The 72,089-nt window shown below is 32.4% G+C and overlaps 1 protein-coding gene across 3 annotated transcripts; it reads right to left on the bottom strand.

The window, feature by feature from the left end:
- Positions 1 to 45,631: 45,631 nt before the first annotated feature.
- LOC128239941 (calcitonin gene-related peptide type 1 receptor-like) lies at positions 45,632 to 69,981 on the bottom strand. 3 transcript variants are annotated; one of them, XM_052956416.1, is made up of 13 exons: positions 69,498 to 69,981; positions 63,477 to 63,590; positions 57,142 to 57,245; positions 54,496 to 54,593; positions 52,461 to 52,587; positions 50,476 to 50,629; positions 50,131 to 50,197; positions 49,196 to 49,259; positions 48,747 to 48,826; positions 47,639 to 47,774; positions 47,189 to 47,230; positions 46,749 to 46,933; positions 45,632 to 46,351 (listed from the first exon to the last, which is right to left on the bottom strand). In XM_052956416.1, the coding sequence occupies exons 1-13, from the start codon at positions 69,649 to 69,651 to the stop codon at positions 46,348 to 46,350; spliced, it is 1,329 nt and encodes a 442-aa protein (XP_052812376.1). In that variant the 5' UTR covers positions 69,652 to 69,981; the 3' UTR covers positions 45,632 to 46,347. The 3 variants fall into 3 exon arrangements, with proteins under 3 accessions (XP_052812376.1, XP_052812369.1, XP_052812362.1); XM_052956409.1 differs by having other exon boundaries at positions 46,753 to 46,933; XM_052956402.1 differs by having other exon boundaries at positions 46,766 to 46,933.
- Between the last annotated feature and the right edge of the window lie 2,108 nt (positions 69,982 to 72,089).

The following is a 72,089-nucleotide window of genomic DNA, read 5'->3' as shown; positions in this document are numbered from 1 at the left end:
AATGTTACTGCTACTTCTGCTACTGCTTCTGCTGCTACTCTTATACTACTTCAACTTCTGCTGCTGCTACTACTGCTACTGCTACTGCTACTGCTGAAACACTTACATTTGTCGGCACGCGATAGCAGTGCGAATTAGAACTGGATGAGTTTAGGACGGCATATGAAAACAAAATATTCTTTTTTTATTCATGATACATGTTTGTTCATAGTTATAGATAAATCAGTTTGATTTCAACGCATTTCCGTCAAAGAAACGATTCATTAGCAAAGTTCCACTACTGACAGAACGTAAGTTTAATAACATATAAAAGTGGAGGCAAATAGAGTGTTTACTCTTCGAGAAAATACTGCCAGGCGTTTCGTTCTTAATGGCATGGTAAATATGTATCTCTCTTAGACATCTGAATACATTTGGCAGAGTTAACATATGCTGTTTTCCCTAAACAAATGTATCTAAAGGATAAAAGCTAAATTATTCCCCATTGACTGCTGAACAATGATTAGTTCAAAAGGCTGTCGAACGTTATCGTAAGGTTAACTGGCATACTAAGTACTTTCATAAAATATCTGTAAATATATGTTATTTGCTGTTCATTTAAATAAAGGCGTTTTTTTTTTTGTTTTTTTTTTTTGGAACTGCTTAAGTATAACAGTCCGTTTATTAGATCATAAAAGCAACAATGTCACAGGTAATAAAGTAATACATAGACAAAGATTTATATATATATATATATACACTCAAAGTATCTATTGAATGTACTTAAGGTTTTTTATAAAGTCATTTAGGAATCGGTATTTGACATTTTTTATTCGTAGGTATGTTTCTAAAGCAATCAGATCGTAATATAAATAAGACAATATGTTTATGGGCTTCATTCTCCGGTCGCATATGAAGTATGTTTTATAAATACAGTAACATATTTGACTTAAAACAATATTAACACAGTTGTATTCTTTTTGGTGTATCTTATATCCTATTACAATCTATTTGATATCATTAAACATTTTCTTTATACCACATTTTTTAAATAAGGCATTTATCGCCGACCAAACATTGGATAATGAAGAACAATGGATAAAAAAATGTTGATAATCTTCAACTTCCTTGCAACACATACACAGGGGACTGTCTCTCAATTTCCATGTAAATAAATTTAAGTTAGTCGCCACTAAATTATTTAATAATTTAATTTTGAATTGTTTAACTTTGTTGTCAACGATAGATTCATGAACTATATAATACCATGATTTCCACTCGATACTTTCTTGTACACGTTTATTCCAGTATCTATGGATATACGGTTTTTCGAAAATTTGCCGGACAAAGAGCTGATATATTTCCTTGTTTGTCATTTCGTTAATTAGTTTGTTCCCAAACCTTATTAAAAGTTTTGAATTGACATTAGTATTTATTGATTCATTTGATTTCACAGATATTTTACATTGGATCGGAATGGCTTTTTTAACTATATTTATTTCCGCTATCCAATTAGTTTTGTTTTTAAGTTTATCTAGAATCAGATTGGTGTCTATAGTGCCAGTATTTGAAAGTATGTCGTTTACGAAAATTAAATCCGATTCAATCCAATTCTTAAACAGTATGCTTTTATTATTATGTTTTATAAATTTATTGCCCCAGATAATTTCTTTTCTAATATCATAAAAGGTATTGGATATATTAGTTTGGTTGGCATTCAGTTGTTTAAAATGAATCCACGTTGAAAGTAGTTGATTATAAAATTTGGTTAGTTTATATGTGATAGGTTGTAAAGATTTGATAGATTCTATGTTCATGTAAAAGAAGAGGAAATTCTTTCCGAACTGGTCAAGCAGTACAGATGGTATAATTTTCCAGTTAGCATTAGTTTTGCTTAAAAGATGTGTTGCCCATTTTAATTTCATAGTTTTAGAGAAAAGTCTAAAGTCTGGCATATCTAAACCACCCTCAAGTTTATTTCCAATAATTGTTGTGCGCTTTATTTTGTCTCTTTTTCCGTTCCATAAAAATTCGAAGATCATCGAGTTAATTGTCTTAATAATGAAATCGGGTGTAACTATATTTTGGGCTAAGTATACTAGTTTTGGAAAAAGTAATGACTTTATAACAGTTATCTTCCCAAAAAAGGTGAGTTTTCGTTTACTCCATGAATTAATAAGTTGTTTACATTTTTCGATTTTTTTTAGTCCAACTTAAATTTACACATTTATCTTTATCATTGCCAAAGAAAACCCCCAGAGATTTTATGTACTCAGTTGTAAAATTAATACCATGAATCAATTTGATACTTTTGGTTTTTGATCTACCTATCCAAAGACCATGCGTTTTTGTCCGATTAAGTTTAAGACCTGAATGTTTTCCAAAGGTATATATTATTTCAAGAACAATAGGTATTTCATTTTGGTTTTTAAGAAATAATGTTGTGTCATCAGCAAGCTGTGTAACTTTTATATGTTTTTCCTGTATCTTTATACCTTCGTACATTTCACAACTTTTTAATTTCATTGCTAGAACTTCAACAACTATTATAAAAAGCAAAGCAGATAGAGGGCATCCTTGACGGACTCCACGATGTAGATAAAATGAGTCAGATATCCATCCATTATTTGAAATTTTTGATGTTATATTGCAATAAAGGGTTTTAACCCATTTGATAAAAGATTCTTTAAAGCCAAATTTAGTCAAAATATTAAGCATGAACGGCCATTCAACTGTGTCAAAGGCTTTTTTAAAATCTAAAAATAGTATTTCTCCTTCTTGATTGAGAATATCAGTATAGTCTATTACGTCTTCTATTAATCTAATATTAAAACATATATTTCTATGTTTTATGTACCCTTGCTGATCAAGGCTTATAATACTCGGAAGAACCAATTGAAGGCGATTTGCTAGAATTTTTGCTGCGAGTTTATAATCTATGTTTAAAAGAGATATCGGACGCCAATTCTCAAGATTTTCTGGATCGTCTTTTTTATACAGCAATGAAAACAAACCTTGTTTCTGAGTATAAGACAGTTCACCCTTATTGCAACTTTCATTTAGTGCCAAAACTACTAAATTACCAATAATATCCCAAAAGGCTCTATAAAATTCGACAGTTAGACCATCTAGGCCAGGGCTTTTGTTTAGCTTCATGTCATTAAGAGCTGCTGTTGCTTCTTGGAGTATTATTTTACCTTCGCATTTGTCGGCTAAATCAGATTTTAAAGTAGACTGAATGTTGATACTATTTAATTAATGCTCATATTCTACATTATCATTTAAAACACTTGTATATAAATCATTGTAAAATTTTACTTCTGCGTTTAATATTTCCTCAGTTTGAATGATTCTGTCTCCGTTTATTTTTAAGGAATTTATAACTTTTCTGCTTTGGCGAGATTTTTCTAGATTCAGAAATAATTTAGAATTAGTTTCACCCTTTTCAATGAAGTCAACTTTAGAACGTAGTTGTGCACCTGCGGCTTTGTGTTTATATATATCATTTATTTCTGATTCAACTGAGTTAATTTGGCGTTTAGTGTCTTCATTTTGATTTTGAGTATCATACAGAAGTTTGAGTTCTTTTTCTAAAATGTTCAAATGGTTATGCTGTCTTCTTGAAAATTGTTTAGAGAATTCTATTGTTTTTCCTTAATTTCAATTTTACAAAATTCCCATTTAACTTGCGGATTAATATTCATTTGGACTAATTGGGTAAGGAGAGTTTTAATTTTGCTTTGGTATTCTTTATTGTCGAGAAGGGAATTGTTGAATTACCAATAACCCGGACCACGCGTATTGGGTATTTTTATTTTAAGTGAAATTGCCATATGGTCTGTTGTTTGTATAATTGCAGGTCGGATGTCAGCTGAGAATATTTGTGGCGTAAAGTTATCGTCGATGAGCCAAAAATCTATTCTACTTCTTTCTATATCATGTTTTCGTCTCCATGTAAACTGGCTTTTATTTGCGTTAAATCTTTTCCAAATATCACACAAATTGTACGTTTTTATCATATTTTAACTTATAACTTTTAACTGTATCAACTTTGAAAGTTTGTAATTTTCTTATTCTATCATTTATGTTTAATGTATCGTTATGATCCCCGCCGATTATTTTTATACCGGAACTTTTCTCTGAAATTATATTTAATAAGTTGGAATAGAAAGTATTTCCTTTTTTTCTAATATTAGGCGAATATAAATTTAGTAATATGTACGTTATTCCTTGTATTTCGGTATTAAGTAAAATATATCGGCCGTTTTCGTCACATAATTGGTCTAATATGTTGTATCGAAAATCTTTTTTTAATAATATAGAGCAGCCTTTACTATTTGATTCACCGTGACTGTGTACTAGTACCCAATCATGAAACTCATCTTTAATAACATGTTCAATATCCAGTAGGCTAAACTTCTATTGAAGTAAATAACGTGTGTATATAAATTGAACATCAGTATAATATTACAAACATATGATGCATTCGACAAAATATTAACGTAATAAATATATTGTACATCGATAGTTAGCAATAACAACCAACATCGTGGAAGTACCACAATAACTGCAGAGTAAATGATCAAAGTAATGCTTGGCTGTGTAAACGGTACAATTATTGGAAATTAAGGCAAAACAAAATAAGCATGTGTTTCCCAAAACCATCGGTGTTTCATATTACAAACTAATAAGTTATTTATGTTGATAGAAAGCATTCGCCAGTGGTATAGCAATGCCATTTATTTAAGTTACAGTCATTTACACCAGTTTCATATTGAACTGTGTTTTTATATAAAATAGCGCGACCAGGGTTGTGCAATATATGCCGCGAAGCTTAATGTTAGACATCTCCGCTAATGATACAAGAGGGCGCAAGTTCGGGAAGTTTTACGAAACTCTCGACCAGAAGCAACCTGACACTGTTCCGAATTTTATTTTATTTTAAAACAATACGGATTGCATCATGCTTGCTATATTAGGCTATGCAGTATTCAGCTTGATTCTTGCTAACATTTGCCATTCATTTTGAATATTGAAAAAATATAGAATGGAATAAAGGTTAGCCAGGAAGTAATATATGAAGCTAGCCAGAGTAAAACGAAAGCTAAAATAAGAGCATAGTTTTGTTATGTTTTATGTTATATGTCTTTGGCGTCTTTGACGTTTACCCAGTGCCATTTAAACCGGGTTTATGTTTAAACTTTTTGCTACTGAGCTTGTTTCTGTAGCCTTTCGCATAAATATTCAACACGATTATATGTGTGAGGCTAATGATTAAATTGACAAGTGACCGCCAATTAATTCTGAAAATAATGCGAATGCACGTTTATGCATAAGGATACTTTGCACCAGCCAATATACACGAAGAAACCTTTACGAAGCTAGCAATAAATACAGATGCTAAATGGACGAATTAAGGAGGCAATTAAGCAAAATGTGAGATGTACAAGTTACAGTTCAAGATGTACAATTCAGAAAGGAAGATTTATTTTTTGCTTCGATACCTTTCCATAAGTGTGAGTTACTTTGCGCAATGTTAGCATTCTCAGTTCTTTGACTAACTATTACTTGAACATTTATATATTCCTGATCTATTTGACTATATCTACTTCTGATAATAGTAAAAATGATTCTGAAAATGTTTCAGGTTCATTTTTATGATATCTAATCAACCTTATTTTTGGGACTCCAAAACATCCTTAAAAAGTAGAGTGCATATGTTAACATATTCAAGAACACTGCAAAGAATTTAAATCTTTTTCTGGTTACAAGAGAAAACGAAAAATAAAACTTGTTATTGATTGACATTCTCTTTAAAAACAAAAACAAACTTTCAGACCAAAGACAATGCGTTTTATATTCTTCAACACCCCCTCCCTCTTATATAAACGTAAATAAATGATCAAAATAATATCAGAACTAACATCAACAAAAACAAAAACAGCAACAACAACTACAACAACATAAATACCAAAATTCAATGTTTGGACTCAACGGTAATTTTCAATATTCCATAAACATTCTATTTCTACGGGATGCCATGACCTTAAGGAGGCATACAGCACTATAGTGTAAACGTCATACTTAACATACGACGATATAACGCCTTACAATATTGATATTGAAATAAGAAAGAAAAATTAGACTGCCAAAAGACGTTTTATTCTTATTAGCATTATTGGCATGGTACATTTTACGTATATATGTGGACAAAGGGTTTTACGTGCATTTGGCATATAATCTTGAGAGGGCGAAACACTTTGAATTTTCCAGAATAACATTTCGTTGTGTTAACATCTGATTCTCCACAGAATAGCTCTATCTAAAGGATAAAAAAACATTGTTTACCAATGAGTTTGCATTTAAGATCAGTAAAGGCAAAAGGCCAAAAGCTTTTCCCTGGTCTTGTAATGCTTAAATGTTCACAAAGAATACCAAATTGTTTTTTTTTATAATTTTAAATAAATATTCATTAAGCATTACAGTGAGCGAAAATATTGAAAGAATGGCACATCGAACGCCATCTAACGATTGTCAAACAATTGATTTTGTGGCATCTGCTCAACCTTTTTTATACGATAGATGAATTTATCAAGAAACAAATAGAGACCAAATTATGATGGAGCTTGTCAAACACTCAGCATTAAATACAGTGCAAGGACCGTGTCCCATTCAGTTACACAAACGATAAAAGCGTTTCAATGTTTTACATGTTTTTCGTATCGAAACAACATTTCATGGATATGCATATTCATTATTCGTCAAGGTCATACTTTTGTTTCACAACCACCACCAAAACATACAGGCGAGGAAGCTGTAACGATAATTTTACGCAAACATATTTGAAATGGGATCCATTGAAAATTGAACAATTAGAATATTCGATATGGTAGTGAACAATTTTCAATGCTAACAGAATAAAAACGATCTGGCAATGACGTTGATAATATTACAAATTCGTTCATAGAGATAATCCAGGATTCAGTTTGTCTGTTGAAAGAATTACAGCAAACATGGTTAAATTTAACACCCTAGGAAAATGCCATGTTTAATCCAGAATGCTGTTATACAAGATCCTTTTTTCAAGAAGGTTAAAAAAGTTATATTCGTATTAAAACTTGCGCAAATTCACGCATACCAAGGCAAATCAAAAGAGTTCCTGGAAAAAATAACGAACCCGTATACAAAACGTCCCTAAACTGCTGCAAAATTAAAGGTTGCAGAATTATATGAAAATTCTAAAACCTTATATAAAACCTCTAATAACAATGCGTATCCTAACCTCATGAAAAATAGTATTATTCAATGTCATTACATGTTAAAGATTCGTAACTAGCAGATGCTCTATATAACAGCCAAAGCCAAGGAGGTCATAACGAAAGTCGAAAGTTCAGACCCATAAGCCTAAGCCACCACAGTGCAATATCCGGACACCGTTAACAGAGTTATTTGCCAAACGAATTTACCATGTTCTAGTGGCGAAGACTTTTGTCTTTGTTTTCAGTTGAATTCGTTACTTGTGAATTAAGCTTGATTTAAAATGTTTTGTTAAAGAATGTTAAAGAATGTTTTATAATAAATAAACATTATTTGAAGAAAAGTAACATGAACAAGTATAAACACGGACCTCTAAAGGTACAAATTAGGTATGAGGAAGCAATATTTAATTTCGAAGACTACCAATGGCGGTGAAAGGCCTGGACGAACGGATTGCGAGACCCTTGTGGCCATGCTTTATGGCATTAGTTATTCCATGACATAAAAAGCGTATGATAAGCTAGCAGGTACGCATATTATTTTTGAGGTTTTATTCTTGAAAAGTGCTCACCCATGATGTTGACTGATGGTATTTATGCCAGTAGGTTGTTTAATAAAACACAATATATATACTTCTTTTTAACCTATTGTCATGTTAAAATGTACATAATTTCATTTAATTCTTCATGTTTGTTCATAGTCATACCTAAATCAATTCAATTTTAAAGCTTTTTCTTCCAAAAAAACAATTCATGAGCATTGTTCCATTCCTGTTAGAACGTAAGTTTAATGAAATTTAAAAGTGGATGCAAAATTAGAGTGTTTTCTATTCGAGAACATACTGCGAGGCGTTCCATTCTTAATGGCCTATTTAATATGTATCTGTCTTAGACATCTTAAAGCATTTGGCAGAGTTAACATATGATGTTTTTCCTTAACAAAAATATCTAATGGATAAAAACTGCATTGTTCCCCACTGAATGTTGATCAATGATTCGTTCAAAAGGCTGTCGAACGTTATCTTATGATTGTAATGTTAACTGGCATACTAAGTGATTTTATAAGATATCTTGAAATATATGTTATTTGCTGTTCATTAAGATAAAGGCATTTTCAACCGATTATTTTCTTCATTTGTAAATTCCTTTAAGGGCTTTTGTAACGTGATGCTAAATTGGAGGCCACTCCGGTACAAGTTCAAAGCGACTGGCAAGCTGACATTTCGTTTAAGCGTCAACATTTAAACATACATTTCTAACCCTACTGTCGACCATTGTTTACCTGTAGGCAGCACATAAAATAGTTTTTATATTTTTGCCATTGTGAGTATTCATGCAAATATTCATCACAATGTTCTACGTTTTGTTTGAATCGTACCTGACACACCGGCATATTTCGCATTTAAAAAGAAATGCCAGATAGCGTGATTTTATTTCTAAATCTTCTATTTTGTATTTAAATATCTTCTGTCATTTTGTATGGAAGAAAATTGATGCAAAAACTAAATTTTGCATTCTGACTTGTACATTTTGCTTTCTGACATTTACATATAGCCTTATTATATCCAATATTTGTCATCTGGGCAAAAGTGGGGTTAAAATTATACTGGTCATGTTACTTGATACCTTTGCTTCATTCTGTGTATTTCCAAAGTTAATACCGAAGTTTTGATAACTTGTTACAACTCATTAAGAAACTCTACATTCTCTATATTACCGAGGAGCACATGTAATAAAGTAATCAGTAACATGCCGCGTAGAGGGTGCAAGTTCGGAAAGATTTACGGAACCGGAAACTCTCGACCAAAAGCAATCTGACATCTGTCCGAATCTAAGATTTTTTTAAACAATACGGATTGCATAATGCTTGCTTTATTCGGCTATGCACTATTCATCCTGATTCTTGCTGACTTTTGCCATTCATGTTGACTATTGAAATGAAAATTATTATCACATAGAAAGGAATAAAGGTTAGCCAGGAAGTAATATATGAAGCTAGCCAGAGTAAAACAAAAGCTTAAATAAGAGTTTTCAACACGTTTATGTCTGAGGTTAATAAACAAACTGAAAAAAATCTGTAAAAATGCGTATGTATATGTATGCATAAACATACGCTGAATGCTACTTTGGACCAAGTAATATACACGAAGGAATTTTCACGAAGCTATCAGTACAGATGCTACAGACGCTAAAATAACGAATTAGGGATTCAATTAAGCGGAATATGCAAGTTAAAAGGTAAGATGTGCAAGTCAGAATGCAAGATGTCCAAGTACGAAAGGAATTTCAATTTGTTTTTTCATTACGCAATGTTAAAATTCAGTCCTTTGACTTAGTACTATTTGAACATTTATCTATTAATGAACTATTTGACTATAACTACTTCTGCTGATAGTAATAATGCTACTAAGAATGTTTCAAATATCATGTTTATAAAAATATAATTCTACATTTATTTTGAGACTCCATGATACCTTAAGAAGTAGAGTGCATATCTTATAAAAATATTGGATCATTCGGTGTATTCAAGAACACGGCAAATTATGGGAATTATTTCGTCTTTATCAGGATACAAGAAAAAACGCGAAATAAAATTTGTTATTGCTTGCCATTCACCTTAATCAAATCAAAGCTTTTAGACCAAGAACAATGTGTTTCATCTCCCTCATCAACCCATCCCTCTAAGATGAAAGTGAAAAAAATGATATCAAAAACATCAAACCTAACAACAACAGCAACAACAACAACTACAACAACAAACAAACCAAAGTTCAAAATTTGGATAAAACGGTTATTTAGAATATTTTAAAACCGTTCTATTGCGACGGAATGCCATGACTTTAAGAAAGCATACAACACTAGGTGTTAACGTCATACGGTAATCTTTTGGTAACGTCTTTTAGTATTGATATTGGTATAAGATAGAAAATTTACAGCACATGAAATAGCTGCGAGAAAACGTTTTTTTCCTAATAGCATTATTGATGTTACATTTTTACGCTGACAAGTGGACAAAGGATTTTAAGTGCATTTGGCAAGGACTTCTTGAGAGGGTGAAAGACTTTTGATTTCCCAGAATAACATTTGGTAGAGTAAACATCTGATTCTTCCCAGAACAGCTCTATCTTAAGGATGAAAACACATCGTTTACCATTGCGTTTTTAATTGATATCAGTAAAGGCAACAGGCCAAAAGCTATTCTCTTGGGGCTTGTAGTTGTTACTGTGGCCAACAGACATGCATAAGGCTGCATTGAATGCTTAATTACCAACGAAGAATACTAAATTGGTTTTTAATAATTTGTTATAAATATTCATTCAGCATTACAGTGAGCCGAAATAATGAAAGAAGGGCACATCGAACGTCCTCTAACGATTGTCAAATAAATGGTTTCATGGCATCCGCTAAATAATTTTTCATCTCATAGATGCTTTTATCATGAAACAAATAGAGACCAAACTATGATGGCGCTTGTCAATCATTCAGCTTTAAAGACAATGTAGGTACCAGTGTACCATTCATTAACTTAAAGAATAAAGGCGTTTCAAAACAATGGTTAAAATATTTTTCATGTCGCAAGAATATATCAAGGATATGCCTATTCGTTATGCTTCCAGGACATACTGTTTTTTTATTCATCAAAATCACCACCACTAACAACAACACTATCAACAATACATCTGCTATAACTACTTCTATTAGGTCAAGTTTAAGCCTTCTATTAAAAAATATCCGTGTATAGTACACGAATTTTGTGCATTGGTAATAACCTGTATTGCTCAGTTCGTTCTATCAGAAACATCACAGCACATCTTATATACGTTTTTCGTACCAATGTTTAAAGGAAGATCTTTCTTTATCGGTATACGACGTTGTCCCCGGAAAGAAGTAAACAGTTGCAGAATTCGTTTCGGATACTCCCTTTGTTTGGTGACACTTTGGTTACCGGAGGGGACACTGAACGTATCATTTAATCCTTGCGGCATTAGGGGAGATTTCCCAGCGTTTCAATTAACTACATCACATTTTCTTGAAAGATTAAGAGCCCCCCTCAGGGTCAGCACTTTTGTATCTTCACTTGTTTTTTTGAGTGTCTGTGTAATTTTGGCATATAGCTTTATGCTGTTGTATTGTGCATGTTACATGACGATTCGTCCATGAAATATTTTGTCACTTTACCCGATGCATATCTGGCCATGAACAAGTATACATTATAGGTACTAGTAGATTTAATGATATTATGGACGGTTTAACATTCCTCCTCACTAGACTGGAAACAAAACCAATAACACATAGTTTAATAACATGATTATGCAAATGTTACTTTATATAGTAAAATTCAACTATAGACAGTCGTTCCCACATACATGATTATAGTTTCTACCCGTGTGATTATAACGGCACGTAAGGGCGATTACAGCAGAATTACCCGACCAAGAAGAAATATTACACCATGACATACTTTTCAAGATAGAAATATGGCCAACAAGCGTTTAAAGGGACTTAAACGGATCTATTGGTGCAAGAAAAGTAAAATTAATTTTACCGTTTATGACACTTTCCATATTTCAGTAACGAGTACTACCGGAAACCGTACCGGATGTTTTCATTCGGTGAAGGTCAAAAAGCAGTGAGACAAGGAAATGTGTTGTCCAAACTTTTTGTTATACCTTTTCTGGTAGGAGGTGTTAATTATTCCAGCGAAAGGTCTAAGGTCTTTCAAGCCAAGAGTCTTATAAAACTGCTTTTATGCTTACTCGACCTTAGCTGTGTTCATGTTTTGAGGAAACTGTCAAAATCATCCGAGTTAAAACAATAATTTTTTACAGAAATGGAAAAATTGCCGTCTTATTCCGGAAAAAAACGTGAAAAAAGGGTTGCCATTTTAGTTTCCAATTACTCGTTATTTTAAGTATCTAATATCCCAAAGCAATTTTTTTGTGACATTTTTTATCCTTTCAGTCTTCCTGCTTATCAAATCCTCTGTTTTTCCATAGTTTGTTTTTCAAAACCAGTTCAAATTATTATCTTCCCACAGGGGCAATTGTCAATAAAAAGCGATTGCAAACCATGTACTTTTCTATAAATGAATCTACGTTTTAGGCTTATCAAGATGCACTTTAATAAAAAAAGTCCCTCAGATCTCAAACAATCTGATTTTTATACCAAAATTTACACATTATTTTTCTGCTCATGAAATATTTTCAAATAATACCAAACCTATATTCAATTACCAGGAATTCATTATTTACATACTTTCTTATCGCTTACATCTAACCGTTATCAATGAGATTACGATTTCAGTTTTCCTTAAGGAAACGTCGATAAATCATTTTGAATCTCATTAAAAATTAATAACCACCACCATTATTTAGAAAAATGATTTATTGGTGTAGCGTTTAGGAATAATTACAAATTAGTGACTAGCACTCGAACGTTATCTAAAATTAATTGCAACGTCAAAGGAGTTCAAAGAGTTAGGATCTCTAATCATAGAAGTACTTGAGGTTTACCTATAGGTTTATTATTATTTGTTTTATTGTAAAGTTTTCTCAAGTTAATGCTTACTTTGATAAGATTTACCTTGTGCGTTTTATCTTTATTTAGGATTGTTGGGATAAGAGTGAGGTTTGTGCACATGAACTGGTTTAAACACTCAGTAAAATTACATTTTACTGAGCGTTCCAAGGCGGTACCTAACAATCCTTGATAAATACCCTTAGATTTTTTTTAAAAAGTATATATTTACCGAGTTGTTTGTGAAGTTTTTTAAATGCACATCACAGAGTGTTCAATGAAAGAGGGAAATGCAAACAAACGGTGCACTTTAACAATTGCATTTTAAAACTGAAAGTTAAGTGTCAAATACTATATACAATGATGGATATGTTATTGAAAATGATATATAATCAGACAGACCTGACAGACCACATGAATATGACAGCTCCAAACAATTGATCCCAATTTATCAAACGTTGTGAATCTTAACTGACTTAAACAGCTTATTTCATTTAGCCAAGTAACAACGTAATGTTTATCGCGCTTATTATATTCTCTCCTTTCTATTAAAGTCCTAACCTGTTAAAAAGGTACATACTACGCTTAATTTTACCAAAACTAAAGTTTAGTTGAAATCTGGTGAAACAAAAGTAAGCTGTTAGGAGAACCGGTTGTTCAATACTTTACCATTGTTTAGTATCATTAGAAACTTCAGCGTAGGCTTGAAATTATGTGCTATTAATGAACGTCTTATACAGACCGACAATGCAGACCAACGATAGTCAATCCTTATAACAAACATCGAGTTCACTTCTTCCTGGAAGATAGAGCTAAGTGACAAATAACAGGAAATATTGGTAAAACATTGAACATATTCTGGCTTTACTTTAGCAAATAACATTAAAGATTTATTGTGTTCCGAAAAAGGGTACTGTACTTGATAAACACGCCATTAAAAAGTAATCAATGCTATTTTAAGCTTTCAATTTTCCTTAAGTAAATAGTGATGGAACATTGTGAACATTTCTGTCGCCAAGAAAATGATGAAAACTTATAGCGCAGAAGTTATCTAAAATTATTATCCAGAAATTTGTTCAAAAGTTTATACACAGCAGACATAAGTCCTATAAAGAAATACAAACAAAGGTTAACCTGGTGGTTAATAATTGAATCAAAAATATAAAAAAAAAATATGTAAAGAAATCATAAACTTTGTTTTTTATATAATCGTTAATTGATTCAACGTTGTCAATTTCAGTTTCAGTTTCAGTTTATTGGCAACAGCTGCAAAAAACATGCCTTTGACCACACAGAAACATTATAATATATACACAGATGATCACACTAAAGAACAATTAACCATAATTATATCTGACGAGTATATACAAAATACATCAATATCAAATAAATAAAGCAATATATTGGATCAAATCAAGAAGCAACGATAGCGAGAGCATCAGTACGTTTTGTCATAGCATTGAATAGAAATTTTGAAAGATTTCAAATATTCCGACTGTTATTACTAGGCATGATGGATACAAATTGATAAATAGTGTTAAAAGATCGATTCAGTCTATATTTAGTTCTCAGGTATACAGAGGACAAATGCACAAAAACTTGTAGTCCGATACAACCGTTGTATATACTTTACAGTTTATATTCTCTCTAACAATGTTGCTGTATCTTCCAGTTTCTATTTCTAATGAGTGTGCACTCAATTGAAATCTTGACAAAGCAATTCGATGATACTCCTTATCATAGGTTTCAATATATGTTGTTGTTTTTTTTTCAAATATAAACTCCTTTTGAAACTTAACGTAGTATTCTAATATACTCTGTGAATATTAAACTATTATTGAACATACTGATCACGTAATTCTTGTTTGGGCATAGGAACAGTTTGGTTCATTGTTATGATTTAACCAAATATTACTAAACCCTAATCGATCAAGTAGACCTTTAACCGCTTTTGCACAGTTCTGTTTATCATTTACAAATGAGTTGTCTCTAACAGTATTATTTTAAACAGGTACAATAAAAGAGTTCGGGAAATTCATACTTTTACACTAAAACTTTAGAGCTCTCTTTTTACAAAGAAGGGATACTGGGAAGCGACCAAGTTCCACCAGTGCAGCAGCATTCCATGTCTGCTGACGGACACCTATAATATGTTTACAAAATTTGTGATGTAACTTCATTAAGATTATAAATTCCCCATTCTTCAGATCCGTAAGTTATAATAGGCACAACTAAAGATTCATATAAAAGCAGTTTATTCTTAACATCCAGTTTAACTCTGCTAAATATAGAAACGAGCTTGTTAAAAGCTTTTAACGCTTGACCAGTAAGTGTTTTCACAGCATCATTGAGAGTTACATAGTAGTTTTTTTTTATTTAAGTACGTAAATCGGTCAACTATTTCTATGGTATCATCATTCAATGACCATACAAAATCCACTTTTGGATTCCTCTTATGGAAAATACAATTTTTTGTTTTATGAACATTGATTTTCAAGCCACACTTACGTTAATAATTGTAAATACAATTGAGCTGACACTTTAAGCTTTGGGGGTCTGTAGTAAATAGGGCTATGTCATCAGCAAAATAGCTCTAATATCGCTGATAAAAAAAATATAAAAGAATGGGGAAAGTTGTCTTCCATATTTCACCCCTAGTGAAGTATCAAGGAAAGTCGTCTATATCTTTCACACACGATTTAACATTTCAGTATATGGATTTTAACATGATAAACATTTTACTACTACTTTCCGATTGACTTTATTTAGTCAATCGGGCGTTGGAATGACCGTGTCAAACGCATTTTTGTAATCAATAAAAGCACAATAAAGCTTCATTTCGTTTCCTTACACATTTTGTATACCAGAATGTAGGATAAAAACACAATCAACTGTACTACAATTGTCTTTATAAGTGTCCTCATACTAAGCATCGTTAAATTAGTTTTCGCTTTCCCTCCAATTATTTATTCGATTTCGTAATGCTAACGAAAATACTTTGACCATAATGTTCACAAGTTGTTATGCTTCTCCGTGTTCATGATATTATATACTGTAATTCCGAAATACATTTCGTGATAAAGAAAGAAAATTTTGTGAACATTAAATATAATTTCGTTATTAAGAAAAAACATATCGTGTTTTCGAAATTATATTTCGTAAATAGATATTGTCTAGTAATTAAATCGAATTTACTACGTAAAAAAGCTTTATATTCACTATCAATACCTGTCATATTATTTTAATTGAGACAAGCATCTTCCAAGTTTATTGTTTCATTTCGGTTATGCAGACAATGATAAATTATACTTTGTTCAAAAGTGTATACATATAAAAGACTATGGTGCCAAAACCTGGTCTCGAAAAACAAACTATAAGACCAATTAATGCGCGTCACTGTTCATAATTATAGGTTTTGATAAACCTAGCAAGGGGAACAATCTATCCTTAAAATACTTATTAGTGTACGTTTTGTTAAGGCTTTGAAAGTGGTATTTTTATAGTTGCACTAGATAAAAAATATGTGTTACGTAAATGCAAGGAAAATATTCTGAGACGTTTTGTTCGCTCCTTCTTAGTGGGAATTGACACAGGAAACACAAATCCTATGGAGTTCCCATCTTTGCACGGAAGTTTCCAAGGAAATAGATGTCCCCTTAATTTTGTTGCCAGTCTTTTAACATGAATGTTTTCAGACAAATTATTTCACACCCTTCAATGTTTGACCTAGAAGAATTAAATATATATGTCGGTCGAAGATACGAGTGTAGCAAGGCCCAATTTCCTCAAATAAATCGCTTATAACAAGATCAAGAACTCTAGTGTTTGTTGTTGGCTTAGTTTCTTTCCTTTTATGTGTCATGAGACTTTTAAATCAAATTGTAAATCAAAGAATATCATAATAAAATATTTAAACGAACAACAAGAAAAAGGAGACATATACTAAATGAAACAAGTTTCTTAAACGTCTTGTGCGACAAATTTTACCAGGCCGTTAATCTATTGTACCTAAAATTGAGTATACCAATAGTCTGGGGTTACCTTAACCTGAGGAGAAAACATTACATCACGGAATAAAAAAATAGTCAATGTTGAAACCCCTGGCAGGGATATTGAGAAGATAAAGTCTTAAAATTCATCGTCGCTTACTTTGAAACAATGGCAATGCCATCTAGCTTTTATTTAAACCATGAGTGTTCATGTATGTGGTGCACATTTTCATGAATTTGTTTCTAATATGGTTATTGTTTTATGGAGATTTGTCGTTATCATGAATTTATGTTAGCATGTGCATTTCTGTGCAAGTAAATTCTACAGAATCGATCATTGAAATGGCTGCAATTAATGACGGTTAAATGTTTTCGTAAAGTCACTTGGTTCTTATTGACGATTTTCCTTGTAACTTTTAGTTTCTGGAATAGCCTTCACCATTGTTGCCTTATGACAATGACTTCCGTACCATGACAAAGCTTCGTTACTGGGAACGGAATCACGATAGCAATCACTTCCTTTGAAACGTCCTTTGTAGTCTTTGAAACCCCAAGACCGTTGTTGTTCGCGCTAACATTCTATACTCTAATTGGTTCAAGCACACTTTATTTACATATATATATATATAGATATCATGGTTTTAATCACCAATGTCTCGGTGGGACTTCGTTGGACTCTTATTGAACTGTATGCAACGTTCTTAAATACAATACTCTAATCAGAGTTAGAATATCATTCCAAGGGTGGCTGATACCTTTATAATTTAAAGAATTGTCTAGGGACGTTAAATAATAAGCGTCGTAATTTTATTTTCATATATTCCAATACAATATCGGAAAATAATGCTGGTTTGTCCTTAAAATATGGTGTAATATAAATGACGGATGTTACCTTTGGTCCTTTGTGTACCAGCGTCTATAAAAAACAGCATACCGCCCAAGCAGGTTATGGTCGGAGTTGATACTCTTGCACTTGCTATTTATGACAAATCTTGACGATACGGCGTGTTTCATAATTAGTGTGTTATTTGTTAAGATATGGATGTACTTCGTTGCTGAAGAATATTTTTAGAAATGCAATCGACGAGATTTGTCAGCTTATTGTACATTTATATCACCCATAAGACCATCATGCAATTAAGTTGTCTGGAGCAAAGCGTGTTTTTAAATTAAGCCTACGTTTTAAGAAGATTTGTATTCATTACCAAGCAAGCGGCCTTGCTTTCACGCTTTTTTATTGTATATAGTGTAGTGTCCTTTGTCGTTGTATGTGGTAAAATAAGAGGATGAATTGAAGCAGAACAAAAAAGTGTCTGATTCTTTCGAAATGATACCAATGAAGAAACGGAAGGTGATGCTTTCGATCAAGCGCCATGATGATGGCCTTATGGAATCATTCTGGAAGAAAAGGGAATTGGGGAAACATCTATAGAACAAAGACGAACGGATTTCGGTTTGACTGAAAAAGTCAAAAGGCAATGGTAAATAGGGGAAATTATGATAGCACGCTTTTCTGGTAACCTGTATCACGTCAAGTTCGGTGTGAAAGACGCGGTCTTAACGGATACATGTTTACTCACCGAACGAGACGTGATGCAGGTCGCCAGAAAAACGTTTTATCGTAATATTCCATTTTTATATACCTGCATATTTAATCATTCCTTTTTATTTTTCGGTTTAATTTGATTTTAATTTACCGCCATCTGTCAAATGCGCGTATGAATTCGAATATGTAACGTAGTTTTGTGTAATGAAGTCAAGGGAGGCTAGTACAGGGAGACGAAGTCAGATGTTATAGAATTCACTTTATTTTTTAGCATAATTTAACAAATTGCTAATACGAAAACAATTATTAAATGTCACAGCATAAAACAACAACAACAGAAACCGGTACTTATTTTACGAAATTGCCATTTCCTGTAGACGTGACGCGGCCATATTTAACAAAGTAAATAGTCGTGGGATATTTTGACGATCATAATATGTAGAATTTAGGGAAGTTCGTGTGTCAATCGCTTTTTTTTATCGATGACGCGAATTCGCCTTCTTCTTTGTATTGGCGAGCTGCTTATATTTATGATCATAAACATGGATAATGCAACGATTTATGAACTTCGAAATGGCAAACAACTAGTTCACTGAAGTAGCTGTCTAGATAGATTGAAATTGTCTGCCTCTTGGTTATCCTCATGGTTCTTTAAAGAACATGAGAACCATGTTCCTGAATATTGACATGCTTCTGGAGCGTGAGTAAAGTAAGATAATTTAATGTAAAAGTTGACAGGTATTACCAGTTTGTTTTTGGTCACGCAATTTTAGCAACGCGAAAGTAGTTCCAAGATTACACACGGTACACGCATGATACGGAATCAGAAAACTACAGTATCATGATACGGATTTTTCAATATGGCGTGCTGTATTCACTGTTGGATATGGAAAAGGAAATTGATAGGCATATAATAAGAGTAAATATGCAAAAGCTCATTAAACCCGGTTATGAATCCATTGGTCGTTTATAATTAACAAGAATAAACAGTTGGTTACAACTACACTTTCAATTATTAGTTGATGTCTGTACTTGTTCACGGAATGTCAACAAACATAAATACAACTGAATGTGAGTAGACTGTATGCTCCGATGGTCGAAAGATTTGAGCCAGAAACAGGAACTTTACATTGGCTTAAATGCTATACATAATGAAAACAAACACATTGGCAACAGATAGATAAAGATATATACATGTACTATTCCCCCTAAGTTTTGAGAAAAACACAGTGTATCAAATTATGCAAATGAACATTTAAACAATATACATAAAACATAACAAAGTGTACACGATATATAGAGATAGACGATTATAAGCAACATCCAAAATCAGATATTAAGTTTCCATGTTTATACAGTTAGACGTAAGTGATATGGACATTATCTACAAATGCTTGAGGGATTTTATCCTTAAACGAAAACGACAACGAATTCAGGAAATGTAATGGCTATGTAGCAAATGTAACCAAATACAATGCTATCCCATTTATTTCATCTAAAATCATTTGAAGACGAATGTGGGGAATAGCTCATACCACAAAGGTAGTGTCTTCAAATACATATGTATATCTCAGCGGCACCATTGTACAATAATAAGCATATTTGGCAGTAATAGAACCAATCAATTAATACACATTTGATAAGCTATGTTTGTCAAGTTCAAGTATTCAAGTATTTACAATAATTTATTGCAAAATGTTTCAATGGATGCCATAATAATATATTTGCGCTCTATATACAGAGCTTAGCGATGTAAGAAATCCCACAAAGCTTCGTGACAATCAACGTTCGCCAAGAATTTCAGATTTAAAGTAAAATGATGGTGTGTGGTGTTTTGAGTGATTTTTCTAACTTCATGAAACCAGATAGAGTGAATATTATATAAATATTGCATGGCTTCCAGTGTGACAGTACATATTGTCAACACGAGGGAAATGCAGTTTCCCGATGCGAAGCCGAGGGTAACAGTATTTACCCGAATGTTGACAATATGTACTGTCACACTGGAAGCCATGCAATATTTATTTTATTATACCGAACACAGTTACATGTATATACATATATAAGATTTTTACCATTACGCAACTTTCAAATTTTTAATCAATTTATTCTGTAATTAGTGTTTGTTTACATTATAAGCTGTAATTTTGTTGCAAATGACGTTTAGAAATAATGCAAACACCGGTTGTAACCAGATTAAAAACACATTTTAATAAGCGCTTACCACCTCAGCCTTGGGAAACCAAAGAATGCCTATTTTGAGACCTTTTTGTACTTTTGGAATCTTTATAGACTCAACTAATGTATTTCCATCGGCCTCCGTATGAGAGGCAAACGGTTAAGAATTCAGTTTCCACTGCCTCTGATGTCCTGAAAAAAATAAAAATAAAAATTGCATATCGTAGTCGATAACTTGAACCGTTTTGTTATGCAATTTTATTTATTGTGCGAGCATCAGCTCTTATTATTAATGCGGCCATTAAAAATTCTAAAGCGCACGCGCATCTTTTCTGCGCATGTGATATTACTCTGCCAGTCAACATTACCTGGCAATATTAAAAAATATTGACCGCTCGGGTATAGGGAATTTAACATAGAGAATATAAGTGAGGAATAATAAAACGATATAATTCATAGCACATACTCTTTAAATAGACAAATAAGAAACAAATTAATCTTATCTAAATCACAGTGGCATTTTGCAGCTTATAGCATTTTGCAGAGCTCGACATGAACATACATCTTATATTAGCATCATTTATTTGCCTTCATACGCTAACAAGTTAATGCTATATTCCTTTATGCGTACTTCAATACTCATATGCCGATAGGTCTGAAGTTGACATTTGCCACATTACATCATGAACTACACACATAAATTTCGTACGTTTATGATTGAAAAGGCAGATTTCATAGTATTGCAGCTTTTTACGATTTTAACGACAACTTAGTTTAAACCTATTTATTGATCAGCGTTTAAATACATAAAATTAAGACAAGACAAACACGTGTATAATATATAGAAAAGGATACTAACGGGAGATGAATACATCTTAAAAAGCTCTTCTCCAATACTTATGTGAAAAACAGTAGCCAAAAGTTTAAACATAAACCCTGTTTTATGGCACAGGGTAAACGCAAAAGACATAGAACACAAATACAAAAAATCACAAACAAAAAACATGGAACAACAGCACAAAACTCCACAAAAAGCACAGTGCATATATAAAAAACTGGGTATGTTTATCAAGGATTGTAAGTTACCGCCTTGGACCGGTCAGAAAAATGTAAATTTACTGGGGGTTTAAACCAGTAAACTAATAGGTAAACCTCAAGTACTTCAATGATTAGACATCCCAACTCTATCTGCAGACGGAGGAATACCTAATACAAAAACATTTCAAACATGTATACGATGCAGTCATTGTTTGAAACTATGAGGATCACACACAGTCTGCCTTGGAAAATGAAAGGCTTAAAACTGTGTGATCATAGAGTTTCATAATAAAAAGCATCATTGTACTAAAAGTGGAAACAAATAAAAAGAATATTAAAAGTAAAAGTGACATATTTTAGCTGATAATTACCTATGTAAAATATTTGAAGAAAATGACGTCACATGCCAAAACATTCCGCGTCAGCAAAAGACGGTTTAAAGATAACATGAATCTGTAAAAATGACTGAAAGTTTAGAAGAGTCAGCCAAAGACGGTTTTAAGATAACATGAATTTGCAAAATTTTCATAAAATCAAAGGACTGAAAGCTTAGTTGTGTAAGGTTGCTATATTCAACCCTATATTTAGTTTCATGATTTCATCTTCGAAAAACTAGAAGGCAAGTTCTCTAAAGTATTGCCATTATATCCACGGTTAAGATATAATTCAAGTAATTCATTGAGTCTATATGCCCAACTACCTGCTGGAAACATTTTAATTTTTCGAATTTTCTTTAAAACATCATCATAAAAATCGGGATGAGCAATACTATTAGCAGTCAGTGATTTAAGACCATTGTTGTACTTTGATAAAATATTATAATGACCATTAACAAATTTTGAAGACGTGTTCCTTAATGTATGATAGCTGAAACCCTGTTTTAGAAGTTTTTCCGTCATAAGTTTATTCCGAGAGCTGATTTTTTTACATATTCTAGCAAATCTTATCAACTGTGCAATAAAAACACCATATGATGGTGAACAAGGAACATCTCTATTTAAAGAAGGGTAATTAATAATTTTAAAATTAATATCGTCACGTTTATTATATAGATTGATACTCAATATATCTTCCTTCGATTCGAGTTGGATGCTTTTTAATTAGATGTATTAGATTTATGAAGTTGCAATTGTGTAGGGTATATCGATTTAAGATTATCTGTGAACACCGGATTATCCAAAGTTAGAATACTATCAATATATCTAAAAGTGCTATTCAACAACAAAAGCAAGATCTCCAGACCTAAATAAATTCAACGTATATTCACTTTCATAGCAGTATAAAAAGAGGTCTGCAAGTAAAGGTGCATAATTGGCACCCATTGGAATGCCTATTGTTTGCTTATATAAACACTTACTGAATTTTAGAAAATAATTATTAAGTACAACATGTAATCCTCCGAAATGAAAGTGGGTCATGTTTTGTCAGAACATTAGTGAGTAATACACATATACATGACATAAAAAAAGACTTACCTCGTACAAGCAGTAACAGTATTTCTAATAAATGTATTCAGCATCAAAAATAATTTACCAATTTTAAGTTATGGATCTAATTTCGGGTCTATAACACTTTGGATCTAAAGATAATCCATTTTAATGTTAACAAGAAGCTTTTCAGTGGTTGCAATTCAAATTTAGCTTAGTAGGAGATCTTTGTTAACAAGAACCATGAATTTGATAGGAATTTGTAAAAAGTTATAAAACCGGAGGATCAAAAATATGTCAGTTTTGTTTACTTTCATATGTATGGTTATTTAGAAAAATCCCATGGGCAAGGTTTGTATGTTTATATTATGATTTTCTTTTTGATTTCTTGTCCACTTTTGAATGTATACATTTTGTTATATGTATGCTCATAGACGTATGAATATACATGTATTGTCAGTAAACTCTTTAAACTGTCATAAAATAACTTATAATGAGGCCAAACTAAACAAAGAGTTTGTTCAACTTCCTCTACATACATTGTGAGAAGTGGGTAAGTAGGAAGGAATGTATGAGGATTTATTTATTATCTCATGGACGTTGCACAATGTACACTCTTTTGTAACAAACAAAGTAAAATTTAACCTGAAAACAAAATTATTTTAAAAAAAATCGTTATGGGAGAAATCGTCTTAATTTGACTATAATTATAAACTCATTCTCGCCTAACAAACAGTTCACATTGAATTAAGACAAGATTGCTATTATGCAATCAACTAAATTCCAATCTAGTCCAATATTGAAACCCCTCAGGAGATATTAAATTCACTTCCATGGATTATTCATAGCTGTTTTACCGAATAGTTCAAATGCGTCCTTATTATGCCGTGGTCAATCGGCTGAATACTTGGAGACTTGCACTGACACGCTTTATAGACAAGGTGATCTTTGTGCTGTTGTCCTACTTCTGTTTTTTCGATTAAGTTGGTCAACTATGGCACAAACGTTATGTTAGGGTATCGAAAGCAGGTTAATACTTCATTTTCAAACCAGTGTTATCACTGACCGATGTAATTAGTGTTAACCTTTATTTAGTGGTATTTTTAATTATTTACAATATGCGTGTGTGTGTGCCTGCGTGCGTGCGTACTGTTTTATTAAACCCTCTTACAAAGTAAAAGGCACACTATACAATTACAATTATCGCATGTTTTATCTTTATATGACGGTTAATCCCACTTTCAGAGAAAACTATTTGCAATAACACGTTTTTAATTATATTATAAACCATTTAAGTGAACAACATACACCCTCAAACGTCATCATATCCGTTAAAAGCGTAACCCTTTTGATGTCATACATGTATTTAACATTTGTCCTCTGGGAGACCAGTTCATCATACTGGCCTGACATGGTTCTTGTATTTATTTTCTGCAAATGTACGTCGTATAATGATATAGTTCTGTACGGGCGGTTGAATTTATATATAGTATACAATAAAAAGCAATGCCGTCGTTTCCATACACGGCCCCTTGGCCTTAATTCTAGTTCTGTAGTAACAATTGCAAGTTAATAAATGGCGAAAACCTTCGAGTTGGGGGGGGGGGGGGGCGGGCGTGTGGTTGAACGGGTGGATGGACGGGCGTAAACAATTCTGCGTTTAAGTTTTAATTCCATGTCATTAAATCAACAGTTTTTATCTAATTGTTTTGTGACTTTGTGTGAATTTTTTTCTTAATGCGTCACTAGGTCAAACTTTAGGAAATAACTTCCATATGTCATAACCTTTTTTTATTTCACTGTTACTCATCTGCAGGGTCTCATAGACACATTAAAATATAATAGAATATAAGCTCAAAATATACAGTTACAGTTTTTCACGCAGGATATTTAAAAACATTATTCTTCTTATTTCATGATAGTTGATTTGCCTACATAAACACACATACACACACATACACACATCTGCAGTCAAAAACTAAGTTTCTACGATTTATCTTTTAGGATAAAATGACTCAATTAAATGTTCATTTTTTTCTCACACAAATGAAATATTAAGTTGATCTTCATAAAAAATGATCAGGTTATATGGATGGACGATATCTCTGATAAGTATGGGTATTCTTGGTTAATAACAAAGGACACTAGCTCAAATCTTAGGTTTGCAAAGTTGCATCGTCGAATTAAAAAATCAGGCATTAACTTAGCGTTGCCGCATCGGCGTCTTGTACGAACATAAAGCATCTCAAAAATAGTCTTAATTCAAACACACGCATTGTTCCAGACAACTTCATCGCATGATGCCCTTAGCTTCACCTTTTTGGTGATAAAACGCCCATTAAGCTGGTAAGTCTCGCTGAATGAATTTCTGGAAACTACCTTTACATGTCTGCAAGGAATTACATCAATAAATTAACCAAACATATTGACGTTTGTTACGGCATTAACAAACAAAGGACACATATACAGCTTTATGAATGCTATACATTATCCGAGTATGTCCTGAAACGCTAAGCGAAGATATTTTACCTGACATGGTTTTGAATGAAGCATTGACATATTATTGATTAAGTGTTCTTGACTGCTACAGTAAACCTAAGACTTGGATGTACCGATTTTTTTTTAAATATCACTTGCATTTGAACCTCGTCAAATACATTGTGTATTTATGTTTGCATGTTGTATCATATATGACATATATCAATACTGTATTGTTTAAATATATATATATATGAAAGGTCACCTATATTGATCGATGTTTTTCCCCTATGATGTGTTTGATTGTATTTATCACTAATAGTCTAGAATGTTCTAGATTTTATAGTAATTCCATGTATAAACAGTAATATCACTTTGTTTTGACGTCCGTTTGATCTTGAACGGCACAAACGATCAGTTTTTTAAAGATTTTTGAAGATCTTGCTTCCATGAACTAATTGATCTCTCAAGGTAAGCTGTTCTGTTAACAACCAGTTATGTAAAGACCGTGTGAGCGTTCGTATTTTTGCTGGTGCCCAGGGTCATGGAGTTTGATTTATTCTGAGAAGAAACTCATTGTTCCCATTGTTGATTTGCGTTTTATTGCTCGACTGGTCTCCAAACATCATGCGTTACCAAACTGCGTTTTCTTTGGTTATTGTCGACAATATTTATTCTAGATGGGATTCTTCTGTTTTTTTATACATCGTCTTTTTTTTTGAGGCGACAGAATTTTCAGGGGAACTTACAGGAGTAGGTGAATCCTCCTAAATTCCGAATACCTATCTTTCATTCTTAAGTGTCTTGTTTTGCTGCTTAATAATGACACAGGCATAAAAATGTTGATCATATGCCTTTTTGTTTTCATTTAAAGAAAAATCTGCATACTATCCAGTGTTCACTTAACTTAAACGCTTTCATTTCCATGCAGTGGAACCTAATAAACATCATATGTCTTATTGTGTTCAATTTTAATTTGATAAAAACATTATTCATCGTCTCTTTTATAGGGATTAAATTTTGAACCTATTCATTGCATAGAAAATATAGAGAGACGGGCAGTAGCTCACAACCTGCTTTATCACACAGATAAAACGTCTTCAGACATATACACAATCAAAAAGGTGTCACCAATAAAAGGAATACTGAATTGGTAATACGCTAAATCGACGCTTGTGTATCTCTTTGTTCATTGTTATGATATTACTATTTACTATTCAAGATGTGTTGGTTTAACAATTACTCATATTTATGTCAGGTTGGTTTTTCGTCGTTGCTATAAAGCCTAATATTTTGGGGGAAATTGTGTGTTGTGTATTCCTTTTCATGTAATATGTATAGTTAAAGTTCCGCAAAGACAGGAAGCCGCAAATATGAGCTAATAATAGTCGAGTAGTAGTAACGAATGAAAATGCAATGGCAGTAGTAGTAGCAGTTTTAGAAATATTTACAGTTTCAGTCGTAACAGTAGTAGGAAATCAGTAGTAGAGGTAGGACTAACAGTAGCTGTCACAGTAACAGTGTACTAGCAATAGCTTTAATCTCAGCAGTAGCACACTCATAAGCTGTAGCAGCAGGGTTAATATCTATTGGACAGATGAAAATAAAATCACACTAGCTGAACCGGCTTAAGTTGTAAATAGCAAGCAGGGGCGAAAATTCAATTCGAATTTTAAGAAGGGTAGGAATGGGTAAAAATATATATTAGGAATAATTAAATATTGAAGCTGCACTCTAACAGATTGAACGTTTTGACAACGTTTTTAGTTTTTGTCTTGGAACGAGCTTTTTTTGCAAAAATCCATGGAAACCAGTAATACAAGACTGCTGACAAAAATTAGATCGCAGATTTGTAGATTAAAGTTCAAAAATGAAGTTTTATGCATTTTAACGGTTTAAGGCATAAAACATCAATTATCGAACGGAAATATGAAAATCTACGATCTGATTTTTTGTCAGCAATCTTAAATCATTGGTTTGCAGAACTTTATGCAAAAAATGCTCTTTCCAAGACAAAAAAATAAAAAAAGTTGTTAAAATGGTATATCTGTGAGAGTGCAGCTTTAAATCGGCAAGTTCATTGCATATGTAAACGAAACAAACAAATGACTTTCTATTCAGAAAGTATATTCAATAAATAAAAGCTGTAGAACCATTCGAGTTTAGCATTTCCGGTTATTGATTGAAACTGCTCATCGACAGTAATGAAGAGTACAACACTTTCAACGCCTCCTAGCTTCGGCTTAAGTGATATTTTAAAGAGTCATTAAGACATTTTCAAAGATCCGAACGGATCAGACGATAAATAACTGCACAGAAGAAGAGTCAAATCCAATGGAAATTCTTGAAATAAATAAACATTCCTTTACCGTTTTGGCTTTTAAGAAGGAAATATTTAACAGACAAAGGACGCAGAAATAGCTTATATAATAATTATAAAATTCCTGCAGGCGTTGGCATTTTACTGGACTTTGCGTTGAACTTATATTCATGTTTATGTCTCTTTTAGGTTTAAGTTAGCCTTTAGAAACCTGGCGGTAGTAGTGGAAGAAGTATTATTATTTGTTGTTGTTATTGTTGTTGTTGTAGAAGTTGTTATAGTAACAGCTGCAGCAGTAGCTAGCTGCATCAGTATCAGTTACATCAATATTAGCAGCACCAGTAATAATTTCGGAAACGACACAATGGGTTGAAAAAGGACAATAACCCGGGGTGCAATGGATGAAACATAAATAACATTTATTTTAATTTTTGGTAAACAATCATTTAATGTTGGACTACCGTGACGATAGGTATTTGTGTGCATTTTTATCCAGGGCATTTCTTGGTTTGCTTGTTTTTAGGCTCGATTAAAGCGAGTGTTGACAGCTGGCATCATGCATGTTGTCCATGGTAACTTAGTCAACAGCCAAGATGACCGCCGTTTTCTGATCCCATGTCTAGTGGAACTGTGTGTATTATATATATGTAACACAAGCATGTTCTGAATTTAATAACTGTTATTAGCTACTGCCTATTAAGGTCACCAAATATCAAAGTCAAGACAGTCGTATAGACAATTGTGCCAGACTTGGTGAAACAATCAAAGTACCTAAGAACGGCATGTATCTATATCACAATGTGATTCATGCTAGTATATACTCATGATTTTTTTTTCAATTTAAGCGTCATTCGAGGGTAAAAAGATGTGTTTAATTAGTCAGTGTTTGTTTCAAAACTTGTGTTAATTCCACTATATTTTCAGTTTACAGTTGAGAACTTGAAAGCAGCTAGGTGTGATACCAATATATATTACTAAAAGACATGCTTTTCCAAAGAGGTTATCATATCTGTTCCACCTTCTTAATATATAGGGTACATATTTTGGATTAATGGATTAATTGAAGCTCATTCAGATGAAAGTTAGCCACTGTAAAAATCCATCCAGTGTTTTACCGACCTAGTCAATAAATTGTTAGTACCAAACAATCAAAACACATTTAGTCCTAGGTTTAATGTATAAGAGTTTAGCAAGTGTTATTGTTTCGACCTTATCTTACGGAATGCCTTCTTAAAGCACAACCAATCCCATATTGTCTCTTTAAGACACAACTGGTCCAAAACAACCCTCTATATGAATGCAATAAATTCCATTTCATGCCTTTTCTTATTATAGAAGGTTTTTCAATAGCTTAATAGTCCCTATTGTGATTTAAGTCACTCCCACTCATTAAAAATAAAATCCTGACAAGGTCTACCAAGGCCAACCAGGAGCTTAACAGTCGTATTTTGTCTACAACCAACCCTGACCTGCCAAGCAGTTAATAAAGTCTGGCTCTGTTAAAATCAGCCATATATTAAATAAACATTATTTTAACTCCATGAGGTGGCAAATGTACTGTGAGTCCAATACAGTATTAAATAAACCACATTATGGCTATATTACCAAACACAATCAGGATGGCAACAATATAGAACCGTGCAAACACCTTTGGAACTCTAATGTTGACTACCCAGTGAATTAAAAAACATATGTTGGCACCAATCAAGCACATTTTGAACAAAACACACACATTTGCAATTCAATTGTGACAACCGTAAAAAAGCAAATAAAGAGACAATTTCTTCACTTTTTTAATCTTCGAAGCGATTATGTAAACGAACAACAGAAAACTAATTTATATGTTATCTAATATGCTCGTCTGTTGTCCCTTTTCATACGATTTAGCAGCGTAACCTGACAATCATTAAAGCCTGTTATTTGTAAACCAATTTTCATTCGAATGTTTTGAAAAGAGTTTCACCTATGGCCAATTATAAGCGATTTTCAAAATTACAACATCGCACTCCCTGACGATGCAATTGCATTTAATACTTCGATATCTGTCTCCTAAAATTGGAAAGCTTAATCGGAAACAATTTCATTAGCAACTGTTTTGGTAACTTTAACAAATCATTCTTTTTTTGAATGTCGTTTGCATGCCATTTGACGACTTTCAACAATATTTGTTATTTGTACATTTTTGCGAGTATATAACATTATTTATCACCGATGCATTATGTGCATAACGTCGTGATATCGGAATTAGGAACGCAGGGTTCCAACTTCAGTACAAAAAGTGATGATGGCACTGGAAAAGATTGCATATGACCCATTACAGAGCAATCGTAAGAATTTAACGCATTTCGTGTTTATATATGTACTTATTACCACGAAATTTTGATTTGACTTAATAAACCTTACAACCCTGTATCTCAAAGCTATTGAGACTACGTTTAATAATATTTCATCATTTATACAGTGAAAAAGAAACACAATTGCAGTTGTAAATGAACCAACAGGAATATTCATTGTAAATTAATGAAATGAACTAACTAGATTGGAATTTAGAAAAATGGGAATTTCCATGAAACCTTAATTTTAGAAAAGAAACAACCTCATTTGTCACTGTTTCGTTGGGAAATGCATTTCTTCCCTTTAGAGGGATGTAAGTTGGATAAATATGAGTGCAAAAGGTGTACCAAAAACACGCATTATAACGTAATAATACTTATATAATACTTATCACGTAATACTGGCGTTTCGCAAACTCTCCACTCTTGTTTCCTTTTAATTCAATGACTCTTTTTTAAGGATACCGCACTTTCCAATTTGAAAAATAATGTAGCCTAATTCTTGCTTGGACCGGAAATAAAACAGATTCACGGGATGTAATCGGAACTTATACACATAAAATAGGATAGCAAAACTAGAGGGCGACTATGGCCCTTTATCGCTCAACTGATTAAAATGACCAACTAGTCAGTAGTTATTATGGATGTTATTCCTTGTTCAGGAAGTAAGTGGTTGTCGAGTTATTTGATGGTTGATAAGGAGGCTTGTCTTTGTAAAGGGAAATCGATAATAAGTCTAGACATTGTCAGCTTGTTTTTCCCAGGGACATTGATTGTAACAACAAGGAAGTCGACTGTTGCTTTGGAGGTCAATGGTTGCTAAAGAAGTCATTTATTGCTAATGATGTAGGAAGTTGCCAAGGAATAAATTTGTTGCTAAGAAAGTCATTGGTGGTTATAGTAGTAAGTGTTTTATAAGGAAGTAATAGGATGCTAAGGTAGTCAAGGTTTGCTAAGAATGTCATGAGTCAAGTGGCTTTAATGAAGTCTTTGGTAGCTCTGAATGAAGGTAGTTGTGGAAGAAATCTTAGGTTGCTTAGAGAATCATTATTTTATAAGAAAGTTATTGATTGCTATGGATGAAGGTAGTTGGTAAGTGAGACACTTGTTGCCAAAACGTACTTTGTTGCTAAGGGGCGTCATTGATTGCTAAGGATGTCATAGGTTGCCGCAAACAAACTTTAGTTGCTATGAATGAAGGCAGATGCTAGGAAGCAAGTGGTTTCTAAGGAAGTCATTAGTTGCAAAGGAAGTCATAAGTATCAAAGAGCGGGAGTGGATGCTAGGGAAATTTCTGGTTGCTAAGGCAGTCATAGGTTGCTTTTAAAATCATTGATTGCTAAGGACGCCATTGGTTGTATGTAGTTGCATAGGTTGGCATTTGTAGCTAAGAAAGTCTTGGTTAATCTAGAACGTCAGAGTTTGCTTTGGCTGTAGGCTGTTGCTGAGGAAGTCATTGGTTGCTAAGGCATTTATTGGTTGCTAAGGACGTCATTGCTTGAAAAGGGTGTAGGTAGTTACTAACCACTATATAAGGCTACATACAAAATATCAATGGTCCTGGCCAAACGGTGTCAGATAGGAATTCCTTTCAAAAGTTTAATATTTAAGTATATAGAAATCACGGAACCCCGAAGTGTGGTTAGTTTTGATCAAAGATGCCTAATTCTTTTTAAAGAAACACTTTATGACACTTCATGGCATGAATCAAGTGTCCAGGCCTTGTCATGTCAGAAAAAAGGAAATGAAATAGTTTATATAAGTATGAATTAAAAAACGTGCGTCCCCTGGGACCTAATTTGGACAATATTGCTTAGCCGCCGCTATGATGAGGCTAAATAATAAATATCTGAAGTGTTGTCATTCCGGTTTTCGAGAAAAAGGTTTTAAGGGATTTTATATAAGTATATAAAAATGTTGTGACAACTAGGACATAATTTGAACAATATTGATGAAGGACTTCTTTTCGAAACTCCAAAAAACATATCATGATTATGGATCTTGCGGTTTTATAGAAGATTTTTAAACTTTTACATTTTTGACGTCGCACGATTGACGACGGACGACGGAAGCAAGAAATCAGACACAGGGCGATCATACTAGCTCAGTTGAGAATACATCTTTTCCAACGGTTACCGGAAGTGCATTCATTCAAACAATGTGGATATATCAAAATGTTCTTAAAAGCACACAGTTTAAGCAAACGTGTTGCAATTATTTATTTGTATTCGTTTTACATACTGTTTTAAAGGCTTAAGCCAGTTTATGACAAAAAACATTTCGGGAAAATAACAATAATGAAGCAGAAAAAAGCTGTAGTGAAACAGTTTATCCGTTCTCCAAACTATTCTTCAAGCAACAGTCAATGTCATTGATAATTGAAAGATGATTTTGGCGAAGTTGTTCATATCTATTGAATGTCAAAAACATTGTAAAAATAATTCAAATGGATTCAAAAAAGTTGAATTTGGTTCACTCAGTAATCGTTGTGTTAATTATAGAATTGGAAAAAGAACTACACAACAACTTAGAACTGGTTGTTATTTTTTTAAACTACAAAATCACAGCTCTATCTATCATAGCACATATTTCCAATTTAATTTAGACTGTGCTATGATATTCCTATAAATCTTAATCAAAACGTCTATTAGCCGATTCCTTTCCAGACCTCTTTCTTCTTTTGTCACTGGAATATAAATCATGATTACTTTGCAATTTGGGACTTCGCCAGGCTGGAAAAGAATGGCACAACTATAACAAATCATTTAGTTTAATCAGTTATTTTTGTATCTTCAAGATCTATATTGATTTCCAAAACGTACTATTAATTATTAATATTGTTACAATTAACGTAGTACTATAAAACATATTTATCCCCCTTATCTTCGATATTAACGCGAGCGGTTTAAGCTGTTGTTGACTGTAACAAACTACAATCTTTCATCGTGAGTTGTTTACATCAACCAGAGACTGCTATTAACATCGCCTGCGTAACAGGGCATTATGATGTCCGGCATTATCCACGTCCGATACATAATATATGGGAAAATACCTCAATTGAGTTTGAGACAAACAGCCAGATCACATTGTTAACCCTTGAGTTATGGCTCTTTAAAGGTCATAACACAATTCAATGTGTCTGTTATCTAACTTGAGCATTTATAATTATATAATCATTTTCACACTCGGTTTTAATCTTAGAGGATCTCGAGCCCGTTCGATTAAATACTCATAATTATGAATTGTCTAATTGTTTTTAATTCCATAATGTGTGCGCCATATTAAATTCGCAAAATTTTAGTATATACTCGGGCCTTAGAAGAATATTCTATTTAAAAAGAATTCGTATTTGTCGTATCATACCAAACACGTATCTGTCATTTATCAAATCGTAGATATGCCCATATTTGAAGTATTGGTGTGTTTTTAATGCAGAAAGACTCAACTTTCTTTCAAAATCTTATTCTTAGACACAATTTGACAAATGAGTGTCTAGGCAAGACCTTTATAGTTGTATACAAAAACGAATTTATCAGATAAAAACGATTATACTAAAGCTGAACGCTTTTTAGACTTATTTGGATGTTGGACAATATCCATGAGTTTAAAAAAAGAAACATGCATGTATAAATATGTTAATATATAAATATAGTTATTGAAGAGTCTTTATTTTCACTCAACTCCAAAAACAAATGTTACACAGTTTCTGTACATGTTTTGCAACATAAACATAATGTACTGTCCACTTTTTTCATTTTATGTACGCAAGAATTTCAGTTAACTACTCCTGTTTGTTACCACTGAATATACAGGTCTATTATTTATGTTAACGTTTCTTTATGACTCAATTCCATTTTATTCACATTTTCATACAGCAATAACGATTTGTTTTGACTAACCGATAAATCATGATTGTCAATAAAATGTTATGTAGATACACTCAGAAAAACATTTTTATCGATGTATAATTTTTATGTTAAACAAAACAAAATGTGGAAGACATGTTTTGATCAGAAAGTAACGAATAGAATTAAAGTTTGGAAAACACGAAACTATCACCAAATACCAGTTGTTATATCAATGTTTATAACATTTATGTTTTAACATACCAAAACTATCCAATGAGCTTGTAATACCTAAATTAAAAAGCACCGTGTTCGTCATATAATATGAGGGTTAAACAGTTTATATCATATAATGAAACTAATTGTCACAGACCGATGGCTACATTATGTTTGGGGATAAAATGTGTATTGTGTGATAAGGTTTATGAAAATATTAACAAAACAATGTCGAACACTTTTTTTTATTAAAATACGATAATAAAAAGAATATTGAGATGTAGCCCTCCCCTTTTCTACAACCACTACCTATCTAAAAGCCCAGAAAGATGTTCGTTTATTTGAACAGCAACTTCAAGGTTGACAGATTTGTTTTATCATTTTGTTAAACATATCACCAAACATCATTGTGACAAGTGTTTCTCTATAAAACAATATCTAGATCTACTAAATCTCTAGCTAACTATTCCTTGAAATTGCTTATCATCACACAATTGCTTTATTTCTAACAATAATTTGCAAAAAAAACACTTAGTCTTTGTTACAACAAAGTTGTGTACGTATAACATATGTGAACAAGAATATTTAAATAAAAGCACAAACAATATCACGCCGCTCTTAAACAAGCATTATTAAAAACTTTAATAGTTAACCTAGGGCATTACTTTTTTAAGCGCTTTGATCGATATAATGTTTTGATCTGTGCTTTGTTGTCGTTAATTATCATTTTAAATACTAAATGATTCAACTTACTAAGTGTTTGTCCAAACACTGATCCGTTAAGGAATCAAGCAAATTGCCGGCACTAATCAGCCAGCCAATTTCCAACAAAATACATTTAACAAAATATATAGAGAGAGAGAGATTTTATCATATCGACACATACAACATGAAACCATATATTGTCATATGATCGTTTAATTTAAGATATAAGAATACATATTGCATCTACAGTATGAAGTCCTTTCCGAAATCCTAAACGAGCGGAAATAATGTTATTTTCATCACAAAAGTCTGCGTTCAGTTGAATGGCTTAGAAATACAAGTAAAAGAAGCAATCTCCCCTACGTGTATTAACGTCGTCTGTATTTGCCCTTTTAGGCACCTATATCACAAGACCTATTCACTTCTTGCGGAAACTCTCACAACTCCAAATGCCGTAAAAAGTAATCACATTAATTCAATTGCAATATATCAAAAAGTCTCTACAAAATGTTTATTCATCAAGCAATCACTCCCAATGCGCTACTACAATGCAATGATTTACAAGCATAATGTTTCTCACTTACAGTTACACTATGAACGTTTATATTTAGTTATGCAACAACACCAACAAAACACGTTTAAAGCACGACTTGATCTTTGATCATGTTTCTTGTTTGTGATTGTTTGTGTGTTTTATGTCTTGAACGTTTACCCTGTGTCATTAAACGGGGTTTATGTTTATTTTTTTGGATACTGAGCTTGTTTCTGTAGTGTTTTTCACATAAGTATTGAACGTGTCAGTTCGTGTATTTTATGGGCTCATATTCACTAATAACCTTAGTTTGAATTTCAGACATAGACTCAAAATGGCAAATCTTTTTCATAGTGTAAAATTGCTACTTCTAGAGAACTAAAGGCTAACTTTGTAAATAAAGGTTTTCAATTCTTCATAAAGGGGTAATTTGTTTAGTTCAGTACAAGGTCGTATTTTATATAACGAGTACTGTATTATAGACCAAAATTATGGAGAAAGCACGGGTAAAAATGTAGTTTTTCTTTGATCACGAGTAAACATTTTTTCTGTTTCTTTCATGCAAGCTTTCGGAGAATTATTGTTGTTTTTTTTAATTTATATTTTGAAACATTATAGAATACCCGTTAGCTACCCGACCACCCGTGAAATGCCACTCGCGCGTAGTCTTGAGCGCCAATGGCGTCGACGGTTACTGCTTCGCCGGCTTGCGGAGAAATAGTTCTCCAAGATTTATTTAAAAATTTGTTTTTATGTCGTATTTCAGTGCAAACATTTAATCAATATTTTCTTTCAATATTCCAAAGTTTTCCAGCCCGCAATAATGTATTTCTATGAATGAAGAGTAGCTTGATGGAATATTAAAACACATTGTTAACATGTGTTTAGATAGATTTAGATTAAATGCTAATTTTAGATTGTTGATCAATTTCTGGCAATGAATCATTGACATATTTAAAAAAGATTTTTAGAAATGGAGATTTGCCTAACAAGAAATGAACGTCTGCGCACGTACAGTGTCAATGCGTAACTAAATTTGCTCTAATGAACGTGTTTGTCTTGTTTCAGAATTTCAAAAGCCTCCATTGTTTTGTACCTTTATGATACGTTTGAATCACAAAGACACCGTGACCAAAATACGTCTTAGAATTGCCAGATCTGTCAAACTTAATTGCTGGAGATTCCTTTGTAGTAAGTTCAACTAAATGTTAATTACATCATTTTCTATTTATAAGTGTTACTTTGCAACAGAAACGTGTTATTTGACAAGCGTGTCATTTAAAAAAGGATATTATATTATGTTAAGAAAATAGCAATCATACTGAATGTTTGACTTCCAATTGAAAAATTCAGAGAAGCTTTAAGAACACAGATGCACAAAATCTCATTAGTCGTCTTAATGATCACATTATTGATATTCTCCCCATAACTCCAATGCAATGAAATAATTTGCCTCTACGCTCGTACGGTTTCAGTCGAAATTTAATTAGAAGATTTTCATTCGTCTTTCGAAAGCATTAAACATGTTTCAACGTTGATGATTTTGGAATGTGATGTATGAATAAATTGCAAACACTAGTCTGTATCAGATAACATTTGCTTGTAAGATGGCCTTTTCAATAGTGTTTACGCTATAACGGAAAATTGTTATAACCAAAGTGAAATAACATTAACTCCGCATTAGTTCATTTCCTTATCATTTGTAAGTTTATGATGGCAGATTAACTTTGTCTGATTTATTACTAATACAATGGAATAGATAGTACTTAGCCAGACAGAGCTATCAAGAATTAGATTGGAAATAAACTCAAAGCCATTCATATGTCGTCCGCACTTAAGTAAATTCCAGTAACAAACTAAAGTTTTTAAGTTTTAGTGTGTCTTTTTTCCGTTTTACTTATTGTGTAATTTAGCGTCTAGACCTTAAATCTAAATCTTAACGTTAGGTCCTTCCATATAACTTAAAGACCTCTACCCCCCAAATAAAATTAACCACAATTAATTCAATTGTTTAAATATACCAAAAGAAAGAATAAATGTAAAAAACAATTGTTCTTATGAAGTATAATTTGAAAGAAAGGCGCAGAAAACATGGTATTTCTACCTTATGAGACGATAGTAGATCACAGTAAATCTTTTAGCATTCATCAATCATTAAATATTTTTGCTTTTTCAGCTATTAAATACACGGTTACAATATTGTTGTCAGTAATAAATATTTTTCATAATTGCATTATAAAGAAAGTAGTAAAAGGGTTATCACTCAAAATCTATATGTGTTAAACATGTGTATGTATTGATTTTGAATACGAGTGTCACTTTAAGATAAAACTAGTTTTTCCTCGGGCCTTTTGGGATTTGCTGATGTGTAACGTTTACAAAAATAATTTGATAAGCAGGTAAAATAAATTTATTATTACATGTACTATAAATCAACCAATAATTCGAATTCAAACACAAAACTATTTCTATTTCTATACGTATGGACTAAATGAATAAATCGCGTGTTATTATAAATCATAACAATACGCTAGCTCACACAGTTGCAAATTCACCTTTTACTTGCACTAGGGTAAGGTAAGACAAGATAATCATTATTTAAAGTCGGTTATGATAAACATAAATAACACTAGCTGATTGCTATTTTCCGACATAACACATTATCCAATAACAGACAAACAAAAAATCTGAAAAGATTCAAGATCATAATTTCACTTATTATATTATTAATGCATAGGTTTCAATAAGATTAAAAGTTTCATTATTAAAATTACCATATATATCATAAATAACACGGTGAAATATATTAAAGATTTAAACACTAGTACGATATATTAGGTTAACTTTTAATGAAAGCAACAGTAAGCCACAAAGCATGTTATTTAAACAGCAATACAGCAATACATATTTCAAGTGACAAGAAAGTAGTTAGCGGCTAATAAAAGTAATTCAGCATAAACAACTGAGATTTTAATATACACAATCAACTCACATCAATACACTGGACCTTTTTGTCCGAGTCAATGATTTCATCTTATTCACCGAGCTCCTCATCAACGTTTACCCACAGTCGGATTATCTCAGTGAACCTAAATTTCCGCACTCAAGCTTAAGTAACTAGATTTTATATGTTCATGTACAAGACATATGAACTTTTGTTTTTGTAGCCTTTCGTTACGCTGCCTGAGGTCCTTTTAACTCCAACGATGTTGACAGCTCGCTTACAATTGTTTCGATTTAAGTATTAAAGTACAAGCGAACTACGAGTATTTTCTAAATGTTATTCATTTATAGATATGACAAAATTGGCAAGTTTTTGATATTTTAAATACAACTTTAAGCTACACTGCCCTACAAATGGAAGGGAAAATGAACGATATGACAAAAAAACTTCTCAAAAACGCATTGCGCACGCCAAGAATTTGAAATTAAGAATTTGCCAATGAAATACTTTGTTATTACAAGGGTGAATTGAAATTCGTCGACGAAATATACACGCATCAGACGAAACAGAACGAACGCGTAATTAAGACAGCAGTTAGACGGACAGCACGCAGACCACTGAATGGGACAGCAATCCTGGAAGCAAATAAGAATGACACACAGAATCAGCAAATGGACAGGACACTTAAGTTATCACAGACGCTCAAGCTGTGCCTGATAAACCAGGTCTAACTAAAGAGGATGAAGGTCGAAGCCCGTATAAAACAGACTTACAGATAGTTGTTTGGAATATAGATGTTTTATCCAACACTGTTTTTGACAAAGATTTATTTATTTTTTAGAAAGCTAAGATATCTTTGCATTCTTAGAGACCTGGATAGAATCAGAGGATAACTTACCAAAACTGTTTACAAATTTTGATTGTCTTTTTTGTAAAGCTATTATAAGATCTGTGTTTGGTAGAGAAATCTTAGGTATTGTGGTATATATTGATCAGAGAGTTTCAAAATATGTATCAAGATTATTCGACTTGCGATGTTGCTATATTTATAAAGATAGTTAAAACGGTCATTAATAGGAATAATGACATGATATAAGGTTTTACATACTTACCACCAGAACAGTCAAATTATTACCAAGGTAAATTTAACAAAGGTATAGATATGTTAGAACAAACTCTTTACGAGTATAACATTGGCATTGGTAATAACTTCATTATTGCGGGAGACTTAAAAGTACTGTTTCGTTAACAGAAACCCTAAATTTTAACCCACATATTAACATTTTAGAACCATATGAAGATGATTCACACATTCCTGCTAGATCTTCACTTGATCCTAAGACTAACTCCTTAGGCCTTAAATTAAATTTTGCAAACCGTTTGCTTGAAAGATAAACAACGGTAGTCTGTTTGCTGATAAATTCAAGGGAGAATACACATACATTGTTCCAAATGGATGCAGTGTTATCGATTACGTTATTTGTTCTGACGACATTTTAACACTATAAGCAATTTCTATATATAAGTGAACAGAGTAGTTCAGCCCATATGCCGCTGATGTTCTCATTTAAATGTGAGGCATATACAGAAGAGGTCAACATAGACTCTTCAACATTTAAGAAGTTCAACATTAGGGAGGGTTAAACATCAGGATTTAGAAATCAGATTTTAAATTGCTTCCACCAAGATTATACCTAACAATATATACATGAAATTAATAACGAGAATAAAAGCATATCTGAGGTAATAAACAATTTTAATGCTGACCTAAAAAAGGTGCGGCGAGGTTTGTGCAAAAAAAATTATTTTTAAACGAAATACTAAACAACCCCAATGGTTTGATTACGAATGTGTTTCCATGAAATACATTAAAAATAAAGCATTGCGAATATTCCGAAGAAATAACATAATTTCAAATTTAAATAAACACTTAGAAGCAAAACGGGCGTTTAGAAATACATGCGACAAGAATAACAAACATTCTACGATAAAGAATTAAATGAACTTATATCGACAAGCGATAATCAAATGCATTTTTGGATAAAACTTAAACGAATGACACCTTGGACCGAATGTGGTAACCGAATATCAATACAACAATGGGAAGAGCACTTTGAAAACCTATTTAAAAGTAATATTTATGAAGAAAATGTCTGGCCTGAACCAACCAATCTTGAGTTCAGCAAAAATATAGCTGATATTTTGTTTAATGATGAAATTACTGATGATAAAAACTACGGGCAGTAAAAAAATCTTAACGGGGCAAACGCGGTGGATTTGATTTATTAATTCCAGAGTTTTATATTCATTCAATTGATTTAATTTTACCGAGTAAAAAGTAAAATAGTACGGATCCTTTTTTAACAAAATATTTACGGAGGGCCAATTCTCAGATCAATAATGTGAATCAATAATCGTATCTTTATACAAGAAGGGGGAGCGCACATCCCCGGCAATTATAGATGTATATCATTCCTCAACGTCTTAGGGAAAATTTATACAAGTATTATTAATAGACGATTTATTATTTTGCGAATATTTTTGACAAAATAAGAGAGCAATAAGCTGATTTTAGAGAGGGGTGATGTACAATTGATAGCGCGTTTATTTTACAGGGTTTAATTGGTAATAAATTCAGCAGAATGGAGAGTAAAGTTTACGTAGCATAATTATGTCGATTTTCAGAAGGCATTCGACTTAGTCAGTAGACATAAATTGTTCGAAATCCTTTTACCTAATCGTGTATACGGTAGATTATATAAATCCCTAACAGCAATGTATACTTAAGTTAGAGCTATAGTCCGATCTAATAATAACATCATTTTAAATTTAATTTGATTGTCCAACCGGTTTAAAACAAGGTTGCCTTTGCTCTTCGATATTGTTTGTGTTCTTTGTCAATGAGTTTGTTAAACAAATAGATAATAGCGAACTAAAAGGGATTCAGCTCTTCACTGAGTGGCGAGAAATATTATGCCTACTATTCGCAGACGATTTAGCTTTAATTGATGACACTGGCGTAGGCCTTCAAAGAATACTTTACAAACTATCAGGTTTTACACAGGAGTTAAACCTTACAGTCAATACTAAGAAAACAAAAGTCATGGTCTACCAAACTGAGGGCAAAACTTTCGATGACTGAAAAATGGTACTTTAATAACGAACGATTTGAAGTTGTAAACGGCTTCCCATATGTTGGTGTTTTCCTTTCACAACAAATATCATTACCAAGAATGGCAAATAAACAGACAACTACTGGGAAGCGAGTACTTATTTTGTTGCTATCAAAACTATACAAATTTGGTCAACTTAATCAAAAATCGTATTTTAAGATTTTTGATACAAAAATAGGGCCGATATTAATATATTGTTCAGAATTATGGGGTACTGGAAAACGTTACACAATTGAATTTGTCCAAATATACGCGTGTAAAAGATATATGTGTGTCCCTCAGAAAACAATAAACATAGCAGTTCTTGGTGATTGTGGAAGATTTCCGATGTATATACAAACTATGAAAAAAGTAATAAAATATATTGGCTTAAGATACTACATATGCAAAATGATAGATTTGTGCGCCTTGTTTATAATATGCTCAACTATATGAACGAATTGGGGCACAGCAACTGGACAACACGGGTTAAACATATATTAAATGTGACGGGGTGTAGTTATGTATGGATAGATCAACTGGTCTAAAATGAAAATATATTCTTAACCAACATTGTGCAAAGACTTCAAAACCAATACATGCAAGATTGGACAAGAATCTTATAAACTTAGCCTATTCAGAAATTTGAACACGGATTATAGACATACACCATAAATAAATAATGTAAAAATAAGAAAGTTTCGAAGTGCTTGAGCTAAGCTTAGGTGTTCCGCCCATAATTTAGAAGTTGAATCAGGCAGATGTTATAATACTCCCTATGAAAAAAAAATTGTAAATTATGTCGATTAGAGGTTGAAACTGAGTACCATTTCATCATGAAATGCACTCCTTTTAATGATCCGAGGATCGAATATCTCCCCAGCAAGTATTACATAAATCCAGACATGCATAAATTGCATCTCTTACTGAACACAACAACAGATAGCACTGTAAATAACTAAGCAATGTTTTTCTCCCAACTCAGATAAGTAGATCCAAAAGTTTTAACCATGCTAGAAATTCTTATCTTGCCCACGGGCAAAGATAAAACGCCCGTATGGAACTCCTTCTTAATGGTCATCACAGTGTTATTACCTCCCTTGTTGAAGACTGTCGTCTGGAGCATCATAGAAACATTGCCTTGTTGCAATATTTAGAATGCTTATTAATTATTTCTCGCTTCAAATGTCATCATAAAAAAAGTTCATGCACCTTTCAAGAAATAATGCTTCACTCTCCTCAGAACTATTCAAAGACCGATTTCACTATTAACATTATCTGAATCACTGCGCGCATGACAACCACAAATTATCACATATCCATACGCATTTTTTAACTACGCACAAAAGAGTTCCAGCAAAAAATACATTTTTACTAAATTTTGTTTAACTGAGGAGGGAGAAAAAGCATCTACCATAACCCATGTAAGATATGTTCATCCCAATCCTCGCGCAGGGTGTTTTGCGGAAACTCGGTAAACCCGTACGCTCGGGTCGGGATGAACCTCTCTGACACTCTTGATCATGGAAGATACTTATAATCGTCTATACTTTAAAATTGCGGGATGAATTTGTTAATAATAATCTAACATAACAGTGTCGAAAAACACTGTACTGATATAGTGTTATTCATAACTATATATAACGTTGTTCTACTTTCATGGTATTATATGAACATTTATCACTTCATGTATTCTTTGTCAGATAACGTAACTTGTGTTCACCATTCACCTATAATTGTCTTCTTTGTGTATGTCTGTACATAATGATTGTTTTTGGCCGGTGGCCTTTATCAAATAAATGATTTGAATTTGAAATACTTCAACATGAGTCAATTTGTTGTTAGTTGGAAAATAGAGTTGAAGTGAGAGGAATACGTACAGGAATATATACCGAAGGTGTTGCCAATAAAAAGTTGAATAAAATGCAAATCTTCATAAACCATTTTCTTAAACCCTTTTCATTCGAATGTTCCAAACCGGACTATTTGTTACTGATGCCATCTGATTTTTGTAGTTGACAATATATTTGCAAAAGCGTAATTGAAATCTTCTCAAACCAGATGGTGTCTGTTTTGGTCTTCAGCTTGCCCGTGGTATAAAATGGACGATGAAGAACACGCCGTGATATTCACGAATCACGGCTCCATATGTGTTGTTACTGAGAAAAGCATCGTTTAATTCTAAAAGTACAAAGTTGACTTAATAGTGATAGATTGAGGAGTACAACTCACTAACCGATAATCTAGAAACTTTTACGACTTTCATGACAAATTGATTCAATTCACAGCAACAATAAAATATCGATTGAAGGGTTTTAATAATGAACATTTCCTGCATAGCATATTTGATGAGAAAATTTAAGAATATCTTTTTTTTTAAAAACCTTCTCCATTACATTACTTAATTCAACGGCTAGGTTTTCTTTAGTGCAATAGGTATCCAAAGAATGCTGCTCAGAGTTTTACACCGAAAGAGGGTATACCACCTACCCCGTACTTTGTCTACAGTGTCGATAATAAGTTTCCGAGTATCATGGGATCGTTGCATTAAAAGTAGATGATAAAAAAATAATGTAACTAACTTTTTTATAAAGTGTTGATGATTGTTCTCCCTGTCTGTATATCTGCTTACTTCGTCTTTATATTTTGTTTGCGGATTTCTAACAATACCCAGAAAACCACTGAGGTGACAATTATTTCTTATTAATGCAGATGAAAATACAGTCCTTAAGCCAAAACCAGTACAATAGACTTGTTTTGTTTCAAAAAAATCAAATGGCAAATATGAGACAGCTAAACCTTTACTATAAAAACTATAAACCAAACGTTGATCAACGGGTATTTGTTTTTCGCATAAATTTTGGTGACAGCCTTGTCATGTCTAAATATGATTGGATGCGACAGAAGTGTCCGATATTACTAGCCTTCTTTGAATAATCTCGAACTTATTGTATTTTGTGGTTAATGTCACTCAAAATATGTTTATGGCTGTAATTTTGATTGGTTCATTTATGTTGTTTTAGCCAATATTTATTTAATTAATGTTTAAAATGTGTGTGTTTTGTGACGTGTACGTTTGTTTCAGTTTTATCTGAGACAGTCTGAGGATAATTATTCAGTACTAAACCTTACAATCTCAATTTAAACCTTCAAGTGGACACCCTGTTGCGCTGACCGTTCCAAGATGGTTACCTAAATGTTTGTTGTTACTGATGTTTTCAAGCATAATTTGGCTAACAATCTTCGTTTTCCTGTTACGTTGTATTTTCTTGCCGAGTGGCAGTTAGATATTGAACCATGTGCGCCTCTCAGCAGAGCTATCGTTTTATAGCTGGCTTCTGAGGCCAAATACTGTTTTAAAATAACAGAAATCACTGCGCACATGTTTTTAAATAAATCTTTTTCTTGAAATAATTTGCAATTTTCAAAGCACGGTTTAAATGAGACATGCTCGATTTTAGTTCTGAAAATCAATCATCCAATATACTGACTTTATTTAAACTTAAATAATTATCAAACGCAGTAGCCAGACATTAAACGAAACCACTTATTTCAAGGAAAAAGGTTATGACATAACATTCACTTAACAAGAGACACAGAAAGTGCACAGAGTGTTTCAACTAGGTCAAACTATTTAACATAATCTTTGATTTTATGAAAAGTGACACGAAACATAATTTCGTCTAAAACCAATAGTTTTGTATTGCTGGAGACGCTATTGCAATCTGTTCAGAGCATGGCTTTTAACTGGAAGTCCATACAAGAAATCTTATCGAATACAACTCAAAACGTTTTAATACTCTGATTTATGCATTTGACATGCGTTCACAATATGGTCGGTATGAACTTATTTAGTAAGTTTATACGATTTTAGTTTACTAACTCGGTCGAGACGAAAGCCTATTATTGATGAATCAATCTTGAGTCCGTCTCATGAATAATTATCTTTACTACTTTAGAGACGAGGCTTGATTTTTCATTAACGTTAAATCCTGTACTCACTTTGTCAAATATCTGTGTATTGAGAGAGGTTAAAGATACAATGAAGCGTATGAAGGCGACTTTCGAATCACTTTTACCATTTATTGCCAATTTGTCTGATCAGTGAGGTCGACTTTGTCGATGGGTCTTTGGTGAAGGCAAAGATTTCGAAACATTGACACAAACTTTATTTATAAAACACATAAATCAGTGACACTTTTAAAATAAAAATATCTCTTATTTTTAATTAAATAAAATATTAGTTCTCCTCTATTTATAGAACATGAATTTAAACAAATAAGAAGGTGATATGTTTTACTTCACACACACAATCGTACAACAACGTTAACTCGTTCTAACATATGACTGTTTGATGAAAATCATAAAGTCTTCTAGTTAAATTATGTAAATGCATCAACCTTTATACAGTGTGTTCCTTAGTCTAAATCACGTTACATACTTAGTATTTCATTATATATTTCTATTTTCACCATCATGAATTTCCTTGTTCATTCAGCAACGAAGTTGCTTACGAACTGTGTTATCTATTTTCGCTTATTCAAGGAGCACAGCTTTGTTTTTTTCTTAAAATCAAAAGCATAACACGTTGATACAGCACTCAAGTCGAACGGCATTCGAACTGTGTTTGTATTTACCACAAACAGAATGTATAAAGTAATTATTTGTCATAGGAACGGTCTAATATTCAATCAATTCTCCAGGCAGCAAAGCGTTCCTTTTTTTATTTCATAATGAAAAGCATACGCATGGATGTTGCTGACTTTTAATCGCACACTTCTCCTTTATATACTTCAGCAACCTCTTTTCAGAATCAGCAACCTAATCATGTGGCCTATGCACTGTGTAATGGAATATCTCTCCCTCCAGTACAGTGCATTCTACTTCGTTACCTAACTGAAATGACAGACAAATGGATTTTGATGGACAATTGCATGTTCAGGAAATTACAGTCTATACCTGATATTACAATGGCAGTACTTCAGCTTCGTTGAGCAATGGTAATTGCACCAACTTGGCAAGACCTGACCTGGTGGCGAAAAGCTTGGTTTACCAAAGTACCTTGACTTATACAATATGAATATATATAATAATAAAAAACAACTATAAAAACCAGACGAGCATTGATCGACTGTCTGTTGAAAGGCAATAAAGACAAATTAGTAATCATGCTTATAATTAAAAAGCTGTGGCATCCTTCTTACACCTTTTTAATTATATGTCACAAACTTGAAATCACAGACTGGCACAATTTTAAACAAAATAAAATTACTTCTACATTGCATTTATGTACCTACTAGATTCACTCACGATTTCGTTATTGGTATTTTGCGCCTTATGAATACCAGCCCGTCCATTTTGTAATTGTGTGTTGTCCACCGTAGAGTAAGCACCATTTTGATTGGTCGAGGAACGGAAACTACTCCGTTTTCTCATCAGCCTGTGTTGGTTGTATTTTCTCGTTATAACAGACATCACCTGGTCAACATACATCATAAATGATATTTCGAAGTTTATAAAAATAGAAATAAATTGCACATACAATCACATGCAGATGCATTGTTTTTTAATTGGATACATATTAACCTCAAACGATCTACAACTGGTAAATTCAAAATATACTAGCGGAATAAAGCTATGTCATAACCGAAATTCTTCATATCATTCTTAACAAACTCTGTATGACCAACAGTTTCTACTAGTTAAAGCAACTCAACCGAAGATTCTACCTACCTCAGCATTCAGTAAACAGTACATCATAGACACAAACGCTCCCTGGAATTGAACCAGTAAATAACATGTTACAACGCTAGGCCTGTGGACTAAGCTCTTATAATAACCGAGCACAGTATAAATATATGGATAATAGACAAATTACAACTTGATAAGTTGGAAATGACATGAAAGAGACATTTAACTGTCCGCCGTTGAGATAAATTTAAAAATACAACTACATGAATGACAATTTGATTATTAAAGTTCGATATTCATGTGTTAGTGTTTAAACGAGGATCATTTTATTGAATAGCATTATTTCAGAATAAATCAATTTGTAGCGATTTCACTCCTGTCTAATGTCAAGTAAAGTATTCGTTGAAAGTTAAAATATTGGAAACAGAAACATAGTAAAACCACAGGTACAAGCACAGGAGCAAAAGCTCTTTGTATTATTCAATTACCTACCTGTAAGGAAATAGCCAAGGCTACAACTATATGATACACTTTCTCCAGGACAGTGCCCTCGTTCGGTTTCCAGGGAAGGAGAAGAAACTGCAGGCCAAGTAGGGGCACCAAGATCAGGGTAGCTCTTGTGGCCTTTCTGGAAGACATCGAATAACCCGGATCACCAATTATACAACATATTACTTTCCGAATCTTTCAGTAATTCACGTGTGTGTGATGCTGATCGTTGAATACTTAACATGATGGACTACTTGTATCAGTTATTCACGTGTATGTGACGTTGATCGTGGAATACTTAACATGATGGACTACTTGTATCATTGCATACACGTGTGAAGTACTTTTTTAGTGTTATTGCATCCAGGTCAGATTACAATTTAAGGTATCAAGCGTCTCTCGGATATAGAGGTAGCATGTTAACTTTGTGCTCTAAGCAACAACTATTGAAAACGGCACTATTACCACATAGTTACCACATACACAAAAACGCGCAACACAAACATATGACACACGCTTCCAAATATATTTACTGTTAAACGATGGATTTACCGCTTTGAAATGTTCAAGGCGAATTTCGCAAACGAATGTTAAGGCCAAATGCAACTTGTTTTAGTATGGGAAGTTACTAGTTCGAGTTATGTTTCGCAACCACTCTTAAATGATTGTTAAAACACCAGTCTGAAGCAAGCCGAAACTGCTACTTTCATACTTTGAAGGCGTTGATATTGCAATAGAAAACTTCAAACATAATAGATCTTCCTTAGTTTCGATTTAAAATCAGACAGCTATACAGCTTTATTTTTATTCATAAACCACAATGATGAAAACAGTGAGTGTATGGCTGAGGATACAATGTCAAGAGAAAGAACAGGGATCCCAAGCGTATTAGACGTAACGACGTGGTACGTGCTATTTAAAGTATACTTTTCAATCATCAATTTACAACAAACGCATAAGTACCTGACTTTTGCAACAATTGATATACAATTCAATTTGCATGGCGTAAAACGTTTAATATGTTTATGTTCTTGGTCTCTATAAAGATGAAGTAACACTTAAATTAATATAAATTTAATTCTTAGGAATTATTAAACTATTGTGCACTAACTTTGTTTGGACAATTTCTGGCATTCTTCGAAGCTTTGTCATCAAAAGCCGCATCACGTTTATCAAAAATATTAAATTTAACTGAAAATAGAAAAAAAAAACATAACTCACAATTAAGACGCTTATAAACCAAATTTATGATAAAATTAGAACATGTCAACAGTATCTGATAATACCAAGATGTTTTTGTTTTAAACTTGACAAGGATTTGTCTCATTAATATGAACAATTATTTACTTTCTCATTAGCTGTGTTCTTTTATGTTTTATTTTATATGTTTTATTATTATAATTAAAGACGTCTATGTACTCAATAACATTCTAGTTAAAAGGCATTTTAATAAAAATCAAAATATGCGAATACCATTTTAAACCAATTTAGTCATTAAACCTTACAACAAGATTTCTTCAAACCATGAGAGCCTGTCTTCCCTGTTTAAGATGTACTTACAAGTATGGACGCACATATTGGACCAGCCATGATGTACATAAGGCTTATCTCGCCCATCCAGCAACTATTATGAAGTAAGAAAAACATAATTGTTATGACAGACTTTGATAAATAAAAATGTACGATTTCGAAGATTTCCGGAAACAACCCAGGAACATGAAAATAACATGTTTGTTACGGAACAATTGTGCTATAAAATGGGCAATTTTAAAGATATCATACTAGGAGAACGCTTTCTTTCCCTTGAATGTACTTTTGATATACATTATGCAGGCACATAACTGAATGTGTTAAAAGTATCACAATGGTGTGAAATGCCAGCTACTAATAAATCTATTGACAAACTTAACATTACGAACACTTTTGATTCTTCATTTTGGGCAAGTGTCTTATCCATGCATCTCATTGGTTAAACTCATTTTGCTGTTATAGATCGAGCCAAGACGCTGACTGTACTGTCGTTAATAAACTCGCCACAGGACCGGTGCGATCACGTATCTAATTGTATTATGCCGCTTAAGTATGTGGCCATAGGATCCTTCGCCATAAAACTAGATTCAATAATGGTTAGTCGACGCGACATTACTTAGCCATATATATCAACTAATTATCGTTTACCTATATACCTGCGGTGTGTAGTAATTTGTAACAGAGTGGTTATAGTTGTTAAGTTTTAATGATGAGCGCTTCTTAACGGTTTTTCGTTTTTTCGCGATATTTCTTAAATTGTCTTAGAAATGAAAGCATGAGGTAGCACCAACGTTATTTTTACCATTTTTGAAAAAAGATCAATGAATATGGAACTCATTTTAAACATCAGGTAACGTTTTTGTTCCGTATTAACATAAAACCCTTTCCCACAGCTGAATATCAAATACACAGTTACTTTAAGTTAACGTTCATGTAAACAGAAAAGAAAAGAACCGTCTACTTACTCGAGGGTTTCTAAGTATAGACTATTTCTGATGCCTGCGTAGATGGCCACAACAACAAATGGGAAACCTACAGAAACAAAAACCAAATAATACATAGTGCTTCTTTACAAAGACTTATTTTGGACACAGCTTGATGTTAACGTAACTAATTTAATAAAGTGATAAAATTTCAGCACTCATTTATGAACACACGCTGACTTGTATTTAGTATAGTCATTAATAAACACGCACTGTTCCAATCAAAGAATGTGACAATCGGTGAAATCAGTGATGCCATTTTATTTCCAAAAAGGGAGTATTTGCTTTATGTGTAAAGGAGGAAAACTGCAATGTCATAGTGCCTACCCCAGCCAATAATGTAACAGCAGACAAGGAGTTTTTTGCCACTGGTAAATGCGTACACCATTATTGTGTTTAGGTAGAGGCCTTCACAAAACATCCACATGAAGTTACACGTGACGAAGTAATAACAAATAACGTGTAATATCCGGCACCACACCTGAATGGAAAAAGACAACAATATCTTAACAGAACTTAAAACAAATCTTATTATTATGTTTTGATAATCATGTAACATTTATTTCCATAAAAATAAAACAAATCAGCAAATTTATTAACATTTGCAATATCCAATAACTCAATTTTGCTTTAGGTTTTTTTGCAGCTACATATCAGAGACTACAATCATTGCCATAAGAAATATGAACTTCCGTAATAAGACATTTCTGACATTAAACTATACACTTCAAGTTAGAAATTCAATCCCGAGGGAGATATAAGTACAAAAGAAGAAAAACACATTTCCACACATAAACCCACACATATAGGCATCAATGAAGTAGAATATGATAGCCCATTATCATTTTTCATTATCTTTCAATTGAATGACGGTTTATTCAAGTTTATTAACTAGGTAAGATTCTATACAGTAACATTGCAAATACTTCAACTATTTTTTTTTCAGAAATAACATAAAGTACGGATAATTTTACAATTATTTAATTGTTGGTACTTAAACATTTAATGATCAAGTACATAAAGTAATGAAACTCTTTCTCCGTGAAAATGCTTTATACACAACAAAGAGATTCTTAAACAAACCAATATGTTTTGTATTCAGCAATACTATGGTTTGATATATATATATATATGGATTAATACGATAACACCGTGGAATATAGTCAGTTCTTATATTAGCACAATGGCTGAATTCATTCAAACATTTGTCGTCTAAACCGTTACAATATGGGCTAATTCTTTGTTCCAAAACTGTATTTTTCCACCTGCCAACTTCTATATTGGCACGTCACGGCATGCGAAATTAATCTGAACTTGTTTAAAGCAATTCTAACTTATTTTCATTAAAACACTTCAGATAGGGTTTTATTTTAAATTAGGAATGTTTCTAATACCGCCCTTGAAGAGACTGACAATCAGCTGTTTAAATATTAAACATAAACGTCTTGTATTCTTTGCTTAAAAAATTACATCAAACTTGAAAAATCACTCCTTGGCAATGCAATCTTGATCAAATCCCTTACTCATCATTGTTTTAACATCTACTGCCTACTTTCTTTCATTTTGGAGGTTTTAGAGCATCATTGACAATTACATTGTATGATTCTTAAAAATTGTATCATCCGGCATATTTAAACTTTAAGCCAGTATTTTTAATAATATTGATAATGCAATATGACAGTAGATCTAGTTTGCTTGTCTCTGCATAAACTAAGTCTTTTTACGCTGTTGTTTAAACCGAGAGTACATATTTTTGTAAGTGGGTTTGTATCCTTTCTATTGGCAATCGTTTTGAAAGTCCCCAAACTTCTTAACCATATAATGAAGTATAGAAAATTTGTCAATTTATGTGCATGGGTTATATAATTAAATTAAGCATTTTCTTACTTTAAAAAATGTCTGATGTGCTTGACCAGATACCGTTTTGGAAGCATGCATAAGTTATCTACCAAAGCTCAAGACTATTCCTTAATATTTATTGTGAACTTCTACTTGAAGATCTTGCTCCGTTCCTAAAAACAAAACTCTTACTTTTGCCTTTATTAACGTTGTCCATTTGTTACAAATATTTTTAATATATTGGTATTCGCTTCCAGTTCATTTAAGAGACGTTTGACCAAATGAAGACTGTACTCTGCAAGCGAAGCGAATACTCTTTAACAAAAACATTCATGCATATAGCTGAAATTTCAGGAAAATACAAAAAGCGATTTAGTTAACGACAAATACAAAATAGACACTTTAAAACATCGACTCAGACAATAATGATTCATTTAACCAATCAGCATTCTATTTAGAGACTACCGCCTTACCGGATTTTCCAAGAGGACGTCTCCATTTAACATGACAAGAACATAGTTAAGGATCCATGCTATTCCCGTAAGCAGATAGGATAGGAACAGGTTTATGTGTATTGTAATTCGGTCACAGCGCAGTTGTCTGAAACAGGAGATACGTTGCATAATGGAAAGTATCAAACCGTTTCGCACTATGCATGTTAAGTACGAGTAGAAGTAGTTTGCATCTATTGATGTAAGCATAAGAGAAGAATATGTTCATTTACATGGTTGCATTCTATGGAATAGTTTAATAAAACGATTTAAATTGTTGCTATAAATTGCATAAAGGGGGCTATCTGAGTTTTTTTACATTATGCAATAATATTGCCAGTCATTGTAGTGATCCCCTGCTATTCGTGTAAGCATTTAAAACAAAGACAGACGGATAGAAACTGGAAATAGCTACATAATTAGATTGTGTTGAATACGGAGTGCAACGAGGTTTCGGACATTGTTAATTATGCCCTTGTTGAAGTAGATTTTCTTAAGGACAATGATGTTTGTAAAATTAATTGTTGCTCAAAACAAACAAATCAATCACTGACTTCTTGCGTTAATCGACATTGTTTAATTTGACATGCAATAGTTTTTGTAATGATGTGTTTACAAAATAGATTGGTATATAAAGCATCGTAAATTGTCTACTATAATGCCTATCAATATTTCATAAAAAACCATTTTATTTCTTTAATGCATTTCAATATTTCATAACGAACCATTTTATTATTTTTAGAACTGAATAACAATTTTCTCCAATGTCTATTTATGAAGCACATATGATAAACATGTTTTATAACGCGCCAATTTCGGAAATATTACCAACGTTTGTAGGTTGACATTAACTACAGATCCGGCTTGGTAAATGTTGTTTGAAATGGATTTCTTACGTAAGATAGGAATTAAATATAGAAAATGAAATTAAATTGTGTGTGAAATGTGATAGACATAATTGATACTGTAAATGGTAGTTTTCATTTGTAATGTTGCTATAATTTGCTGAAGACTGTTAGTAACGAAAATTCAATAAAGTTCAGCTTGACTTTTTTACATATTCTTCAAATGTTTGTCTGTATTTCGTTGTTTGACATTGATCACTTTTTCGTAAAGTTACTCAGTTTCAAAATCATAGGAATTGGTTACGTCTATTTTCAACTTCAGACAGGTTAACGAGGCAAACTATATAATAGGTCCAGCAAAACAATAAAAAACTTCGTGCTTTATTTCATGGTAATATTTACTGGAACTGCTATAAATTGTCCTTTATCAAACTAGAAGCTATACTGGTTCACTTTAAGATAAATAACGCATGTTGGTAAGAAACGTACATGCATTCGAATGGAAGGATTCCCTTAATGAAAATTAAGTGATGATGTCACCACATTGAAATTGTTTATTTCATAATGAAATAAATTCACAAAGATATATATTTTACCAGCCACTCAGTTTTCTATTTCTAACAAAATGCATTTTAATGGCCGATTTTACAAAGAATGTATCGATTGTAGTCAGGATAATAAAACATTCTTACACAAATGACAGCGGTTAATAAGCAACTTTCCATTGTGATATACTCCCTTCGGAAATTTCTAATTAGACTGACTTGCGTGGGTTGAAAATGAGACGTCTGACAGCAGTTGTTTCAAAGAAAATTATAATGAAATAGAACCTAACTACTTTCACAACCGACATTGAAGTGTAAGTAAAGACATATTAGGCATTTCCAATGAATATCAGACATAAAACTAACCAAAGTGTGTTCTACGTGCGTAACTTGCTTATCTGTTTAGTGGAAACAATAGTATTTTAAAACAAGCTTTTTTTAAAGAGTGCATGGTTTACAAGAACACTGAAAAATGAATTATATTTTTTTTCATTTGGAGCAAGCATAATGCTCATCATAAAGAGGTAAATTAAGCAATTTATTTTAGCCACTCCTTTCCACAAAGTGAACTATGAATGGTATAAAAGATTGGTATAATATACTCAAAGACTTTGCAATTATACTTACTTGAATCGTAGAAATATTGCAAGAGATATGATCAAGAGGACCAGAGACAGAGAAAATCCTCCAATATATATGTAAACATACTTCGTGTCGCCTTCGAACTGAAAGGGAAAACAGAGACAATCTTGTTTAAAGCAGTTAAATACATAAATTGGTTAAATAAATTTTACAAAATTCAAATGGTATTGTGTTAAAAGTTAACCAGTGAGTATGTGTTATTTAAACTTATGATAATTTAGTGTATTGAAATAAAAAAATTAAAATTCAATGTGGGTTAAACTATAATGGAATGCAATAATAGCGCGATGATACACGTATACACATGAATAAAGACATGTACAAACTAAATGTTCATGCGACACCAGCAAAAAGGGCTTGTCAAACAATAGTTGAATGTCATTCAATGTATGATAATAGTTGAAATAAAAAGTAAACAACTCTACATGGCATGTGATTCTTTCATAGTTTTTTCTATATGATGCGTAAAAATAATGAATACTCTTTTACTGGTATTCCTCGAGTACCGGATGCCGACCTTTACACGGGTTCTTCTTGGTCACATGGTTTTATTTACTTCCGGCGTAAAAACAGTTTGGATCGCATATATTTTCAAACAAGCAAATTTATGTATTTGATATTAGTAAATGGCAAATATTCAAGTGTTATCTTGATTATTCCTAGGATGAATACTAAAAAGTTGTGTCTAAACGTTTACATAAGTGGTAAGGAGTTAACAATGTAACGTACATATATTTTAATTATAGCTCAATATATATAGTAAATATTCAATGTAATTCAAGCACACATCTGTGGTAGACAATATTATCTTATTGTATAATATATTCACTTAAATTTTAAACTATGTCTAAACTATATATTCTATTTTATACCATGTTTTACAAAATAAATTTACAAAATCACTATATTTAAGTTGTGTTTACGCTTTTTTTATTACAAAAACCCGATGTTTATATGCTTTTCATATTAAGGATGCAAAAGTTTGATTGTAGAGAACAAATTCTGTTTTAAACAAATAATATTTATCTTGGTTTAATTTGCTTCCTGTTTCAATAGGTAAACGATGGTAATTAAGTCTTAAACGTGACATTGCAAATCTTTATTTTCTGCATTATGTTAAATTACCTTTGCATTTTATTTGCTAAATAAAGTACGCGTCTATAAATCTCCGAAATTCACTACAATAAAACTAAATTGACTGAACAAGCTTATCAAAAAGATTTAAAATACTTTCTACAGATGTTCTAGTAAAGTGAAATGGATAATGGTTTAATTTGAAATTAGGTTCAAGGGAGTTGACTTATGTTAATGTTTATTTTGAAAAGAAAATACCAGACTTGAAATTAATACCTAAATTTAAATATGTGTTAAAAAATTCAAATACTGCCATTTTCATATTGTAATACAAATCATTTTATTAAGGATGTCTATCACCTTTTCCACACACAACTATCTTAGTCTTTGTCTATCTCTTATTTCCAACATTTACATAATTTAATTGCATCAGAGGAAAAAATTAAATTTACATATCCCCTGATATTTGCAATATCGTGTTTATGCATTACTAGAATTATTTACGTGCTTTATTTTTATGCCTTTTGCAGCTTATAGCATAAGCTCAAAACGTGTAAATACATAGCAAATATAATTTGATTGGCCCCAAGAATGCAACCAAAGGCTTCCAATGTTTGACCGATTATTTATCAGCTGAGCTTACAACGCAATAACTTGACTTCATATCATATCAAATGCCTTTAAGAAGTCCATGAATAAACAAAACAATTAGTAACAATTATTTAAACAATAAACTGTCTAGTACAGTGGAGTTAACTCCAAGTATTTATCTTTCTCTTATTGCAGAGTACAATTGTGTCCACAGTGTAAACATCAATACGGTAATGTTAAATCAAGTTAACATCAATTATTAAAGACAAAGGTAACATCTCAAACAAACATAAAAGAAATCTGAAAATCGAAGCGTTAATAAGTATTTTAAGTATTAAGTAAGTATCAAATAAGTAACAAATAAATGAATTGTTTCCTTCTACATGAAGATCGGTGATTAGGAAGGTAGATGACAAACACATTTAAGAGTAATCTATGATAGATATGGCTGGTTCGAAGACAGAGAGTGAAGAAAGGGATGGACCTAGTGATGGCTTAAACTGTTAATTCTATTCTAAATGACCTGTTTTACAAAACAAGTACATTCTTTTCCAAACTAAAGATTTTGTTTCTGTTTTATAACATTGTTTTTAAATCTTTGTGTCTGAGTCTCTAACTCAATATGGTCTCAAGTCAGCGCTCGGATAACAGACAATGTTGACAATACTTCTAAATTAGTTTAAGACTGATTTTATCCTAACCTTTTGCCTTTGATGTTGGTTTTGTACGAAAATAGTCCCTTTATATGATTGTAAATGCACTCTTTGCCTTCAAATAACATTTGAACGACAATCACAAATATGTCGAGTTATCTTAAAATATTTTTCAGACCAAAATAACGACAAATATTGTGTAGCAATCTACCATTTGTGTGATGACTTGTGTGTTTTTTCACCATCTGTAGCTTATACAATTTGTTTTTATTGAACTGTTTAATAATGGTATATATATGATGAGAGTACTTACTGGATCTGCTTCTGTGAAGCACCTGCTGTAGTTAGCTTGCATGTTGCCCGTATCATTATCTGTAGACCATGTTCCATTTTCTGTGCAATACATTTCCGCTGTTTCTGTTTATAAAAGTAAAACACCTTTCTTGTTAAACGATTGTGTGAATCTGCATGTTCGCAGGATTAGGGGGTAGGTATTCTAAAGACGTCGTGCATTGTCGCGTACGAGCATAAAATATATAATATTTTACAATATTTATGCGAAAAACTACAGGAACAAGCTCAGATGCAAAAACGTTTAAACATAAACCCGGTTTAATGGCACTGGGTAAACGCCAAAGACATAGAACATAAAAACAAAAAGTCACAAACAAGAAACATGGAAGAACAGCACAAAACTCCACAAACAGCACAGTGCTTACATACTACTAGTATAACAATTCTGATTTTGTGAGAACCCCTTATGCTTCATCTGTGTTATTTTCAAGAGGCATCGCTATGTCAGTTACATATACAGTTATCCAAAACCAAATTCAAATGGTATTGTGTTAAAAGTTAACCAGTGAGTATGTGTTATTTAAACTTATGATAATTTAGTGTATTGAAATAAAAAAATATGATGACTTTCGGAACTATGCATTAAAATCAAATACACATGACATAAGTTCAGAGACGTTCCTTATTGGCCAAACTGGTTACATAGATTATTGCCATTTTTATTGGTGGTTAATAATTGGGGATGCAGCGAGGGCAGGTTCTATCAAAATGTCTTCAAAATAAAAACACGATAATGATCAAACAGAAAACGCGTGAAGAAGATATTTATGAAATCAAACATGTCATTACTTTTTGCAAACATATATGTTGTATATATGTATATCAAAAATTCGTAAAGTTGAAATATCGTCGCTTTGTCCAAAGCGTAGCTTTTCTTTGCCACTCATCGAGATCATTAAATGAATGATAACTTATTGCATCTTATTGGTTTGGGGCGCTGACAGGCTTGCAGTACTGTTGTTATAAAGCTATTTTCATAGAACGTATGTATTTAGTACTTCCAAATGAAACTTTCGAAAGAAAATAGATAATTTTCATTTGTATTGTCTCTCTTGTATTTATCTTTGTAGTACTTCTGGAAAGTAAAGACATTTTTTCATCAACGTTGTAAGCAAACTTTAAAAAAAAATATCCAAGCATTATACTGTATTCTTGATCTTCATTAAACTCACCCTAACACATCAACCAAATTGGTAGAGATTTTATATTTCTACAAACGATCTTGATTAATGCCGTAGCACCACGGAAATCGAATTTCCCAGTTATTTACGTGAAAATCGCTGGTGATACATTAGTTTGAAGTTATGTCACATCAAAAGATATTTTTAAATTACATTATTTTTATCTGAATTTCTTAAATTACAACAGAAGTACCCTGTCATCGAACTGCTATGATTATTTTTTGCATGTTGAAATATTGCGCAATATCAAAACAATCTATAATTCATATTTCAAACTAATAAAGTATGCATTTCAAATGTTTTATTATTGTATTATGTAAATGATTGTCCATTTATCAGTTACTGATACATGTACACTAATCGTATAATATTGTTTCTGGCCAAAATAAACACAATTTGATAAAATTTGTCATTTTTTTCACATTTTTGAAGTTTATAACTCAACTTCATTCTTAAGCAAACCATAGATTATTACATTTGACTGATTCCGATTTACTTAGCCAATTCATTCTGCTATACATTTTAGCCAAGCGACCCGTGTAAGCTCTTAACTTGACAAAGAGTCTTAGACAAATCCAATAGGGACTATGTTTCAAGATGGCAAGATTTGTCGAATAGTTTTATTCCATGACTCCGGTACTTAGTCCAGGAGTAACTTCACCGTGGGGTACTTGTCATCTTGATCTATATGACGCCTCTGCGAAGCTTTACCTGTGACAGCCGTCTCCTCAATTCTAACAAAATGAAACATTAATTATGCTTTACTTTAAAGATGCACTCTTACTCCCAGATAGATTTACCACAATTAATAATATTGTTATAATATTCCAAAAAGTATGAATAAATGTCGAAAACAATGTTTTTTATTAACTTAAAGGATACCGAGTTTAATTTGAAAGAAATGAGCATAAAACACGGTATTACTACCTTATGGGACTATAGTAGACCACAGTAAATCTATAAGCATTAACCAATCATTTAATATTTTTGCCCTTTTGCCATTAAATACATAGAGGATATTTGTTTAGTGTAAGATCGAATTTTATTATACGAGTGTCATAGAAAATCATATGTTCACGAGAGTCGAAGCAACGAGTGAAAATATAGTTTTTCTTTGATCATGAGTTTCTTTTATGCTTATTTTCGGAGTTTTATTAGTATTGGCCACTCGTAATGTTTTTCTATGACTTGTGAAATAAAATACGATCTTACACTGAAATAAACAAATTTTCTGTTTCTTTTATGCTTATTTTAGGAGTTTCATTAGTATTTTAATTTATTTCCTAAATTACCCCCTTTTTGAAAAGGGTGTTTTTTACGCCGCTACCCGTAGGACGCCCCTTACGCAAATCATATATATAAAAATAGCTGATGACGTAGCCGTCAATTATCTATTTCCTGTTTGTTGAGAAATAGTTCTCTGATATTATTCTTTATAGTTAATTATTCGCGCGTTTTTCAGTGCAAAGATTTTATGACCAGTAGTCAATGAAGTTTTATTAGTGCATCTATGTTTAAAAAAAACTAAAATACTTTTATTTTAAGTGGGGCATGAATACATAACCAAATTACTACGCCGCCATTTATTGAATTAGCATTTGAAAGTTCGAATGTTTTAGTAAAACAATTGCGGATAATCATTGGATATAAAACATTTTTCTTAGTTTAAGAGTGTGTTTCATGATACATGTCGATTGGATATTCAGCCATCTTACTGTCAGAGACCAGACTGTTTTGCTTGAAGACAGGTCGATTTCCAGGTAATGATTAGGACCAATCTAGTTTGTTGACAAATTTTGAGGCGTGGGTGGGGTAAAAAGTATAAATTTGTAAATTGTTGTGTTAATTTTACGGGAAGTTCGTATTACGTATTACAAAGAGTTTAAAATACATTTGAACGTTGATTTAACATTCTATTTATGTTCGAACTGTTGTTTTCGTCTGTAATTTGATTGGTTTAAACATTCAGCTTCAAGATAAAGAAAACGTTTGAAAAAAGGGATAACCATTTTTCTAATGAACGGTAAGTTGTTAATTTATAAATATATCTTTATTTAAACTTTTGTTACATTTCTTTAAATTTTAAATGTATTATTTGCCAACATTTTCTGGTTCAAAGTGTTTTGTTTTGATCAAGGGGAAGTAACTACAATGAATTTTAAAAGTAGTTCTGAAAGTTGATATTTTCACTCCTTATTTTGCAGTGAAAATATCAAATTGATATTTTCACTGCTGTTATTTAACTGATAAAACTTCATATTTCATCGAAAAGCATGAAAGAAATGGTTACAATCTTGTTATCAGTAATTAACATTTTCCATAAATGCAATATTTAGTAGTCAAAGGTTTATCAGTCAAAATATGTGTTTGTTATTCATGTGTTGGTATTGATTTTGAATAAGAGTGTCACTTTAAGGTATTTGTTCCATTATGAATATGCCTTGTAGCTCCCGTACATATGGTTTTGTTTTGAACAATGTTATGAGAAAGTAAAACACTGTGCTTTTCCGGTCTTTAAAGCTGGTATACGAAGCCATTGTATACATGTGAAACAACATTTTAGGAAATGAATAACACTGTATATACTCAAAGTGTACAATGTTCCTTTCTTAAGTATTATCTTATCAGCTTTTAAATCAAATCAAAATAATAAGACATTGTGTTAATTATGGGTATAGACAAACACTTGCCAAGTGACTGAAGCAATACTAAGAGAACTCTTAGAGAGCAATTGATTACCTGTTATATTGTTATTAAGTAATTTATTTTTAAAATTAACATTATTCATTGCTTCATATCTCGAACTAATTCGAAATCTGGTTTTTTATGTTCACTCTGACGCGTTGGAAATTATTTCATATTATGACAGCTATAACTAAGTTGTTATTTTTTAACATTTGACCTTTTTTTATCAAACATGTGACATGAAAATGTCAGGTTTTATATGTAATAATATTATCCACGGTTATTCGTCGATGGAAGTTCGAGTTGAAACAAACAATGCATATACTGTACAGAAAAGGACAGGACAATTTCAATAGTATGTTATGTCTTAAGACTGCGGCCGTATTCAATAAGCATCTTAGTAACAATTTTCATCTTAGTGAAGTTTTGCCTATTTCTAATTTGAATTGTGAGAAAATGGACAACGTTTTTACACCAAAAAATGAAAATAAGCAAGAAAATGGTTTTAGCAATACATGCATATGAATATATCTGATGAAAATTAGCGGGTATTTAGAATAATCGTTGTCAAAATTACGAAATTTTCACTGAGATGAAAATATTCAATAAGATGCTTTTTGAATACGGCCCCTGAAGTCTTTATCGACTGCAGGGCTAAGTCCTGTAGTTTCCATTGTATTATTAATGTTTAACCTTTCGACTACTGTACTTGTTTTTGAAGTTTTTTATATCAATATTTTTAATGAAATGTCGAATGATTTTGAGAATTGTACTTGTTGCGTGATTCTCAAAAGATGTTTTGTCAAAATTGAGATTTAAAATTTTGATTGAAATATCCTGACCTTTCTAACTTGAGTAATATAATGTAAGGAAGAGGACTGTGTCTTCTTAAAAGTGTAGTGTACAAGATATTAGTTCGAGGAAAACATGGTAAAATACCGTGGAACGTTCAGGGCAACCGCATTGTCTTGCCTTTTTAACACTTATACTTCACTATAAATTCAATATCGCTGGACTTGTGATCAGAATATAAACCATAGACATATAAATTGCAATTTGGTTATTGTTCCAAGCATGAAACAGAATGAAACCGGCATAGTGCAGAATGATAGCATTTTTGTTGCATCAACAACGTAATAAGGCTACGCATGTTTTGAAAGCATCTTTATAATTTCCCTTAACAGCACCAGCTCTTGATGCTCATTGATTTACATAATGAAATGGTAGTGTGCATAAATACCTTATAAGGATTTTAATTAAGTACATATCATAAACATGCAATTAAATTGCACAACTTTGCACACGCCTATGATAAATCTTCAAAGCTTCACTGAAGCAGACAAACTTTATTACCTTTATAGTAAAATGCAATTAGATGCAAACTAGATTAAACGTATTACCTAGTCTGCACCACTTAAATTTCAATCTAAATGTTGCAAGTTGTTTATGCATATCGTCTTGACAGTATTTTTATGTTCACGAATAAGGTTTCAAACAGGCAAATTGAAGCAAATATTTCGTACCCTCTATTTTGTTTATTGGTGCTAGTGACAAAATAGGTGCATGTATAGGTCCGTTATGTCACAAACAAATACGAATAATTATATTCTTGACAAGAGATTCTTTAGACTCTTGAAGTATATTTTATATTAAATTTTACAGGCCGATGTAGCCCGCCTTATGTCCTGTAGATCGTCAAATTAGGACGCTTAAATTATTACATGTTTGTTAATGCATTTAAATAAAATTTATAAACAGGCAATTTGAAAATCTTGGCTGACACGAAACGCGAACACCAAGTAAATGCTACCTTTTACTACTGGTGAAAAAAGACTGACCGAATATTTTTGGTACATAAGATGTACGAAATTTGTGAAAAAGACATTTGAAAAAATCTTCGAATGACATTGGCCTTCACAAACATGCAGACACCAAATACACTCAATATATGAACATTATCTATTTTATGAGTATTCATTTATAGCAATGGTAAGTGTTAAACTGTGTTAACATAGTGTAAATATGCTAAATTTGAGTAAATCTAACAATTGGTTTAATTGTATAGAACAAAATCCATGCGAAAACAATAAGGGACGAGCACGAATATATTATACTGCGACCAATTTAGTTGTATATTTAAATGAACCATGACACGTATTGTTCACAGTTCAGTGGATTAATTGAATGAAAGTGTCGATTAAGCCCCGTTTAAAAAAACGTGTTTAAAAGTAAGGCTGAACACTTATAAAAAATACATTCAAGAAAACTTAAAACGAACAAGTATTTACATAGATCACTAAGGTGGACTTTACACTGGTGCTGTGAGGATTGAAATATGCCTGAGCGAAATGATAGTAATGTAGATTGGTCAGCTGGAGCGCATCTTACTTTCGAGGCGTAATTATTAACAAACATTAGCGTCTCTTACCCTTGATGTTGAATGATGGTATTTCTGGACAGGCTATAGTTGCCATGGTGTTGGGAAGAGTATCCGGCCAACAACCACCCCAGTTATCCACAGTCCTGCCGCACGACGGACCCTCTGTAACACAAATCATAAAAAACAGTTAAGAAACGAAACATCTAATGCTTGTTGCAGAGAGTAAAATAAAACACTATTTATCCCTTCTCTGCTACGTTATTAAAATAACGCGATTGGAGTCAACATTAGAAAATAAACATATGTAACACATATTTGAACGTATAAATACGCATATGCTCTGAAAAACTGCTGTTCTTTTCGAATAAGCATATATGCTTCTCGTATTGCAGATATAGATTTGCTTATCTACATCGCCACTAACTTTCTACCGCCGGCACCACACAAACATTGTATGCAATTATCTGTGTATTTTTTTCCTATTCCGCAATAAGTTAGCTACTTAAGAAATATTACACAACACTGAGGGTCATATGTCATTTTAAGGACCGGCCAGTTAGCCCCCGAATGTTAATATGGACCGAGGCCCGAGGCCCGAAGAGGTGTGCTATATTTATTATGTTATACCGAACACTTTTTTACCACTTAATAATTTTTAAGTGCCTTTGACGTGTTTTATTGAACAAATCTAATACTGTTTACTTGCTAAAAAAGGTCGTTGTGCAAATTACAAGCAGCCCTCACCAGTTTTATGACGACAGCGGTCCATATTGTATGATGTCAGTGGTCCATATTATTATTTTGGCGAGGTCCGGATCGGCCAAAAACATGATATGGACTGCTGACGTCATAAAAATATTATTAAAATACATTAACTACGATCAACTTTATCTACACAAAGAAGGGACACATTTATGTAAGGTATAATATTACTACTTATTCTACTGCTACTGACTACTACTACTACTACTACTACTACTACTACTGCTGCTGCTGCTGCTGCTGCTGCTGCTGCTGCTGCTACAACTACTACTACTACTACCTACTGCTACTACTGCTACTACTGCTACTACTGCTACTACTACTACTACTACTACTACTACTTCTACTACTACTACTACTACTACTACGTCTACTACTACTACTACCTACTACTACTACTACTACTACTACTACTACTACTACTACTACTACTACTACTACTACTACTACTACTACTACTACTACTACTACGACTACTACTACTACTACTACTACTACTACTACTACTACTACTATTACTACTACTACTACGATTTCTACTGCAGCTGTTGCTGCGGCTGCTGCTACCGCTGATTATGCTGCTGCTGCTGCTGCTGCTGCTGCTGCTGCTGCTGCTGCTGCTGCTGCTGATGATGATGATGATGATGATGATGATGATGATGATGATGACAAAAATAATAACAATAATAATAATAATTTTTAAAATCTGAACTGTATCCAGTTGATGTTAACATTGAGTAATGTCATGTTTAAGTGTATTGAAGAACAACAAATTGTGCGATTTATTGCGTTTTTATTTGATAAACGAGAAATATTTTTTGCAAAAAAAATAAAAAATGATATTTATATGTCATTAATTGATTACATGTGAATGATTTATATTCGTTTTGTCGGCTTTAGAGGAACAGATGTTATAAGGTCAAACTATGTTAAATGAGTGTGTAATGTAGACAAAAGACATGAAACAATGTGTTCAACATTTCGTCGCTTGTTTTTGCAAAATTTGAAACAAAAACAAAAAGTATAATCAAACTTGCATCTTTCAGGTCATAATCATTTATAATTCATAATCATGATTAATTATAGGTTAATTTCTTCATAATCATGATTAATTATAGGTTAATTGTTTTAGTGTAAGATAATTATATATTTCACCAAGTGAGAACCAAAGTCTATATTTCACAAAGCGCGTTGCCAATGGTGAAATATTTACTTTTTGTGTTTCTAAGGTTTATTATATGCTTCATTTTTGATAGGACGTCGTTGAAATTATATCCACGTCCTTAGCGCGCTGGCGTTTGATTTGAAAGGACAGCGGGCTTAAATTTCTTAACAGTAAAAATGTTTGATATCATATTTATTTAACTAATAAATCTCCACAAGCAAACGTAAAACATCAAACAATTTCATTTCAACGCATGCTTATCCAAGAAACATGTACTGTGAGAACGTAATGTTGATAAATATTGCAATTGTATGTGAACTAAAGAGAGTTTATTGTTCGAGAAAAGGCTGCCAGTGGACGTTTTGTTCGTAATAGTTCTGTCGGATACCTATCACTCTGAGACATCTGAAAACATTTGGCAGAGTTAGCATATGTTGTGTTCCCAAACCAAATAAATATAAACGATAAAATCTCTTCCATTGCTGTGAATCTTGATCAGTTGAAAAGGCGAACGACCGGTTTTCTGTCAAAGGCGGAAACAATTGGCAATTGTTGTTTAAAATATGCATGAGGTCGCTTAAAGGCTGTATTGTTCTCAAAGAATACCGTATAGTTTTGTAATTTGCAATAATGATTAATTCAGAAAACATATAAATATATGTGAAAGGAAGACAAATTCAACGTCGTAGTATGATTGTAATGTTAATAATCAATAATCAGTAATATAAGTTATTTTATAAACTATCAATAAATATGTTGGGTTTTTTGCTGATTATTTAAACTAGGACGTTTTCGCGTATGATCCATCAGTCTTTGTCCGATAAATGAATTGTTGCCAATATTTTGATTTAAAGGAAATATTAAATATATCAAGCTTACTTTCCTTCCTTACTTACCCCCCCCCCATACTTTGGCTTAACCTTCGCGGCACCAACAACAACAACTACATAAACTACCATCACTACTACTATTCCTGACATTTCTTCGCCTGTGCTTTCTGATATAATTATGGAACAACTAAAGTTATTCCACTTTTATATTTTGACTTGATTGTAAAAAGAGCGATAAGCTGATGTGAATATATATCAAGTCCAATGCTGGGTAGGGAACAGTAGTAGTATCCTTCTTAAAACTGCACTCTCACAAATTGAACGTTTTGACAACTTCTTTATTTTTTGTCTTGGAACGAACCAATTTTTGCGAAAATCCATGGGAACCAGTAATGTAAGACTGCTGAAAAATTAGATCGCAGATTTTTATATTTATGAGCATAAATGATGTTTTATGCATTTTTTTTAAACCGTTAGTAACCATGAAAAATCAATTTTCGACCGGAAATATGATTATCTGCGATCTGATCTTTTGTCAGCAACCGTATAACATTAGTTTGCAGATATTTAGGCAAAAATTTGGTCTTTCCAAGACAAAAAATAAACAAAGTTGTAAAAATGGTAATTCTGTGAGAGTGAAGCTTTAAGATGTTTAGATATTTTAACCACTGGACCACCTAACCGAATTCCACTTTTAATTCTTGATCTCGTATGATTACTTTCCGATATATTTTAGCAACTTGAAGGTCATTGTCCTATATCCCGGTACATATCAACCTATGGAGTAAGAGTTAATTGTGTGATTAAGTGTATTTTAAAACAGCAAATGATGCGAATTATTGTATGAATTTAATAATACGATATATATGTAAGCTTGAGAAAATTTATTTTTACTGTTTGTAATCAGTTAAATTAACCATAAAGCAATCGTGATTTTAGTAACCAAATCAAAATGTAAAACTATTAGGTTTAACACCTTTCTAACACAAATCGGGCATAAATTGTCAACCAATATAGTCGCATTATACCTGTATTAAAGGTGCACTCTTACTACCAAATAAAATTTACCACAATTGTTTTAATTTACCAAAAAGGAGGAACACATATCAAAAACAATGGTTCTTATGAAAGATAACGTGCTTAATTTCAAAGAAAAGTGCAGAAAACACGGTATTTCTACCTTATGAGATGATGCATTACTTTTTTAAATAGTTAAAGTAATATCACTCAATAATAATGTTTATGTATTGCCTTGAATACGAGTGTCACTTTAAAGAATTTCTGAAACAAGCCTTATAAAAATGCATTCCAATTCAAACTTATAATACGTAGCTACCTTGTTACGTATGTCTGTACTTTTGAATGTATTATGTACGTATAGGCCCGCTTTAATGCCGCAGTTGACCAAGTAACAGTGTATGCGGCCTAATTAAGATAACACACCTATCTGACAGGCACTATTTCGTTCCTTAAAGTGCTACACAACACTTAAGTGTGAACTATTGTTTCAGATGCATTTTTTCGATAGTTTGGTGACGCTAGAAATGGGGGTAGGTGGTGGTTGGGGTAACGAATATTAAACGAAAATGGACAGCCAAGCGACGTTGTTCTCAATAGCCTGTGTGACATATATCACCCATGCTTAGAAAAGCCACAGGGGACTTAAAGTTCATTTGGCAGGGACTCAAATAAAGCTGGGCGTATTTGGTAGGGTAAACATCTGATTTCCTTTCTCGGAATTGATTCATGTAGAGGATAAAATCTCCTGCATTGTTGTCAATCAAGATCAGATGGCAAGTCAACTGGCCAGTTGCCTTCCCAATGGAAAATGAATCGCACATGATGTATTATAATGTGTATGTAGGTCTTTATTGTTTTCAAAGACGAGTGTTATATTATGAGTAATACGTATTTATTCTGCACGCTTATAAAGGAGATCGTGAAAGAAACAAATATTGAACGAAAGATAAGGTTTCTCTTTAAAACATGCCTAATAATTCAACACGCGTTGTTATTTGCTATTTATATAGGACTAAATTAGTACATATTTATGTCTGTCTCACCATTCTCCAGCCGCTTGAATTATTTAAAACATATAGACAAATCAAAGTCTATTCAATGCAAAATGACGAAATACAAAGCGCATATATCCCACAGCCTGCCTCAAGCTCAAAACCACACGTAGGGATCAAAGGTCAAATTGCCCCTCCATAAATCAATAAAAACAACGGGGAAAAGCCCGGTAGCCTTATAATAACCAATAACCTGTTTAAATGACAATGGACATAGGCCAAACAGGGAGTGAATAAGAAACTAGACAGCAGGCACATTATACAAATAATAAGAGACAAGTAATACTAATAAGAGGATAATTGTTCATTTCAGTGACAGGTCGTTATATTTCTACGAGTGAGCACTGAAGGCTGCCCTCAATTCCCCTGCCTACGACACGCAAACCCGTATGTCGAAATGTTTGTGGTATATTTATATACCATTATCTCTCTTTTTTACTGCGGTATTTTCAGGTATGCAAACATCCGATTAACTGCAATTTGTGACATTTACATAGAGTAATTAGTCATGTCACCTTAAATATGGAAAGGTGATCCTTCAAATTTTAACGAGGAAAGCGTACGAGATTAAGAATTTAAATAAACGTCTTGACATCGATACTGATACTAATCGTTATCACATTTAGAGAAGTTTCATTTAAAAAATGAAACATTTTAAACTACGGTACAAGTACAGAAGCTTAAACATTACTCTGATATGTATTATGACGCATTTTGAAACAACGATCAATAGTGTGAACACTAATCGCAATATACCAACAGTTTACATTAAGTTTAATAAAAATGTTCATATATTAAGAATCTTAGTTTTTAGATTATGGGGAAAAGAGTTGTTGACATTAAAAGTCAGCTTACTCTTAAGTTATTTCACTAGCACTTTATATATGCAATTACATACATGATCATCCTAGTGCAACCGAGCTTTTGACTCAAACAATAAGTTTCAATTTTTTTCGTTGTTTCGTTGTTTTATTTTCTATTTTAATGAAATTGTCTAATGGTCGACAGGCATATAGAGGGATGAATGCGAAAAAGCTCAAAGTGACATTAAATAAGGAAGCAAATTGAAGCTTTACGCTTATACCCCTCGATATGTGATAGTTAAGAAACATCGGTTGTATGACCGAGCCTAGTGCATTTTAGCGATACGAATACGTCGATCTTCTGTGTCTTTTAATATACGGTCAACATCATTTCTGTTTTGTAATGTTTTACTTCCAAATGCAAACAAATTTCTTACCTAGATTTGATGGAGGATCTTGCTTCATCTGTATACGACATTGTTCTCGGAGTGAAGCAAACAGTTGCAGAAGTCTTTTTGGATATTCCCTTTGTTTTGTGACACTGTGGTCATCAGAGGTGACATTAAACGTATCATTTAATCCATGCGACATTTTGTTGAATATGTCCGACCTTTGCAATTAACCTAGCACCATTTATTTGAGAGTTCTTGGTGTTTACATAAGTCACGTCAAATAATGTTCAGCACTTTTGTATATACACTTGTTTCATGAGTGTTTCGCAATCTTCAAACAATTATTTAACACAGTGATAACATGTGCACAAAAGATACCATTGCAACATGTGTATTTATTGTGTTGGCGTCACCAGTTTATAACATTCAATTGTCTTGCACGCACATCAATGAGCAGTCTTTGTGTTAACATTAACATATTCCTTTGTGTTGTTGTATTAACATGTTTTATAACGATCCATCCATGAAATATTTTCTCTTTTCGAGATGCATATCTGGCCATTAACCAATATACACTATAGGTAATAGTAGTTATTATAATAATACGCACAGTTTAACGTTCCTGCTTCACTAGACCGGATAAAAAGCAATAACATAGACTTTAATTTACATTATAAATCAACATTTACTGTTTTTCAAGATAAACTTGTATATGGAGAGTATGAGGCAATAGTTTTAAAGTCAAATAATATAGCTCCTAATAAATAATATTTTAATAGATATATGACTAAATTGATGTATGTTATGTTAAATTTATTAATTATAAATTTGTTAGTTTTTTGAAACCGAAAAAAGCTATTATTTATAAGAGAGTTTAATAGAAAAAAAGCAAAAACTTGCATTTTCGCAGAGAGTTAATAAGACAGTATTTAAGTATATATTCATTTATAATTTTTTCTATTATATGTTGAAAATGCCGATTTTACCTATGATTTTGTAAAATTGTAACATTAATACTTTAACAGTTTATTTATGTTATACCATTTGTGCCGAACCGGCATTAAAACATATGCCCTGGCAATGAGTATCGGATTAATATTTTATTCACATGATTATCGTTGTTTTATCTCATTTTAATATAAACATATACGCCGAGATACTACAATAATTTAAAATAAAAATGTTTATATATGTGTCAAAAAACGTTGTTACCGTAAAAACCTGGTTTGTATCCTGCACATAACTTTTCTCAATTGACAAACTAATTTTATTAATAAATATATTAATGATTAAAATTGAATTCAGTTATTAAATAGATATCCAAATGCATTAAAATTATATTATCCAGCTGACTTCAAAAACATGTCAACCAACTTCTTAATCTTGTAATCACATCTATGAAGAACAATGTCTTACGATAGCACGAAAGTATCTTACAGAAAATCAAGAGATATCTTTATATTTGCTAAGAAAGTCAATCCTGATAGCGGCCAGGAATCTTTACTCTGGAAGAAAATAGCGCAGTGCGACAAATATCAGAGAAATATTGGTAAATATTCGTTACAATTACTGGCTTGACTGCTAACAAATTAAAACAACAGATTTATTGTGTTCCAAGAAGAGATCGGTTTGTGCCATTAAGAAATCTGACCTTTGAACACGCTTGTTTTCTGATAGCTGCAGCAACCATTAATGATAATTTCTAAGACCCCACACGATTTTTGTATTATTTTAACTTATTTATGCCTAACATTATTTTAGTTTGTAATTTTGCTCTCTATTTAAACTAAAATCACATATTGTGCATATCTTATAAGGGTTAGGGCATTTTGATTGTTATATCGTTTTCTGGCAAACTTTACATTTTCTTTCCATTTTAAATGATACCTAAACAATATACCTTAAATGGCAATCAATGCTCGTTTAAGGTTTAATTTTCCTGGAGGAAATGTCGGCGGACAATTTTGAATCTGATTAAATGTATAATAACCATCATTGTTTACTAGGCAATATTCGATTTAAGTGGACTAGCACTCGAAAGATATCTAAAAATAATTGTAAAAACAATGCATCTATATGAAAAATTACACTAGGCTGATAAGGAATTGTAAGGAAATGCTGACCTTTTATGTTTATATGTATTCACACTTTAAATATTTTTACAGTGTGAATGTCAGATAATGCTGACAAACTGATAAGAGTTTGATGCAAAATATTTAGTAAGATCAGAAACCATATGTGTCAGAAGTGTCCAAAATCATAATATATTGGGAGTGCAAACTGTTGAAGCCGGATGTGTACTACTTAGTCTGATAGTTTAAAACAAAGTTTTCAAGTTCAAATGATGTTTTCAGTACACATGAAAACGGTTTCCGGAACGAAGTCATTTCCAACTGGCAAGAACCGATGTATTTGTTGGAAATGACTAAGGATTTGTTTTTATTAAACGCGAGTTTTAAAGGTTTTATGCTGGTGTTCCGACTTATATGATCGCTAATTTAAAAGACAAGAAAACATTTATTGTTCAGCCACTTCCGCTATGTTGTTGTTTTTGTTGTTTGTTGTTTTTTGGGGAGCTGGGAGGTAATTTTCGCCTACTGTGCTTGTTCCTGTATTTTTAATTCTATTATTAACAGG

Source organism: Mya arenaria, chromosome 1 (assembly GCF_026914265.1).
Source record: "Mya arenaria isolate MELC-2E11 chromosome 1, ASM2691426v1".
NCBI classification, from domain to species: Eukaryota; Metazoa; Mollusca; class Bivalvia; order Myida; family Myidae; genus Mya; species Mya arenaria.
This window is presented reverse-complemented; position numbering and strand designations above follow the sequence as displayed.

Excerpts from the sequence above, each read along its gene's own strand:
- LOC128239941 (XM_052956402.1), bottom strand. The coding sequence starts at position 69,651 with ATGTCGCATGGATTAAATGATACGTTTAATGTCACCTCTGATGACCAC. Across the intron at positions 50,198-50,475 it reads CTGTTACATTATTGGCTGGG|GTTTCCCATTTGTTGTTGTG; the intron begins GTAGGCACTATG and ends TTGTTTCTGTAG. Across the intron at positions 47,775-48,746 it reads CCAGAAATTGTCCAAACAAA|AAAGGCCACAAGAGCTACCC; the intron begins GTTAGTGCACAA and ends GATGTCTTCCAG.